General features: G+C 51.9%; 1 protein-coding gene across 3 annotated transcripts; it reads left to right on the top strand.

Moving 5' to 3' along the window:
• Positions 1 to 45674: 45674 nt before the first annotated feature.
• Positions 45675 to 59167, top strand: INSYN1 (inhibitory synaptic factor 1). 3 transcript variants are annotated; one of them, XM_055277840.2, is made up of 3 exons: positions 45675 to 46922; positions 47332 to 48053; positions 58340 to 59167. In XM_055277840.2, exons 2-3 carry the CDS (start codon positions 47898 to 47900, stop codon positions 59063 to 59065), a joined length of 882 nt encoding a protein of 293 aa, XP_055133815.1. In that variant the 5' UTR covers positions 45675 to 46922; positions 47332 to 47897; the 3' UTR covers positions 59066 to 59167. The 3 variants fall into 3 exon arrangements, with proteins under 3 accessions (XP_055133815.1, XP_055133816.1, XP_055133817.1); XM_055277841.1 differs by lacking the exons at positions 45675 to 46922; positions 47332 to 48053 and having other exon boundaries at positions 58340 to 58414; positions 58506 to 59167; XM_055277842.1 differs by lacking the exons at positions 45675 to 46922; positions 47332 to 48053 and having other exon boundaries at positions 58340 to 58414; positions 58510 to 59167.
• Positions 59168 to 60948: the final 1781 nt, after the last annotated feature.

The raw sequence follows: 60948 nt of genomic DNA on the forward strand, positions 1-60948 counted from the left end.
GGCATTACCTCCTCAGCCTGCTCTCCAGGAAGGCCTTCAGAGTCATCCTCACCTCCAGACCTTAGCTCACTCTGCAGCCCTTCCTGCTAACGTCCTTGCTCCTCCCCTCTGAGCAGAGGACACAGCCTCCAAGGGCCAGAGGAAGATCCACACGGTGTTCTTTCATTCAGCCTTCCTGCCAGGCTGGGAGCGGGTGCCGGGCGGGGTCTGCTCAGGATCTGCCTTGAGGAGCCCCCATACCCCTTCCTGTAGGGCCCTTCACTGAGTGTTCCGTTTACAGGGGCCTCGTCCCCTCTGAGCACCAACAGGCTGATGGACTTTTGTCCTCACCTGCGTTAATCACGCCCTGCTGTTAGGTTTGCTTCGTAGGAGGGCACCGTGTGGATGTTAGGAGCAGGGGCTCCGCAGTCAGACCCCTGGGTTTGTGTGTGAGGTCGCACTCCCCAGCTGAATGATCATGGGCAAGTGAGAGCCCTCCCTACACCTCAGTGTCTTCATCTGTAAAATGGGGATAGTGATAGTGCCTATTCTGGGGTTACTATGAGCAGTGCATGAGGCTATGTATGTAAAGTGCCAAGTGTGGCACCTGCTATATCACAAGGGTTCCATGTCACTTGGGGTCAGTGTTCACATGTTACAGTTGTTAGGACCCAGGCAGGTCCCTCTCCATGTGTCTCCAGGCTCCCCAAGGGCAGGGCTTTGGAGGTGCAGAATGCATGATTGATGGGGTTGTATCATAAATGTACTTCGGGGTTATTTCACTGATCCCTTGAGTCCCATTGACTCCCAGGGGGTCTGAAGGAAGGGGTGGCAGGACAGATGAATTTTGAAGTATGGAAGGCAGAGTTTGCAGCTTCCCAGAGGGGCTCCTGGGGATCCAGGGTGCCTAGTAAGCCCTGGGATGGGGACCCCTGCTGAGGATGACGCGGCTTTGCCCACACTGGGCCTCATTCAGTGCTGGGAAGACTGAGGGAATGACATCGAGGGACAGGCAGGCGCAGGCTCCCTGATCAGGCTCCCCAGGCCCTCAGTCCCTGAGCCCATTAGTCAACAATGTTTCCAAGCATACTCCAGGCTGCTCTCTTGGACCAGGTTGGAACCTCAGGACCCTGTGTCTACCTTACTGCAGACCTGGACTGGTGATGGAGAAGGTAGGGGGTCCACCAGGGAGGGGGCCAGGCCAGGAGGGGGCATGAACCACACCCCTGGAGAAATGGTGGCTGCCAGGGACTGGTATTCTGGCTTTGGCCTGTTTTCTTCCTAAGTTCCCCCGGGGCCCAGAATGGGGCCTGCAGTTGGCAGCTGCTCAGTAAACATCTGTTGAGTGAATGAATGAATGCATAAATGAATGAGTGAGTGAAAGCCAGAGTTGGGTCACTCAGCAGAGCACTCCCATGGGATGCTCCCCCAGCTCCCCAGGAAAGCCCATCCTCTCCAGATCCTCCCACTCCCCCAGCCCCTGACCCAGCCCAGACCCTCTCCCTGCCCCATGAGCAGCCACAGTCTCTGCCCCAGTCTGACCCTAGCCCCCGCTCCTGCCTATCCTGCAGCCCTGAGTAGACTTCCAGGCAAGCCAAAGAGGGCTGTCAACATGCGGGCTTTCTGTTGTCACTAGCTGGCAGGTCTCAGGTAATTGCGCCTGTGGAGAACCAGCTGCCTTAGCCAAAGAATTTGCAAATGCATGCCAGGAGTGGGTGGGTGAGCAGAGGATGGCAGAATGCCTCGGACTGGCTCCTTCCATGGGCACCCCACTCCCACAGCAGGCTGGCAGCTGGGCGAGATTTCTCCCACACTCTGAGAGCTCCTCCCGCAGGACAGGCCGCAGAGGCGGATGATGCTGTCCATCTCTGGCCCCTTCCTGTCCTGCAACTCCCAACCACACTACTGGCTACTCCTGAGTAGCACTACCAGGCTACTCCTGAACTAGAGGAAGGGCAAACGGAGTAACTGAGGCTCAGACCAGGGACATGTCTTGCTCTAGGTCAGATAACAACCTGCCTGTGGAGCTGCTAGACAGACAGATCTACCTGTCTGTCTCCCTACCAAGGGGGGAGGTAGAGATGGCTGGGCAGAATGCACAGGTAACTAGCCCAGGAGAGAAGCTGCACCCACAGACCCTGTGGTCACACAGACCCAATGTTGGCAACTAAGGTCAAGGAACAGCTGTGGGAGGAGGGGAGGGGCAGCTCCCCAGCCATCCAGGAATGCCTCAGCGGCAGCTCCCCCCTTCCCAGAACTAAGGGTGTCACAGGGGCTAATTGTTTCCCAGCTAGGGTGACCAGCTCATCTGTTTGTCTGGAACTTGGCTGGTCTTTGCATGTCCAGACAGGCTCCAGTAGAGGCCCTGATGGGCCACTTGGATCTTGCTGCATTGTCTTGTCAGGACGCTCAGTGGCCATAATGAGACAGTGACAAATGGGGCATCTCTGGTAGCCCTCCCCAGAGAACGGGCCAAAGTGCAGGCCTCTGGCCTCTGAGGGAGCAGGCCCAGGGCCCGAGGCACAACTACTCCATGGTGGCATTCCTGGGGCAATTGGCCAGCACGCCCAGCCAGGCTCAGGCTGCCCTCCAGTCCTCTCCTCGGCTGGCTCAGTGTCTGGTCCGACAGGGACTGAGCATCTCTAAATGGGTCACCCCCACCCCCACCTTCACCATCGCGCCTCCACCAGAGATAGCGTGTCAGCTGCAATTCAGAATTTCAAGTTGCAATTAAAAATTAATTGGAAACCGTAGGTTGTTTATGTCTCTCTGACCTCCGTCACCCTTATGGGGGAAGACAGGTGAGAGGAGGAAGAGGACTTTTTAGAGTGGGTATCTGTGGGAGGAGGGGGGCCTCTGAGCTGGCACAGGTTGCATCGGAGCAGATTTCTCCTCGAGGCTAGAAGGAGTGACATCAACCAGCTGGCCTTGAATGCCACAGTCCCTGAATTCTTTGAGAGCCCCAGAGCATGGAGATCTGTGGGTGGGAGAAGAGAGAGACTAGAAGGAAGGCATAGAGGAGAACTGCTGGCAGAGCGAGGCCTGGAGGCAGAGGTCAGGAAAAAATTTAGGTCTGCAGAGGGCCATAGCCAGGAGGTGCTCTGGAGCTCAGGAAACAGGGGCCTGCAGGAATAAGAGAGGGCTTCCTGGAGAAGGAAGGAACACTAGACCTGGAAGGGCCAGCGGAGGGCACAAGCCTTGAGAAGAGAGGCAGAGGGAACAGACTGAGGCACTGACAGCCAGCAGTGTGGGCAAGGAATGGGACCACGTAGGGTGGCTTCCTCAGAGCCTCATGAGCTGCACCTGGTGCAGGGTGGGAAATGTGGGGACCTCCAGCCTCCCAGTCTCTGAAATGGCCCACGTGGTCTCTGGCCCCACGTCCTGCCTGCCACGCCCAATGTGCAAGGCTCTCCCTGATATTCTTAGGATGAAAAGACTGAGTTCACACTCCTCGGCCTCCCACCAGGGCTTGGTCTGACTATAATGATCTCTGTGTCTCCAGGTGAAGGTATTTTTCCTGCTCAGTCCCCTAGGGACACCGAGGCCAAAGTCCCCCTAGCATTGTCATCTTAGCTGCTGCCTTCAGGTGACCCCTGTCCCCTCTACATCTCTTCTCAAGGCTTACTGCTCTCAGCTGGCCCTTCCAGGTCTAGTGTTCCTTCCTCCTCCAGGAAGCCCTCTCTCATTCCTGCAGGCCACTGTTTCCTGAGATCCAGAGCACCTCCTGGTTATGGCCCTCTGCAGACCTAACTTTTATCCCATCTGTATTGGTAATAAGCCAGTCTAGTGTTCCTTCCTGATCCCCACCTAGGATTTGGCAAGAGCAGGTCCTGGATTATTTTCTACTCCATGATGCAAATACTTGATCTAACAGCAGTAAATGCAAAAGGGCTGTCAATAAAACACATTCTAAATGCCAGATCATGGGTTTGCACCTCAAAGCCCCAGACACAGTGAGCAACAAGGACTAAAGCCTGGGTGACAGACTAAAACAATGATTGAGTCTGCTTACTTGGAGAATGTCTATGACTTTTTCTCCCCCACAAATTGTGTAAAAAATAGAGAGAGAGAGAGATAGTGTGTGTGTGTCTGTGTGTGTACACATGTGTCCATGTCTCTTGCTGTTGTATGCACCTGTAGAGTGAGGTCCCACCTTTTACCACATTCTTAGGATTTGCTTTCAGTCGTTAATAACAGAAACTCAACTATAGTGGCATAAGCAGATCTGCAGTTTATTCTCTGTCAAAAAAGAAGTCTGGAGTTAAGCTGTCTCAAGGTTGTATGGCAGCTCCATGATGCTCAGGAATCTACTTTGCTTCTATCTTTTGACCTACCATCCCTTATATATGGCTCTCATCCTTGAGGGCCCAAGATGGCTACTTGAGCTCCATTCATCACATCCACATTCTGGGCAAGAAGCAGAAATAAGGAGGATAGTGAAAAATAAAAGGGCACATGTTATCTGCCTGTCTTCCCCTGAAGGGATATTCCCCCAAATCCTCCCTACAACATCTGCTTAAAAATCCACCCTACAAAATCACTGGTGACATGTAGCTGCAAGGGAGACGGGGAAATGTAGTCTTTTAGCTGGGCATCTTGCCACCTAGAGGAAAACTGAAGTGTTCTTATTACTCAGAAGAAAGGGGGAGACTATGTACAGGGAATGCAGTCAGTAGGCTCAGTAGGCTGTGCCATAAGCAGCAACTCCAGCAAGCTGAATAGGCCTTAAGACCTTGAGCTTGGCTGGCCTGGGCCAATATTTTATCTCTTCCAGGGAGGAGAGGGGCTGCCCACAATCCCAGGACCACCCCTGAGCTACACCTCCCTGCTCACAGATGGCAGGAGGCCAAAGGCCACCTGGGCAGGTGCTCAGCAGAGTTGCCACTTGGCTGGAGTCTGTGGCTATGCAGGAGAGAGTTGATGGGAGAAGGAGAGGCCAGGTGAGGCCCAGGCCCTGAGATGGGGATGCCATCTCGTTGTCATATTTGCTGTTTCATTGTGCATCTAAATTGTGGGCCTCCAGGAGGCAGTGGGCACCATGACCACTCCCTTTCCACAGCTCTCTTTTAATGAAACACCTTTGCCTGCCTCTGGCTCCTGCCAGGAAAGGCAAAGGATGCTGCCCAGAGTCTGCAATCCACCCTGCTGTTTCAATTAGGAAAGATGTGTCTTCTGAGGATGTCCACAGTGAGGCTGGTAATTAGGGAGCAAAGTAACTGCTTGCTCTTTCAAAACTGACTTGGAAATCTTGAAGGGGCTGTCTGGGTGGCTCCTCAGCCCTCCTGGTTGCCTCTTATCCAGCACTGTTTGGATCCTCACCCCCCAAAAAATTTGTTTTGAGCACTTAAGGGGTTAGGTGATGGGGAAGCTAGACCCCTTCCCAACAAGTAATTAAACATGTGATGGGTATGGTGAAGGAGAATGCCAGATAGGAAGGACCAGCCATTAAATTGGAGAGTTGACCAATGGGGGAGATGAAAGAGGAGAAGCCCCAGCCTCTCTCCTATGGGCCTAGGCCAGGGAGAGACAGGATTCAGCCTCATGGGATAGTAATGGAAACACATTCAACCAGTATTTCCTGAACACCTGCCATGTGTCAGGTTCAGTTCTAGAACCTGGGGATACTGCAGTTTACAAAGCAAAGGCCTAACCTTGTGGAGCTTACAGTTTAGCTGGCAGAGGTGGACAGTTTAAAAAAAAAAAAAGAACAATGAAACACAAGGGCTATGGAAAAATCAAAGCAGGCTAAGGAAATAAGGAGCGATGGGGGTGGTTTGCTATTTTCTACTGGCTGGTCAGGAAAGATGTCAGCTGAGATGAGATGGAAAAGCCGTGATAGAGTAAACCTTGAGGGTCACCTAGGCTTAGAGGCTGTAACCAGCAGAGGGAATAGCCAGTGCAAAGGCCGAGAGGTAGGGAAGCGCTCAGCATTTGTTGAGACACAGCAAGGAGGCCAGTGTGGCTGGAACAGAATGAGTGAAGAGGAGAGCAACAGGAGGGGAGTGAGGTTGGTAAGGGAAGGTGGTCATCAAGGGCTGAAGAGGCCACAGTGTTAAGTACACTGAGGGTACGGAGCAAAGGACCAGCCTGCTGCAGTGTAGAAAGTAGTCTGAGGGGCCAGGTGTGGTGGCTCACTCCTGTAATCCCAGCACTTTTGGAGGCTGAGGTGGGTGGATCACTTGAGGTGGGGGGTGGGCAGATCACTTGAGGTGGGAGGCTGGCAGATCACTTGAGGTCAGGAGTTCGAGACCAGCCTGGCCAACATAGTGAAACCGTGTCTCTACTAAAAATACAAAAATTAGCCAGGCGTGGTGTTGTGTGCTTGTAATCCCAGCTACTCGGGAGGCTGAAGCAGGAGAATCACTTGAACCCAGAGGCTGCAGTGAGCCAAGATCACACCACTGCACTCCAGCCTGGGCAACAGAGCAAGACTCTGTCTCAAAAAAAAAAAAAAAAAAGAGAGAGACAGAGAGAGAAAAGAGCCATCAATGAGGGCTTCCTAGAAGAGATGGGACCGATTCAGAGGCAGAAGAGGACAGGCACATTTGTGCAGGGAGGGGGCAGACTGATCCATTGCACTGGGCAGGCACAGAGGCTGGCAGGTTAACTGTAGCAAGACAGTGAGTAGCAAGGGTAAGTCTGTGTGCCTACCCCATGCCCTTGGAATATGTCCCACCAACTGCCTCCCTGGCCACCTTTCTATTTGTGGAGCAGTCATCACACCCCATGTTAGACACGGCTGCTGTTCCAAATGGATTATTGTAAATGATTTAATCACCCACATTAGCACTCCCTGGCTCCCACATGGGGGCCCTGGAGCTTCTCCTCTCACATTGGCCCTGGCAGAAGCTTTTCTGCAATTTACTCAGGCTACCGGGACATGAAGAGGTTTCCAAAGTACTGTTCCTGCCTCCAGTGGGGGCATAAGAGGATCCGCTGGGGTATGGGAAGAAGGTATTAGAGCTTCTACTTATATTTTGTTCTTTATCTTATACTTTTAATATGACTATTGTATACATTTTATAACATATAGATTATATTAGCACAGAAATACATGCATATAATTTATGAATGAATTATATTGATATGTACTAGGGACACGCTTACTTTTTTTTTTTTTTTTTTTTTTTTTTTTTTGTCTCACTCTGTTGCCAGGCTGGAGTGTAGTGGCGTGATCTCGGCTCACTGCAACCTCCACCTCCTGGGTTCAAGCGATTCTCCTGCCTCAGCCTCCCGAGTAGCTGGGATTACGGGTGCATGCCACCACGCCTGGCTAATTTTTGTATTTTTAGTAGAGACGGCGTTTCACCATGTTGGCCAGGATGGTCTTGATCTCTTGACCTCATGATCTGCCCATCTCAACCTCCCAAAGTGTTGCGATTATAGGCGGGAGCCACTGCGCCCAGCCCACACTTACTTTTTTTTACTGCTGGGAGTGAGCTGCTGGAAGTGTTTAGGGTCTGCTACTGTAGATAATAATAGCCAACAATTACATGGAACACGTGCTCCACGCTCCTTTACTTCTCACAACAGCCCATTTTACAGATAAGAAAACTGAAGCCCAAAAAGGTTGAGTGACATGCCCAAGGCCATTCAGCCTGGAAGATGCAGGGCTGGGATGTGCCCCTAGTGGTCTGGCTGGGAATCCATAATGCTTCTCTGATAAGACTGGAGTCCTCAGACAGGAAGCAGGGATTCTAGATTACTCAGTTCATTCTTTGTTTCTGACAAAACGTCCCTACGCCACTCAAGATTAGTGGCCAGAATCCCAAAAGAGCACCCCATCCCCAGCTCGTGCCTGCCTCCCACAGCTCCATGCCAACGCAACCTGTCTCAATTCCTGTTGCAATCTCAGCCACTTGTTTTCACTTCTCCTCTGGGAAAACGGAGAACAGATGATCTGTTTTGTTGGATGGGGCAGGAAGGGCTGGCTGGTGGTTAGAATTCTGTCCTCTTAGAAAACATCCAAATGAAAGATGGGTGGGAGAGGAAGCCAAAAACGATGAAAGAATCCTGGAGTGTTGTGATGGGAGAGGCTAAGAAGTGGGCCATGGGACTGCTGGAGAAGGCAGGAAGAGGCACACAGAGCCTGGACAGCAAAGGGCCCTTGGAGCAGAGTAGGGCAGACAGGAGGGAGTGCTACAGGTTGCATCTAGGAGACTGGGGTCCTCATCCCAAATCTGGGGACTGAAGGGACCAGGGCTACAGGGCTCATCTGCCCACCAGAGAGCACAAGCAGCAGCCAGGTAGAGTTCTTGAAGCCTCTGAGAAAAGCTGATGGTCATCAAAGGGGTGAGATCTTGCCCCAAGAGGCTTCCCTATCCCAAGCCTTCCTGACTCCAGGGAAGTTTCCCAGGACCCAGTGACTCCCTTGGCCATGGATGAGCAGGGAGACTGGTCCCTTTGACTCTCTGACTCAAACCTGAATCAGGAGGGCAGGACTGGAACCAGGTGTAAAGTGTTTAGATCCTGAGCCTCTAGTATGATGGTTATAATGGATAAAGCAGAGGTTGCCATTTCCTGAGCATTCACCAAGTGCCACATTCAGAGCTAGGTGTTTTTCACCTTGTTAAGCCTTCCCAACCTATGAAGCACTGCTATGGTTTGTGTATGTCCCCCAAAAGGTATGTGTTGTAAACTTAATCCCCAGTGCAATAACGTTTAGAGGTGGGGTCTAATGAGAGGTGATTAGGCCATAAGGGCTCTGCCCTCATGAATGGATTAATGTCATTATCATAGGAGCGGATTTGTTATCTTGGGAATTGGTTCCTTATAAAAGGACAAGTTTGGCCCCCTTTTATGCTCCACCTACTTCCCCATATGCACATGCCTTCTCTGCTTCCACCATGGGATGACACAGCAAGAAGGCCCTTATTAGATGCTGACACCTTGATCTTAGACTCCCCAGCCTCCAGAATCATGAACCAATAAATACTTCTTCATTTTAAGTTACCCAGTCTCAAGAATTCTGTTACAGCAGCACAGAATGAACTAAGACAGGTGCCTCCCCTTGTCCTCATTTACAGGTAAGCAACTCAAGGTTTGCAGGATCAGGATATTGCTCCAGGTGAGTTGGCAAGTGGTAAGCCAGGATTTGAACTCAGCCTGTTTTGCCTTACCTTGCTCTTAGCAGGCAGTCCCTGAGCCTGTAATCTTGCTCTAAAGGAAAGTCAAGGCCTGGAAAAGATTAGTCTCTGACAGCAGCTCCAGGCTGAACTCTGATAGCATTCATAGACTGAGCCGTGACTCTGTCCATGCAGTGGCTCCTGACCCTGGTCACACACTGAGCCCCAAACCTGGGCACACACTGAGCCCTGACTCTGGTCATAGACCAAGCCCCAACCCTGATCGTACACTGAGCCCTGGCCCTGGCCTCACACTGAGCCCTGATGGAAGTCTACATTCAGAATAAAGGCCAGCACCAATATTTGTTGAATAGATAGTTGCTGTTGGACTCCTGAGAGATATGCACAGATCACGACCTCCTCAGTAAGGATTTGGGAAGTTTATGCCACATGAGACGCTGATGAGGGAACGTTTGAAGTTTGTTGGAGGCTCAGGGTCCAGATGTGTCTTTTCCAGTGGTCACTCTCTGAGTCTTGGAAGATAGGCCTTGAGAGACACACCAGGCAGGCATCCAGCAGCTAGGACAGCTGGGGTGAGGCAGCTCTGCCTGGAGTCTGAGGCTTCTGGGAAGGCCATGGCTGGCACTGCATGGGCCTAGGCAGGGACAGCCATGTCTGCCCAACCAGTTCACCAGTCCTGCTACCTGAAGCCTAAGCCACTTGATCAGGGGAGAGAAGAAGCTGTCACAGGGACCCTTCCTCAGGAGCTCTGGGCAAGACTAGCAAGAGAGGTACCCTCCTGCATGACACCCCCAGGAAGAGACCTATTCCCCTCTAGGCAAAGTCAGGTACATTTTCCAGGCTTTGTGCTAGCATCCCACGGCAGGATCTAAAGAGGGAAAGCAGCCATCCACAGTCCTTCCACACCTCTCTAGGAAGCCTTCTTGGCACCTCCAGTCCTCTTAGAGCTCTCCATCCTCCTCCCACCTGGCATCAAGGGCCCAAGCCTTCTCCTTTCACAAGGTCATATTCTGTTTTCGCGACCATGTTGTGTAAGTGGCCCACATGTTGGAGTAAGTGATGGAATGAATGAATGAATCAACACATTCGTTAGGGGGTAGCTGGCTTGTTGTGTCGATAAGGTCTCTGTCAACATCACAGATCCTCCAGAATGGCAATTCCACCCCTCCCCAGTAGCTTGGCCTCAATTCCTCTCTCCCTTCACTGCAGAGATCTTGCTCATCCAGCTGTGGTGCATGGGGTTGTTAAACGGCTGGGGGATCCTGAGCAAGTCACTTCCCTCCATGTGTAGTTCCCTCATAGCAACTTAGGACAGCAATAGTGCCAAGCTCCAAGGTCTGCTGCAAAGATTACATGTGGTGGTGCATGTAAAGCAGCTGATAAATGAGTGGCGTTCAGCAAAGCACCTACTACCATGCCTGGCACCTAGCAGGTGTCAGTGCAGCAGAGTCCCGGTTTCCGCTCTCTGCCTGCCACCTTCTCTATACTCCACTTGTCAGGAGGTGGTTGGGGCTGTCTTTGACTGGCCAAGGGATCCCTAACCCCCAACCCCTTATCCCAAATGAGTCTACAGGCATGTCCTCCCCTGCCAGCTCATTCTAGCCATTTTTCTGCTCTGCCTCCACCCCCACCCCTTTGCTCTGGTAGCTGTGGTTTTAATGTGCACAATACAATTAAGGCAAAATGGGTTTCCCATCAAACCCCCAACAACTTCTCTCTCCCAACCCCACCCCAGCGTCACCAGACCCCATTCCCTCCCTCCCCTGGGGACCGTGGAGTTTAATTTCAGGACATAATTCCCTGAATAACTCTCTTCTACTGGAGCTTCCTACATACCTCCAGAGAACCCTTGAAAGCCTCAGGAATCAGGGTCAGAGCCCAGGGAGAATAAGACTCCACAGTCATGAAATTTCCACTGCATAGCTCGCCGTCTTGAGGGAGCAGGAGAGCAAACCAGGAAAGAGGGACGGCCAACATAAGGGGACAGTCTTACGGGTCCCTCAGTGGAGGGTAGGGCCTCTGTCTCCAGAACTCCCCACCTGGAAGGTGGGAGGCCGGAGCAGCTACACACTGGCTCCCATCTCTGCTGGTTGAGGGCTGTCCTGGAGGTATTCTCTCCCCTGCACTTCCAGCCTGCCTTGATCCACCAGTCAAGCTGCCTTTCCTGGCACCGGTGCACTTGAGGGGAACAGGGCCAGCACAGGGTGAGCCCAAGTCCATCTAGAACCATCCACACAGTAATGGTGGAAATCAGAGAAGAGCAGAGGAGATGCGGTGCTGGGCACAGAGAAATCCATGATACTAAGCAGCACCCTGCTGCTTAGGTTTCAGTGGCTTCCTTTTGTTGGAGACTCTGCAAGAGTGAAGATCACAGCCTCCTTCATCCTGTAGAGTCACTCATTCATTCTGCAAACATTTCCTGAGCCATGCTGAGTGCCAGGTCCCATGCCGGGCAATGAAGTCATGGAGATGAATCAGGCAAGGCCTCTTCCCTCAGGACTTCCCAGCCTAGGGCAGGAGGCAGAGCCGCACCTAAATGATGCCACAGAGGTTGGGGAAGAGAGGAGTATGGAGGTAGGTGTTAGCTTGGGAGAGTCAGGGAAGCCTCCACCGGTGAGCTGGGGTTTGAATTGGGCCTTGAAGGAGGAGTAGGTATTCACCAAGCTGAGAAGTAGGGAAAGATTGTCCAGATCCAGAGCCTGCCCCCAGCATACACCATAAGCCATCAGCAGATCACCTTTCTAAATTCCAGGTCAACTCAAGAACGCCTACCCATCTCCATCTGCTCCTCTACCCCAGCCTGGCCTGGGGGCTGAGAACTCAGACTCAGCACGTGGGGAGACTGTCTGCCTGATCTGAGCCACCAACCGAGTCCTTTTTTGACATGCGGGTCCTGCCTATGCCTGTACTAACTACGGCCTAGACTGCTGCTGTGCCAAACCCCAGGCCCCTCACCTCCCAGGCCCCCCTGATGCCACCTTGTGGCTCACGAGGTCTCCAAAGCCACCAGCCCCATGAGTCCAGTGGGGTGCACACACCTGCACTTGGATCCTGGCACCACAGTTGCGAGGTCTGGGGCAAATTGCCACTTTCTTTGAGCTTCATTTCCATGGGCTGCACAGTGAGGGTTACATGAGATAACTAAGATGCATGGAGCATCTCCCCAAAGCCTGGCACAGGAAGGCTGCGGTAAACAGCCGCTAGTATTGCCAAGTGAATTATTATTTGCATGGGGAGAACTGGAAGGAGCAACTGTCCAGCAAATAGATGCTGAGTTGTAGAATCTATCCAGCCCTCCAGGGGACGTGCCAGGACTGTTGGGGCATGGGGCTGGAACTCAGCGCTGGGTACTGGGAAGCTACACGGGAAAGGACCCCAGAGGCTCTAGCCCTGTCCCCGGGGCCCCAGGCTTGGGCTGGGTTTCCTACAGTTGGCAATTTCCCCTTCAAGCATCTCCCAAACTCTTTCCGTATTAGCATGAGAATAGGGAGCCGGCTGAGACCGGAGGATCCAAAGGTATTTGTATTCCAAAGAGCTTCCTCTGTTCCCTCAAAGTCCTTGTTGCCAGAGCTGGGAGGCTGGGCTGGGATCCAGAGGCCACTGTGGGCCAGCGAGAGAGGAGAGGCACCCACCAGAGGCCACCCTGTGCTCCTGGCCCTCCACCCTGAAGCCTCTCAGCGGGGGCTGCCAGTCCTCCCAGCTCCCACCCCTGTAGTGAGCTTCAACTGTGTATGTGTGGGCGGGGGGGGGAGGGGGCGGGGGTGCTCTCTCATCTGAAAAAGCATATTCTATATAATAAGTGCTTTGATTTGTTTTTTGCCTCAACCTTCTATTTCCTTGATGTTTTAAATCCTATACTATTAATGGGAGGAGTATGAGGTGTGTATGCTTATCACAAGTGAGCCTGGAATTTAAAAAGGTTGAGAAACATTGCCCGGCGGGATTAATAATAATAACTGTAATAATAGTTAACAGTGGTGAGCATTTGCCCCATGCCAGGCGTTATGCCGAGCATCTTACTTACACTATGTTTTTTTAGTCCTCACTACAACCTTGAGATACTATTACAAACCCCATTTTACAGATGGGGCAACTAGGTCTTAGAAGAGTAAAGTAACTGGCCCAGGACCCTAAAATCAGTCAATAGCAGCATGGACCACAGTGCCCCCTGGCACCTCCCTGCCCCTCTGACGCCTCTTTGGGAAGAACTAGCACTAATGGGGAGTTTGGGGAACCATGACCGGGGCAGGTGCTAGTCTAGGCAGAAGTACTTTCCTCAGGCCCCTCTCCACCTGTCCTGCTCCAGAGGTGCCCATGCTGGGCGAAGAGAGAGACCCTCTCATATTGTCTTATATTGTTTTATACTCAGTACCTGTTTTAAGAAAAAACAACAAGGAAGTAAAATCAAAGACAGGCAGCCCGGCGCCAGGCCCGAAACCAGGCCTGGGCCTGCCTGGCCTAAACCCAGTAGTTAAAAATCAACTTAGAAACCGATGTTATTCATAGATTCCAGACATTGTATAGAAGAACATTGTGAAACTCCCTGCCCTGTTCTGTTTCACTCTGACCACCAGTGCATGCAGCCCCTCTCACGTACCCCTTGCTTGCTCAAATCAATCACGACCCTTTCATGTGAAATCTTTAGTGTTGTGAGCCCTTAAAAGGGACAGAAATTGTGCAGTTGGGGAGCTCTGATTTTAAGGCAGTAGCTTGCCCATGCTCCTAGCTGAATAAAGCCCTTCCTTCTACAACTTGGTGCCTGAGAGGTTTTGTCTGCGGCTCGTCCTGCTGCAATGCCTGGGAGGACAGACTGGCATTCAAGCTAAACACCCTGCAAGCCTCGTGTGCAGCTGTGGGGCCAGAGCCCTCAGGGTTTCCCTGTTGGGCTGAGCACAGTGGCATTTCCAAGGGATGGCCCAGGAGTTGGGGAACAGGAAGACAAAACACCCTAGTTCTACCCACAGCACCCCGTGCCCCCCACAAGAAAGAACCCAGGATCCTGGGCCTGCCCTGCAAGAATGATCTTTACTTGTCTGCCCAACTACTCTCCCTCATCCTTTGTCACTGTTGCCCAGACACACTTGACACCTCCTCTTCCCCTCCTCCCTGCCCACTGAGAGCCAAGAACACACCAAGCCCTTCAGCTGCTCTGTAATGGAGGGAAGAGAGTCTCCAAGCCCACCCATGTTGTCCCAACCACAAATCCCCAGCCAAGCCCCATGAGGAGGCAGGCCTATGACCCCTTCCACTGGCTTCCTTCTGTGAAATTGTCCTTTGCTTCCCATTCCATCACAAATTTCAGGTTTCATACAAACCAGAAGCCTTAATGTATGGCTTCCTTATCCAAACTGTCCCAGGATCCCAGTGTGGTATGAAAAATTCTAACCATTCTTTCTATATCGGGTAGGAGTGCTTGGTGTGACCCCAATAGGAAGTGCTAATGAGATTTCAGGCACTGTGGTAGACAGAATCCAAGGTAATCCCTGTGATCTGTGAATCACACAAGGGCCATGCGTGCTGGGGCCCTCCGCAGACCAGGGTGCAAGGCCTTAACCTAAGCCCAAAGAGGCTGAAGGTGGGGCCGGGGGCAGCCTCGGTGCTAAGAGGTGGGGGGCTCTGGAAGGAGCAGCCTCCCCAGGCTTTTCATCTGCTCCTCATTATCCTCTCCCTCTGCCTGAGGGGGTAATTAAGCCTTCCTCCCATCAAAGGCTGAGGGCTGGCTTCACCCCAAGGCCTAGCTGGCATGGAAGGAAGGTAATGAGAGCTCTTATCAGGCCCAAGGATGGGGTCAAAGCCCAGCCCAGGGCCGGCGCCCACCCAATCATGCTCACACATCCAGGAGACCAGGTTTGAAAGACACCATTAGTGCTCTCCAGGGCTGAGGAAGAAAGCCTAGCAACTCAGGCTGTCCTGAGATTCAAAAGTGTGAGCACTGTTGTCCTGGGCCCTGGAGTTCAGGGGTTCAGGACCCAGCCGTGGAGGAGTCTGAGGGGAGGGGCGCATGCCCACACGTTGCTTCTCTAATTAAATGGAGCACAGGGCAGAGACCAAGGGTGCTCTGACAGCTCAGAAGAGGGAGCCACAGAGTCCCTCTTATTATCCCCTTATTATTCCACAGAAAGGAGGAGGAAGAGTGGTTGATGATGATGATTGTATTAGTCCATTCTCATGCTGCTAATAAAGACATACCTGAGACAGTAATTTATAAAGGAAAGAGATTTAATTTACTCACAGTTCAGCATGGCTGGGGAGGCCTCAGGAAACTTACAATCACAGCAGAAGGGGAAGCAAACATGTCCTTCTTCACATGGCATCAGGAGAAAGAAGAATCAGTGCCCAGTAAAGGAGGAAGCCTCTTATAAAAACCATCAGATCTTATGAGAACTAACTCACTATCACGAGAACAGGATGGGGGAAACTGCGCCCCACGATTCAATTATCTCCACCTGGTCCTTCCCAAGACACGTGGGGATTATGGGACCTACAATTCACGATGAGATAGCCATAACATATCAATGATGATGATGAAATTGACCTAGCTCCCTTTGTTGGAGTTCTCATTGTACAAGAGGTACTGTGATGTGCCCTGGGTATGCATTATTTCATTGGTGACAGCCTCACCACAACCCTTTGGAGGCAGCATCTTGTTATTCCCTCATTTTTTCCCAGAGGTGCCATCTGAAGCCTGGAAAGATTAAGTAGCTTGCCCCAATTACGGAGTGGAGACAGGAAGGCTTCCTGGAGAAATGGCTTTTAAGGGATGGGAAGATAGCAGGAAGGCCACGGTGGAGATGGAGGAGAGGGCAGAGGGCAGGTGGGCACTAAGAGTGGCAGGCAGTCCAGACAGAGTGAGGCTGGTTATGTGCGGAGGGGCCAGCAGGGAATGTTGCAGCAGATCCTGGAGGTGATAGGGAGCCATTGCATGTTTCAGAGCACAAAAGTAATGGAAAAAGGCCTTAGGGAGAGTGTTGCAGGGTGGGGAGAAGAAGCTGGAATATAGCAGTGCCAGGAGGGTGGTCTGGCCCCTGGCTCCAAAAGCCTGCACTCCTGGCTCTGATCCAACAGGAGAGGAGGTTCCTGGAGCCCAGCAGGAAGGATTCTGGCCCAGAACCACCTTTGGCCTTACCACCCAACCTCAGGCAGCAGGCTGCCATGACACTCAACCTGGTAAAATGGGAGTCAGCTACTCCTCTCTGAGCCTCAGTTTCCCCACGTGCTCTGGGTTGCTACTGGTTTCTTTCAACCATAGGAGGGCCTGGATGGGCTCCCTGCCTTTTGAAGAGAGCTCTTGAATCCCAGGGACAAGCACATTTAATGGGAGGGTTTCAGGCCAACCTCCAACTTTCAAGCAGCAACTCCCTCATCCAGAACAGCTGCTCAATTACCTCTTAATCTTCTTGATGGAGTGGAGCCAGCCAACCACTGCAGGTCCATGCCAAGTCCCCAAGCCACATCCACAGATCATACCCTACCCCAGAATTCCCAGATGGCCGGGTGGAGGTGTGGATAGCTCAGGACAGCTTTTCCCTCATACCCAAAACTGCTTCCTTGTGCCTGTGGGTCAGACCAGTAGTCTGGAAGAGACAATGTTTTAGCCACAGAGACCTGGTTTGAAATTCCACCAATAGTGTTTGGCGCTAGGCCTGGAAGGCCCTTCCCAACCTATCCATCCACTCTGGGCACCCTTATTAGCCATGAACAGCTGCCTCTAGGAGTGGTTTTATTAGATCCATTTTAACCTCTGGTTTGGAGCAGGTTTGGATGGTGGGATTGCAGGACAGAGGGTATAGATAGGACAGGAAAGGAAGCCAAGAAAATTGAGCACTGATAACTAACTAGGTTGGGGTGTTCATCTCAAAAGCCAAAAACGAGGGGCCCTGTCCCAGCTAGAACTTTGGTTGAAACCATTCCATTGCAGGAGCCTGGCAGGAAGTTCCCCAGGTCCATGACAAAACACACACAGGTGTATGTGTACACAGATGCGAGCGCACATGTGCACACACACACACACACACACAAACACACACACACAAACACATGACCAAGCAGTAATCTAGGAGAGGCTGTGGACTTACTTTTCCCTTCTGAAGATTTTCTTTTCTTTTTTTTTTTTTTTTTTTTTTTTTTGAGACGTTGTCTCGCTCTGTCACCCAGGCTGAAGTGCAGTGGCATGTTCACAGCTCACTGCAGACTCAACCTCTGGGGCTCAGGCGATCCTCCCAAGTAACTAGGACTACAGGCATGTGCCACCATGCCTAGCTAATTTTTAAATTTTTTGTAGAGATGAGATCTCACCTCACCATGTTGTTCAGGCTGGTCTTGAACTCCTGGCCTCAAGCCCTCCTCCCACCTTGGCCTCCCAAATCTTACAGGCATGAGCCACCACTGCCTGGCCTCTGGAGATTTTCTGACATCATGTGATAACACGTGTCCACCATGTCCTCATCCTGGAGCTGATGAAAGTACTATTACTGTGCAGGACTGAGTTCTGGGACCTGCAACTGGAGACTGGAGGACTGAGCCGCAACTCCTTCTCTAGGAAGTGTTTTCACTGGTTCTTTCAGGACGGTGGCCTGGAGAGGTGGGATGGGGAGGTGTGTTGGAAGGCTACCCTTCTGCGGTGATGTGACTCAGACCAGAGCATAGTGGCAGGGGAGTAGTGGAAGGGAAATACAGGTTTTTATTTTCACCCAAGCAATTTGGTTTTGGGCAGAAGCTGCCACAAGGTGTCAGTAAAGGCTCAGAGAGGTTGGCTGACTTGCCCAAGGTCACACAGGCCTTCTGATGCCTAGCCCTGGGCATTTCCTACTAGACCCAGAGTGATCTGCTCTGTCTGAAATTGGTTGGCAGAATCACGGGGCAAACTCAAGAAGGCCTGAAACGACCTTGCTGGGTGGTAACATCAGAAGGTAACTTCCTGGGCTCAGGCCTCCAAGGGGGAAGGCTAAGTCGGATTACATCAGTGAAATGGGAGGAGTAGGGGATGGGCCTGGGCTCTGCAACACTGTGTGAGGCTGACATAGATGGCACAGCAGTGACCTCTCCCCACCCCCACGCCACCCCAATTCTTCCTGAATGATCGTGGCATAACTCTACTACTCATACTTATCTGCACGCCTTCCTTCAACCCCCAGAGGAAGCCACTTCATCAGTCAGTCAGAGAAAGAGGCCAGGTCCTTTCTGCTGGGGTTTTGAGGCTGGTCCTATTTAATCTCCTTTTCTTCAAAGGCAAGAAAAGGCCTTGGCAGTCTTGGGACCCTCTGATGCTCCCACCCAGGGAGGGGCTCTCTGCTTTGGTGTCTGGCTCTCCTTTCTGCCTGGCCTTGTGTTGAAAGCTCACTTCCTCTACTGGGCTCCAGGGCTCAAGTTGCTGGGCCCAGTGGGGGCAATGGTTAGCATTTGTTGAATGACTGTTGAAGGGAGGCCTTTCTGGAGTGGCCAGCTTCCCCCCTGCCTCTGCTGGCTCTCACAGCTAGGGGGCTGAGGGCTGTGCTTCCTGGGGTGTGTGACCACCTGTAGCAGATGCTCCTGGCTGGTTGACCCAAGCCTCTCCACACCCCTTTTTCCCCAGCCACCTTCCAGTGACTGGCCTAGAGATGGCCATGGGACCCACTTCTGGTCAATGAAATAGGAGTGAAGTCACCGGGTAGGGCTTCAGGACATTCTTTCTAGAAGGTACAGAACTGGTATTCCCCTCAGCCTTTCCATCTTCTTTCTGCCTGGAAGTTGGACCTAGGTGTGGAGTTGCTGCAGCCATCTTGCAATTATGAGGCAACAAGCGTGAAGACAAAGGCTTTCACACTAAGGTTGGTGGAAGGGACAATGAGAGGAGCCTGGAGCCTTGACAGCCTGGTGGCCCCAGACTGCCCATCCCTGAATTTCTTTTATATGGAATAAATACCCTCCCCACCCCCACTGCACCCTAATAAACAGTTAGGACACTATTTATTAGGTTCTCTCTTACTCACTGCCATATGCATCCATAATTGTTTTATCACCCTCCTCCAGTTAGAAATGCTGAGCTCAGGTGGAAAGAGATCTCCTTCCCCTGACCTTGATATTGGCGGGAAAGTTCAGAACACTGAGCTTCCAATGCACTGTGAGTCCAGGATCCTTTGGAGCAATAAATGGCCTGGAAATGAGGCTGACTTTTGAGTGACCAGTAGCTTCTCTAAGAGACTGAGCTCAGGGACCATGCAGTGTCTTCCCCTTCTGTGGAAGTGCCCTGCTTTTCTTACCCCATGCTCTCTCCCAGTTCCACCGGCCTCCTGACTAACTCCTAGGTGTCTTTCAAGACTCAGCCTGTGTCCCCTCTTCCAATGCCACCCCCATCACCCACCCCCAGGATGGGTCAGACATTTTCCCTTGTACACCTACAGTACCCTATGCCACCTGTAGCACAGCATTTGTCACCAAAGATGTCATGGACCATCTGTCCATGTGTCTGCCTTGCACCAGATGAAGTGTCTTTTTAACCTTTCTAAGCTAGGTGCCTAGAGCAGCTGTTCCAGTCATTCAGTAAGTCATTGTTAACTTGCTCATTCATTCATTCATTCTAGGTTTACTAAGCTTCTCCTAGAGATCCCAGTGACAGGTGGAGCAGCTCTGCTGTGCTAAGCTGTCACAGGGCCCAGTGCACCTTGCATAGCGGATCCTCAGGAACAGTCCCAGAAGGTTGGCCTCAGGGATGGGTCCCCAAGCCACAGGCCTTGCTCCTTACAGCTTACCAGAGCAGGGAGAGATGCAAGCTTGGAGCCAAGATAGCAAAGTTGGATCTCATTCTTGGCATTCTGCCTCCTCTCCCACCCCACTCTGCCCTGCCATTCAATGAGGAGGAGAGTCAAGGCCAGAGTGTCCACAAGGGGGGTAAATAAAACTGGGGGTACCTTGCAGGGCCTGCAATTATAATCACCTCCTCCAGGACTCAGATTTGGGAGCTGAGGATTAAGGAGGAGGCAGGGGCAGAGGAACAGGACTGCTTCTAGAACTCCTAAGGAAATTGAATTTATAGTCAAAACTCTTTTCACAGAGAAACTCCACGCCCAGATGATTCTCCTGGTGAATTCTTGTGAATATTTAAGTGTAAATAGACAAACCTTATTATGCAAACTCCTCCAGATAACAGAAAAAGAGGAAATTCTTTCTAAGTCATTTTATGAGGCCAGGGTGATGTTGATATCTCAATTCCCACATCTGTAAAGTGGGGATAATAATAGGTGGTGCCCACCTCTGAGGTAGGCAGCAAGACTTGGATTAAGGGAGTTGTATGTATGGCCCTTAGCATGATTCCCGACATCTAATATGTCCTCAATGTTAGATGCCAAGAATTGAAGTGACCAAGCCCCAATTCAGGCCAAGGCCTATGTCTCATCTGCACCATGCTGAGTCTAGAACGGCATTCCTTAGACAAAGGGAAGAGAAAAGAGAGTTGGGGAATGATGTTGAAAGCAGCCCCTGTCCCGTGATGGCCGCTTAGCAAACTTGATCTCGCTGAACCCTCACGAACACTCTTCAAAGCAGGTATATCAATCCCATTTTACAGATAGGAAAACTGAGGTTCAAAGAATCTGCAACTAACTGTATAAAGTCAAAGCCAGGCCTGTCTTCAAGATAAAGCAAGTTACTAACCAACCAATCTGTGGCAACAAAGCTCTCTGACCTTGGGCTGAGGCTATCTAGATTTAAGGGTTCCTTTCTTTCTCTTTCTTTCTTTCTTTCTTTCTGTCTGTCTGTCTGTCTTTCTTTCTTTTCTTTCATTCTTTCTTTCTCTTCCTTCCTTCCTTCCTCCCTTCCTTCCTTTCTTTCTTTTTCTTTCTCTTTCTTTCTTTCTTTCTTTTTTATTTAGTTATTTTTTGAGACAGAATCTCGCTCTGTTCCCCAGGCTAGAGTGCAGTGGCGAGATCTAGGCTCACTGCAACCTCCGCCTCCTGGGTTCAAGCGATTCTCTTGCTCAGCCTCCCGAGTAACTGGTATTACAGGCATGTGCCACCATGCCCAGGAGAGGCAGAGTCATCACCTGCCCCAGGCTTTACATGGCTCATGTCATAAGGAGATGGGTCACCCCATCTCCTGCCTTATGGGAGAGGGAGGTTGTTATTGCACAAGTAGTACATAAATACATTCTCATTGTAATAAAAACTTAACCAATTCTGAAATACGTTGAACTCTACCCAGAGGGGAATACCATTCAACCCAGGATAGATCTTCCTCCAGACCTGCTTCTGTACATTTATCTCATTATATAGACACATCATTTCAAGTAGTTCTTTTACATGACTGCAATAATCCTGTAGGTATTGTTCTGCAACTTGCTTTTTTCACTTCACAATCCCACGTGCTATTTATATCTCCTTTACTTCCCCGATGGATTGAGGAGGTTTACCAGAGTTCCAGAGGGTGGGTGCAGAGCCCCAGAAAGAACATGGGGCTAGAGTCATGCTGGATTGAAATCCTGGTCCTGCCATTGCATCTGGGTGACCTTGGGCCAGTCCCTAAACTCTCTGAGCCCCAGTTTCCTCACCTGCAAAATGGAGATAGCAATAGTGGGTACCTCAGAGGCTCAGTGTGAGACTCCACTATGATATGACAAAGCGGTGTTAATAATTTCAGATCCTCAGCCTGATCCTCAGTTTCCCTAGGGCTTTGAGTACAAGGATTTAAGGGTCTGGAGGTCCCTGGTGGGCAAGATGGTCCTTAGAAATCAGATCCCAGGGCCTTGAGCAAGTCCTTCCTTACCCAAGACAGAGAAGACACAGGAAGAGAGAAAGCAGCAGAGCAGCGACATGAGACACCCAGAGTCGCTGCTCCATGGCTGCAGTTCCACACTGGGCCTCTCCAGCCACACTGGGAGTGCTGGGTGTCCTGCTCCTCCACACCCCATAGAGGTAGCAGTGGTGACATCCGTCTGGCTTCTGCTTTCCCTAAGCTGGAGAAAAGCAAGCTGCTTTTTTTTTTCTTTTTTTGAACATACAGGGTCTTGCCCTGTCACCCAGGCTGGAATGCAGTAGTGCAATCATGGCTCACTGGGGTCACTGCACCCTTGACCTCCAAGGCTCAAGCACCCTTCCACCTCAGCCTCCTGAGTAGCTAGGATTACAGGCATATGCCACCACACCCGGCGTTTTGATTTTTTGATTGCTGTTGCCCAGGCTGGTCTCGAACTCCAGGGCTCAAGCAATCCTCCCACCTCAGCCTCCCAGAGTGCTTGGATTACAGGCGTGAGTCACTGCACCCTGTCCCAAGCTGCTCTGAGTAAATATCTGTTGATTCCATGATCCATTCCTTCACTTCTGGAGCCTGTTGGAAGATTCTTCTCCCTATTTCAAAAATGGGGAAACTGAGGACAGGGAATGTCAAGGCTCTAGACATCATCTGGCCCAGCTCCCTCATTTGACAGATGAAGAGACAGAGACCCTGTAGGGAGGAAAGCAAAAGGCATGGGACAACCCCAGCATAGAATGAATACAATAAACGCTGCATGAGGGGCCAGATGTTTTATTTAATCCTCATCCAGGCCCGTGAGGTAGGTATTGCCATTTCCCATTTTACACACCAGCGACCTTAGGTGGCTTTCTCCAGGGAGCGCTGCCAACAGGAGCCAGAGTTAGAACTCCAGTGCGCGAGTCTCTCACCCACCGGCTCCCAGCGCTGCCCTCTCTCGCCTCCTGCCAGTCGTCCCACACACTGCCTCATCTTCCTGGCCTGCCCCCTGGGCCGCAGCTCCCTAGGAGGCCTCTCTGACCACCCTCCTGTGCCCCACTGCTCTGATACAGACAACCGTCCTGACCTTCAGGACCCCTGAGCTCTCTGACTTGATGAAGAATCTGTCTTCTCTCCCGAGACCGTGGGTCGTCGAAGAGAAAGAGTCTAATTCTGAAACATCTCTGGGTCTTCACATCCAGCATAGAGCCTGGTCCAGAAGAAGCAAATGCGAATGTTTGTGGAAGGAAAGGAGGGACAGAGGGAGAGGCTCCAAGGCCATGCTCTTTCCTCTATCCCACAGCTTATTTGACACAGCCAAGGCTCTAAGAATTTTTTTTTTTTTTTTTGAGATGGAGTTTCTCTCTTGTTGCCCAGGCTGCAGTGCAATGGCACGATCTCGGCTCACCACAACCTCTGCCTCCCAGATTCAAGTGATTCTCCTGCCTCAGCCTCCCAAGTAGCTGGGATTACAGGTATGTGCCACCATGCCTGGCTAATTTTTTTGTATTTTTAGTAGAGATGGGGTTTCTTCATGTTGGTCTGGCTGGTCTGAAACTCTCGACCTCAGGTGATCTGCCCATCTCAGCCTCCCAAAGTGCTGGGATTACAGGCATGAGTCACGGCGCCCGGCCAAGTCTCCAAGATTTAATCCCACATTGCACATTCCCTTCCCCCACCTCACTGCCACTGGCCCTCTCCCTACTCCCCAGCCTCCCTCTCCCAAGTGCTAGTGCTCCCCACTGGTGAGGGCAGTAACCCCTCCCCTCGCCCCCACCACACTGCCCACAGCCCTCAGGGACTGCCCTGCCAACTGAATCCCACCAGGGCCCAGGGCCTCAGTGAGGGCTCTCTCATCAGGCTGCTCCCCTTAAGCAGGTGACAAGGCCTTGAGCACAGACCCGCGGAGGAAGGTCTTGGAGGCCTGGCCTTGCCTGGCCCTTCGAAGCAACTGAGAAGGTGGCCACCTCCTCCACAGTGCCGCCCTCCTGCTGGCTGGAGCCTGTGTGGTCCACGCTCCCTCTCCGAGGTGGGTAGGGGGCTGGGGAGACTCCCAGGGTTTGTCAGCAGAGAACCATAGTTGGGGAGGACTGCGTTTCCATGGATACAAGCCATGGGAGCTGCTGGGAGATGGGGCCATGGTGTACACAGACACAGATCCACACGGACCTGCAAGAAAAATAGCAACAGATTTGCTGAGTCATTGGCCCCACATATTTATAGTTTCTGGCAAAGGCAGACCTGCCTATCAGAGGCTAATAATACTGCAGCAGCGTGTTAATTGCAAAGACGGAGCCTTCAAGCATCCATTCAGACACCCGAGACCGCTCCTTGAATAAAGAGTGGGGCCCTCACAATGAGAGCCGGGATGCGTGGAGGCAGCGTGTGTGCTTAGGAGTGTGTGTGCATGCAGGTATGTGGAACCCGGCTCTGGCACGTTCGGAAAGCCACTCCGAAACCACCCCGCAGCAGAGTGTTAGAAAGTGCTCTTCAATCCCCTAAGGATATCTAGGATTCAGCCCACTCTACAGATGGGCAGGGTGTGAGGAGGTTGACAAGAGGAGAGCAAGCTGGTTGGCTATGTCCCGGGGTGAGAGGAGATGGACAGGGTGCTGGTCTGCAGCCGTGAGAGACTTTTGTGGGGACAGCCACTGTCCTCTAGCTCTGCACAGTTGGGTAGTTAGAAGAAAGAGAGAAACAGGCCTCTATCTTCTGGAAGGTGAGCCCCAGTGGGCCACCTGACACACCTGAGATCCCCACAGGGCCCCAATACAGGAGGCAGAGTCAAAGACATAGGTGCCAGGAGCGTGGGTGACGTCTTGAATAAACGCCCAAGGGCTAAAGTCAACCCTAGAAGACCATCTATATCCCTTGCCTCAGGGAGCCAGGAGGCCCATTTAGCTCTGAATCAGGCAAGCCAAGTATTCACCTCCTAGGACTTACACCAGACATGGTGGTCCTGCCCTTGGAGCACTGCCTTACAGTAGCATTAGTTATATCTCATTGCCTCTGCTCCCTCTGGGGGCTTCACATGTTCCCAGCACCTGGAAGAGCAGGCCCTCAGTGAGGGCTTGTAGATAAAGAACCAAATCCCTCTGGTTCTTTGGAAGCAGTTCTCAGTCCGCTGACTCTTCTGGACTCCAAACCAAATCCTCCCTTGGCTTGGGTTCAAGTCTCATTCCTGGCTCTAGTCCTCTCTGGACATGCTCCTTCTTACACTGAGCCCTTTGCTGGATGCAGAGGGCAGAAGGTGGGTCTCTGAAGGGATCCCCGTCTTCTTATTTCAGCACACACACTCTTGCCTTCAGGACAAGGAGGGCAAGGATTGCTGAGTGCAGCCTTCCCTTTGCTGCAGCTGAAACAGCCTCCTGGCCTCTAGCCTCCAGCCCAGTCTAGGAGGACAGGGTCATCCTCTTTCCCCGAGGGATCTGACAGCAGATGGGTCGTGGCCTCCAGGGACCCCCGAGGAGCAGCAGAACAAGGCTCTGCAGGGAGGAGGAGTAACCAGGCTCGCTGCATGAGCTGGGCCTCCATTTCTCCCACTCCTACCCCCAAAACAGCTCAATCATTCGTGACTGAGTTCACAGCATTCCGAAGTAAGGAGGCAGAAAAGGAGGGAGGAGGGGAGAGAAGAGAGGGACATCCTTTCAGTTCTCACTTCTCTTCAGGAGAAGGTTGACTCAAGAGCTATTATTAATAGTAAATTAAATAGTGCAGTTATACTGAATAATAAAAAGCTCTTCTGTTCCAAGATTTCACTGTCCTCTCTCGAGGGAAATACCTGCTGTGGCCTGAGATGTGGCATCTAGTGAATGGCATTAATAGGACAAAGCAGATGCTCCCACTGTGCCCAGTCACAGGCCACCAAGTCCCCTCCAAAATGCCTCCTCCCCCCAAGCATCAAGGTGCAGGGAGAAGACAGGCTTCAGGTGCCCCAGACACCCCAGATCACCCTGTGATGATCACATCGCAGAGCCCAGGCTGTGTTCACCTCAGGGAGGAAACCTTGTCAATGGCATCCCTGCTGGTGAAGAGTGGTCTTCCCACTTGCTAGCCGTGTGACCTTGGGCAAGCCCTCGAACTGTTCCATTCCCTCATCTGTAAAATGGGGATAATGATAGTATCTCTCTCATGGGTTTGCTAGAAGGATTAAGGTTAATATACATAATATTGTTATTATACATATAAAGGGCTTATAACTGTGCCTGGCATTTAGCGCAATGTAAAGGTTTGTTAAATAAGAGGCTGCGAGGCTGTGCAGAAGGCAAGCCCAAGATCCAAGACTCCATGTGTCAGGCTTGTTGTGATTGAAACCATTACAGCAGAGAGCTCCTCAGCAGGTGTCAGCCCAGGCTGATGAAGGGGATGCAGTGATGTGATGTCCTGCTCCTCTCTGGGCCTCAGCTTCTCCACCCATGCATGGGGGACAAAGGTGTATGAAGCGACAGCTATGGCCCAGCCTGCACTGACCTGTAACTTATAAAACAGCTAATGTCCGTTGAACTCCTACTACATGCCAGGCACTGTGTTAAGTGCTTTATGGTCAGTCAGTCATTTCATGTAATCCTCACAACAGCTCCATAGGTAGGTACTCTGTTCCACAGATGAAGAAATTGGGGCTCAGAGAGGCTAAGTAACTTGCCCAAAATCACACAGTTAGCAAAAGGTGGAGCTAGAATTTGAACCCGGGTCTGCCAGACTCCACAACCCAACTCCGATGCCCTTGAAGTCATGTCACCTAACCTCTTATTATATTGTAGCCAGGAATGTGTTGTGTAACTCAGGATTGCTTGGACGAAAGAGATGGCAAAAAAGAAGGGGCAGGTCTGGGCTGCTCCTGTCCCACCCCACGCTTAGCAGCCAAGCAGCCCTCCATTTGATACAGGTTGAACATCCCTTATCCAAAATGCTTAGGATCATAAGTGCTTCCGATTGGGGATTTTTTTTTCAGATTTTGGAATATTTACAAATAGTTACTGGTTAAGCATCCCAAATCTGCAAATCCCAAATCTGAAATGCTCTGATGAGTGTTTCCTTTGAGCATCATGTCCACGCTCAAAAAGTTTCAAATTCTGGAGTATTGCAGGTTTCAGATTTTCAGACTTGGGATGCTTAACCAGTATCAGCTTATCTGAAGAGGTGAGGACTCTAGCTGGCTGCCTAGTAGTTGCGGGAACACAGAGAGTTGAAAATTGATCCCATGGAGAGTCGGGTGAGAAGACTCTGTGGGAATCAGGGGATGAACCCGAGGCCGGGTGGAGAGCCAGACACAGAGCTATTGCCAGGCCCAGGCCCAGAGCAGGTGCCAGCATCTGGGATGTGCAGGAAACCCCGAGGGATGCAGCCTATCAGAGCCCCTCCTGCTCACTCCCTCCCTTCTACCCCGAATCATCTGGTCCCTCCTGGGCCCACTTGGCTTCCTCTCCTGCATCTCCAATGGCAGCAGCTTTTGAGGAGGGAACACTCTCCCCTGGAGCCCGGACGCTGTGCTAAGTCATTGTTTCTGAGGAGGAAACAAGGCCGACTGCATTTTCTAAAGAGGCTCCAGGGAGCTGCAGCCACCTGTGAGGCCTGCGACTGGGGCCCCTCAGCACCCACCACTGGGACAGCGAACCCTGCAGGTCACAGGCGGTGGGTCAAGTAGGTGGTCCACGAGTGTGAACAAAATGTTTGACCTAGGGCTGATTGAGCAACATTTGTGATAGGGCAGACACTGGGCTGGGAGATGAGATAGGGGTGGATCAGGCAGGTCCTCAACCTCCTGGGGCTTCTAGAGATAGAGGTGAACATAGAAACTAACCTCCCCCTGGTAAGTAGCAAAGAGGCGGTAACCGAGCTTTGTGGGGTCAGAGGAGCAGGGACTGATAAGCCCTGCCTGGGAAGGAAGGTGGAAAGGACATTCCAGGCAGGAGAGCAGCCAAGTGAGAGGGCCGGAGGCATAGGAGACGTGGGGGAGCCTCCTTCCACGAGTTCTGGTCCTATATGGTTCTAGGGGAGAGACTGGAGGTGATAAGTGGGGGGTGTGGACAGATGCCAGTTGTAAGAGGCCTGGATAATGCACACAGAAGCTCGAGTTTCCTGCTGAAGGCAATGGGGAGCCACTAAAGGGAGTCATGTGATCGGACTGGCCTTTAGAAAGATCACCCTGGGACAAGCTGACACCCCATCCAGCTCTCCAGAGCCCCAGCTCAAGCCCTTAGGCGTCACAGTGCTCCTGCCTGACAGGCCATCCTGGATTAGGGGGTGACGAGGGAAAAGTTACGAGTTCACATCCATGGGACTCAGCACAATACAGATCCAACCAATACAGATTCTCCCCGGCAATGGATCTCTTCCCCAATTCAAAGATGTCTACATTAGAAGCGATGACATTTACATATCAGAAAATCCGTCCCTATAATTAATCATGTCAATTGCCAGAAAGGAAATAGTTTTGTGATAATCTTAACTGACATCAAAAACGCATTTGATAGAACTGAATATCCATTCTGCTGAAAATCCTTAGTAAAATAAAAACAAAAGAACATTTCCTTGGCATAATAATAATAAAAAAAACCTATCTGCAACCAACCGTCAACATCATTCTTAGCAATAAAACACCTAGTCAGGGTCATTCATATTTTAGTCAGGGTGGGATGAGAAAGCCTGCTATTATCACAATTATTTTACGTTGTTTTGGAAGTTTTAGCCAAGGCAAGAGTACATTAAAAGACAAAAGGAAACACATTTGGAAGGGAGAAATTGCCATCATTATTTGTACATGATATTATTGTTTATCCAGAAAACTCAAGAGAATCAACTGGAAAACTAATAAGAGACTACGAGTGAGGTCAGTAAGATGACCAGTTTTGAAATAAATACACTGGCAAAATCCAATTAGAAACCTTAAGAAGAAGAAAAGTGAGGAATGGAGTGAGGCAGTAGCTCAAGGATACTCAAGGTTACAGAACAAGCCCAAGCACTTCAAAGGTCTCCTGTTAGGGCCCAGCCTAGCAGGGAGGGGGAGAGAAAGATGGGGTGCACCAGCTGGAGCTGCAGAGGGCAGGGAAGTGGGGAGGAAAGGGGTATCCTGAAACATCTTTCTGGGCTGGTAACAGTTAGACTTGGACTGGGAGTTGCCCTGTTGGGGGAATATCCAGCCTGTGGGCCTGGTTACCAGCAGCCCTGGCAGACAGCAGCTCAGGACAATGGGATGCAGGCAGTTCTGAGAGCTGGTACCTGACTGCTGGGGGCTCCAGGATGCAGCAGGTCCAGGGTAGAGGGCTGCAGACCCTGATGAAGAACTGTCATCCACTGCGGGGCACAGAGTCCAGCAACGAGATTCCAGCTAAGTGTTGCTGAACATTTGATGGGCTGATTACAAATTGCTCCTCTGGATTCATTAAAGTAGATTTCCCAAGAGAAGCTGTCCACAGCAAAGAGTCACACCCAGCCAACCTTTAAGCTCCATTCTGATGTCAGGGGCTGGCTCCTCAGCTCTCTGCCTCCAGGCTCCTGGCAACTGGGCCCTTTCTTGCTTGGGGTGGCATGATTCCCCTGGGGGCATCCGGCAGGTCTGCAGATGCACAGGCACTAGATGCAGTGCCCCCAGGGCCATTCTTAGAAAGTGAAGCTTGATATTTTTTCTCCATCCATGGTGTGAGTATGGCATGAAATGCATGCACAGCTCCTCTCACATGATGAACTATCTCTGGGATTTCCACCCAAACTTCTCCTTTCTCTCTTGTCCTCCTCACTCATGGGCCCCATCTGCATGAGAAGAAAAGAAGAGAAGAGAAGAGAAAGAAGAGAAGAGAAGAGAAGAGAAGAGAAGAGAAGAGAAGAGAAGAGAAGAGAAGAGGAAAGAGAAGAGGAGAGAAGAGAGAAAAAGAAAAAACAAAAATCAAACAAACAAGACATCACTCATTCCCCCCATCTACCCTCCCACCCCACCCCACCCCATTTGCTCCCCATCCACTCATACAATTGCCCCTGTCCAGGGACAAGACAATTACTTCCAGATAAGATATTGCCATTTACAAGGAGGTTTCATGTAAAGCAATGGTTGGAGCTTCCATGGTAGAATTTTAGGACAATATGTAGGAGTATAATATTTTAGACATTGAATTACGTGAGGATCAAATAATTGAAAGCTGGAATTTTTTTTTCTTTTTGAGACGGAGTGTCACTCTGTTGCCCTGGCTGGAGCACAGTGGCATGTTCTCCACTCACTGCAACATCCACCTCCCAAGTTCAAGCGATTCTCGTGCCTCAGCCTCCCAAGAAGCTGGGATAACAGGTGCCCACGACCATGCCTGCCTAATTTTTGTATTTTTAGTAGAGACGAGGCTTTACCACGTTGGTGAGGCTGGTCACAAACTCCTGACCTCAGATGATCCGCCCACCTTGGCCTCCCAAAGTGCTGGAATTACAGTCATGAGCCACCACGCCCGGCCAAAAGCTGGAAATTAATGAGTTCAATGCAGACTTCAAACTTCTTGAGAAGGCTGTGGCTGTTGAGTGGTGGAGAGGAGAGGAAGGGAAGGAGGGAGGAAACAAACACATATTGAGCACCTACTCAGTGCTTCCCCTGTGATGTCCCATGTAGGCCACAACCATAGAGTGCAGGCATTATTTACACCTGCTTTCAAACCCTTGTCACTTGGATCCCATGATCCTGTGTTCCCAAGCTCCAGCCCCCAGCTGCTCCTGAGAAAGCCAAGCTTCAGAGAGCAGAGCTCCCACTCCCAACCAGACGCTCATGGCTTTCTCCTTTCACACCCAGGCCTCTGCTCTGCTGCTCACCTACCTTGGTCTGCTCATCTGCCTTGGTGCCTAGAATTACCCGATCACTGCTTCCTACCTTGGGGTCCGAATTGCCCTCCCACGGGCGCTCTGTGACCACACAGACATCCCTGTGGGGGCCACACTCAGCACCAAGCCCTCATGGAAAGGAACTTTTCAGGCAGGACGGGGTGGGGCACAGAAAGGAAAGGTGGGGCGGCGGTTTCTGTTGCAGGTCCTGGCCTGGCATGCCCCCAGCCCCCAACCTTCCCTCTTCAGCAAGCTCACTGATTACCTGGAGTCCTCGTCCTCAAGCCCGGAGTCTGGGAGAAGACTCTTGGAGGTGGGTTTGTTTGGCCTAATTCACCAAGTCCCCCTGGCTCCCTTGGTCTTGTCACCATGGAAACCTTGTGAGGTCACCAGCACCATTCAAATAAGAGAAAAAAACGTTTCTCCCTCCCACAAAGTGAGCTCCTAGTTGACTCCAGTGGCTTCTATGGAGGAACCGGAGGGCGGGGCCCAGTCCCAGGAAAAGACCTGGCCCAGCCCTCAGGGATGGGTTAACCCCTTGATGCCCAGATGATGGCTGCTCAGACACACGCCTTCTGCCTCCCTGAAGTTTCTCAGGCATCTGTGCCCCGGAAGAGTGAATCCTGCAGCTTTGTATACACACCAAACAGCTTCATGCTATACCTGGAAAGGCGGGGAAGGGGCTCTGAATCCAGGCAATGCTACTGAACAAAAACTGCCTACTAGAGGTTTAGGGAGCTGTTGAGAGGCAGGGAGCCGGGGGAGAGAAGGGAGCTGGAGCTCTGGGTCCCCGCTCCAGACCCTTCTCCCTCTCAAGCAAAGGTGAGAGCGGGAGCTGCCAGGTATAGCTGGTACAAGAGCACAGGGTATTTGCCTCTCCCCATGCCCATGCATTCTAAGGTTGGCTCAGCTGCTGAAGGCCCTTCACACCCTCTTCCTCCATGCTGCCAGCATGCCTGGGACACTTGCCTGCACTGGAGACGGCCTAGCCTACTTTCTGCCTCCATCTGAGGACAGCATTAGGGCCAACAGCCGGCTCCTCATCCACTTTTCTTCTCTAGCAGGTCACTCGGCTCTGACCTATCCCTCCCAGGACCCAGAATGCCTCTCCGTGCTGCCCTCCTGGAGTCCACATTCTTCTCACTACTTCCAGGACTCTTCCCAGCACCCACTCCTGCTACATGTCTCCTCCACCATCCCCTCTGGCCAGTGGGTTTCCTCGCTGTTCTAGGTCTAGAACATGCTGCTTCCTTTATTCACATTCCTAAGACAACCTCTCCCTCCCTTTCTATCTATTTTAATCCTGTATTGCATTCCTTCACCATCATCTATGCACTTTCACCTTTCTATTTCCACAACACCCCAGCACTACCATCAGCACCGGGCTTCCCATCAGCACCAACTCCACTCACCACTATCGTGAACCACCACCATCCCCCTTCTATCACGCTGCCCCTCACCACTGTCACATCTTCTCACCATTGTCACCACCATCCCACAGTCAATGCCACACCACCATTTCTACCATCATCAACACTGTCAACACCATTCTCACCACCTTCATAACCACCATCACAACATGGCTGTGACCACAACCACCATTCCTACCACCCTACTGTCAGTACCACCACCACCATCTCCCTCATCAGTGCTGAACTCACTATTACCACCACAGTTACCATCACCATTCTTACCATCATCATAAGTCATCACCACCAACATTGTCAGCACTACCACCACCATAACTGCCATCCTATTGTCAACATCAGCACCACCACCATCTCCATCATTGGCACTGCACTCACCGTCAGAACCACTGTTAACCTGTTACCACCATTGTCCATACCCTCATCAATATCACACTGTCACGACCACACGTTGGTATCATCATGACCATGCACTCATCTCCACCACCATCATTTGGAGGGAAATAATGTGTTCCTTCATAAAATCAATCAAGCAATCAATTTCAAATCCTTCAAGAGAGGCCATAAAAGAACCTACACAGAGTGGAGCAGCTGGACCTCACAGCCCCCATTCTTGCTCCCTGGGATTCTGCATCCTTTGGATAATCTCACACTAATTGGCTATTGTTGCCACCAAACTGGCCCTAGGAGCTCTTTCTTTAACATCTCAAGGCACAGCTGAGATAGAGCTAGAGCATTCATAGTAAGTGGGACAGTAATATTAAACAACTGATGAGAGTATAAACTGGCACGAACTTCCTGAAGAGTAGCTGAACAATACAAGAAAAATCTTTGAAAAGTGCATTCTCAGAAATCTTACTTCTAAGAAGTTATCATAAGGCAATAATTAGATAAATTTGCAAAGATGATGTGTGGATGTTATAATAGCAATCATTGGAAACAGCCTAAATGTATAGCAAAAAAAAAGAGATTGTTTAAAGAAACTATATGGATTAATACACAGCCATTAAAACAGAAAATATAGATTTGTCTATTGACATAAAAATATGCTGACTCTATATTGTTAATAAGCAAAAGCAGGTTTCATATCAGCATTTATAAAATTATCCTCTAGTTCTAAGAGTGTAAATGTCTTCACGAAACAAGATGAAAATATTTTCACACCTGGCATCAAAATTCTTCTTAGGTGGAAAACTGTCTTTGGGAGAAAAAAACAAAAACAAAAACAAAAACAAAAACAAAAAAACACTTTGGTCAACTATCTAGACATACGGTGATTGCAAACCACTCAGCATGAGACAAGGAGAGGAATTCCTTTTGCTCCTGAGGAAGGTGGCAGAGAAAGGTGAGATGATCAGAGAAGGGAGAGCCAAAGAAGTTAGCGTGGAGGAGATGGTGCAGATGCCAAGAAAAATGCCTAGTGAGGTGGGGAGTGGAGGAAGGCCTTTTAATTTCCCAGATCATTGCTCTTTCTCCAAAGTTGCTTGTGTGGCTGGGCCCCAGGGCTCACGCCTGTAATCTCACCACTTTGGGAGGCCAAGGAGGGAGGGTTGCTTTAGACCAAGAGTTCAAGACCAGCCTGGGAAACATAATGAGACCCCCATATCTACAAAAAATGTAAATAAATAATTAAAGTTGTTTGTGTGGCTACAGTATGAACCATTTCTTCTTTTCCCCGATATCAAATTTTCAGTCAAGTCTACTGAATGATCAGAGTTTCTGAATGAAGGATTTTTCTGTGAGAATTGGAAAAGGGGCCAAGTTTCAGGTCTGATCCACCCCAAAGTGGTTCTTTCTGATGGAAAAAAAAATTAGGGATGACTTATATATTTGTTAGTTTTATTTGTATCTTCTAATTTTCTAAAAGAGACAGAAAAGAAAAATAGTAAATATCAGGGACCACAAATGGGGAATACATCATAAAGTCAGAGGGAAGTGAAGAATCTGGGTTACAAAATGTGGCCTATGTCCTCTCCCACAGACCCCAGGCTGTTTGCACACTGTGGGCACTGTCTTGATACCCAGCACCCAGAAGCCTCTATCTAGATGTCTCAGGACTTTGAAGTCTGATCCCAAGAGAGCAACGTCCTGAGGAGACACAAGGAATCCCTGCTCGAATGCCTAAATTTAGCCCCATCTTCTCATTCTGATGAGAAGCTCAGAGGACCCACATCTTCCTGCATGGTGAATGACAGGAGGTGATCCCCCTTTTCAGGGGTGTCCTGCCACTCACAGGGACTTAGGCATGTAAGCCTTCACAAGATAGTGTCTTAAGATGACACCACAGCAATCCTAATAATCATATAAGAGGTACACACACAATCGCAGTGTGGTCATTGGTTTTGGTACACCACCAGAACCATCATCATCACCATCGCCACTATCGCCATCATAACTTCGAGTGACCTTTTAATTCAAGCAGTGTACATCTGTCCAGTTCTGCCCACCTTCTGGACCTGAAAGGACACAAAGGAGAGGCAAGTGGGGGAGTGCTGTTTCGTTCCCATCTCCCAACATGTCCCCGATCTGCACAAAGCCCTGTGAAGTTCATTCACTTGGTATTCAATTGAATAATGTAGCTGGTAATGAATTTGTTTTGCATTCAGTTGGATAACACTGTTAGTTATGAATTTATAATTTGCAGAGGGATAAGGCTTTTTTTTCTTCAAGGCGTCAGAGAAGCTGTTGCTTACAAACTTGTAATTCGCCACTGCAAATCCATCTGTAAATGACACTATTGCAAGCTGAAAATCTCCCAGGCACAAGGAATACAGCCTCAGAATTAAATTGTGTGTTTGACAAGAACCTGCTGTTCTTGTCCAGCCCTGGCCCCCTTGTCCCGCCCTTCCTCCTGAGTTCAGCCTCAGTCTTGCCAGCTTCCTTCCCAGTCAGTTCAGTCGCCACCACCCTCACGCCCCAGCAGTCCAGCCTTGAGCCCTCTGCTCCTCTCCTTCCATATCCAGAGGGGTGTAAATAGCCCAGCCAAGGTCACATAGCTCTCTGGGGGAAAGTGCATACAGGCTCAGCCAGCACCAGCACAACCCATGTCTGTGGGATAAACACAGAACTCCATTGTCCATTTTTAACTCTGACTGGGCCTTTGTTTCCCCATCATTGATGGGACTGTGCTACGGTTTACACATGTCCCCCAAAAAGCATGTCTTGGAAATTTAGTCCCCAGTGCAATAGTATTGGGAAATGGGGCCTAATGGGAGGTGTTTAGATCATGAGGGCTCTGCCCTCATAAATGGATTCATGCTTATTATATAAGGGCTTGAGGCTTCAAGTTCAATCTCTCTTGGCCTCTTTCAACCTCTTGCTTTCCACTATAGGATGATGCAGCAAGAAGGCCTCAAGAGATACTGGCACCTTGGTATTGGACTTCCCAGCCTCCAGAACTGTGAAAAATAAGTTTTTTTTTAAAATAAACTACCCAGTCTGTGGTATTCTGTTACAGCAACACAAAACAGATTAAGACACACCCCAAGCCTTTTAGAAGTATTTTCCCAGATTTGCCAACTAGGGCATGAATAGGAAGTGAGTTTGCCCAAGGAAGCCTTCCAAAGAGTGGGAAGTATCCCCTAACCAGGACTGAGAATGGGGTAGGAGGGTTGGGAGTCGGGGGTGGGAGATTGGTTCAAGAGCCAAAAGGCCAGAATTGGGTGGGGGACAGTGACTTGTGGACAACTTGGCACAGATTCTTCTTTTTTTTTTTTTTTTTGATGGAGTCTCGCTCTTGTCACCCAGGCTGGAGAGCAGTGGTGCGATCTTGGCTCACTGCAACCTCCTGCTCCCAGGTTCAAGGGTTCTCCTGCCTCAGCCTCCTGAGTAGCTGGGATTACAGAGGCCCACCACCACACTTGGCTAATTTTTGTATTTTTAGTAGAGATGGGTTTCACCATCTTGGCCAGGCAGGTCTTGAACTCCTGACCTCATATGATCCACCTGCCTTGGCCTCCCAGAGTGCTGGGATTACAGGCGTGAGCCACCACACCCGGCCTTGGCACAGATTCTATATGGAGCTGAACTTCTGTGCCTCAATCATTTCTACCATCTTGTGTTTTACGCGTTTTGTCTTATTTCCTGTGTGCTTCCCTCCATTATTCACTAATTTGTTCTTTTTTTAATAGAAGTTACTTGCAAAGAGTTAACTTTGAATGAAAATTCAAAGGAAACACAATCCATAGCTGGGCTAATGAATAAGATTGGTGCTTGGTAGGAAGTCAGACCTGGAAACAAATCTGGGGGACTCATCACCAGAGAGTCCATTAACAAGCATTCATAGTTCTCCATCTCCAGCACACTCCAGATGCACAGCTAAAAGTGAGGGACACAAGAATAAACAAGACAGCATGGCCTCTGCTTTAGAAGCTTATGGCTTAGTGGGGAAGATGGGCCATTGAACACACAGCTACAATAAAGTGTGGTTACTGTTTTGATAAGAATTTGTGTGTGGTGGTGCCCCATGGCAGAGGGACAAAAAATAGTCTAAAAGGGTTTAAGATGAGACTTGCTGCTAATGAGCTGTGCGACCTCAAGCAAGTTGTTTAACTACCCTGAACTTCGTCAGTTGTATTCATTGCGCAACTGTATTGCAGTCACTTCATATTGTAGTCACTTCAAGGGATATACATTCTAGCAGGCAATGTAAGTGTTACACTGAGACAAGTAACGGGTAGGAGGACATCCCCCTGGGGGATGGCTTTCTGGAGGCTTGAAATTTAAGTCAAGTCTTCCAGGGTGAGTGGAAGTTAGCTAGGTGAAGAAGCAGCAAGAGTGCCCCAGGCAGAGGAAACAGCATATGAAAAAAAAAAAAAAGAGTCAAGAGGCAAAAAATGTGCACATCCAAGGCACTGAAGGCAGGCTGGAGTGACTGAAGGGCAGATAGCAATGAAAGTGAGGAAAGAGGGGCACAGGAGAGAGCCACGGGAGCCAGACCTCAGGGCCTTGTGAACGTGGTGAGAATTTGGGGCTTGGAAGATGTGAAATCGTGAGAGGTTTGGAGCAGGAGAATGATATGTTACACTGTCACACTCCAAGTTTTTTAAGAATACTGTGCTCCTATGAGAAGAATATATGGAAGAGGACCAGAGAGCACACGGTGGGGGCTGGGGGTTTCATTGTCTGGTTGAGATGAAGGTGCCTTAGACAAAGGTGGTGGCAGCAGAGAATTGAGACAGGAGGGATCTTCAGGAGGAGAATGAGCAAATGGAGGTGGATTATGAGGCAGGAGAGAGGGGAGGAAGATATAAAGGAAGACTCGCAGAGTTCTGGTAAGAGTGGCTGAGGTAGGGAACACGGGGAAGAAGAGTGTCTTAGTCCATTTCTGTTGCTACAACAAAATACCTTAGCCTGGGTAATTTATAAACAAAAGAAATTCGTTGCTCACAGTTCTGGAGGCTGGAAATCCAAGATCAAGATGCCAGCAAATTCAGTGTCTGGTGAGGGCCTGCTCTTCACAGATGGTACCTTCTCCATCCTCACGTGGTGAAAGGGGCAAGGCAGCTCCCAAGGGCACTAATCCCATTTGTGAGGGTGGAGCCCTCATGATTTAATCACTTCCCAAAGGCCCCATCTCTTAATAGTGTTACACTGGGGATTAGGTCCCAACACATGAATATTTGAGAGACACCACATTTAGACCATAGCAAAGAGTTTATCCTGAGGCCAGTTTTGAATCTGAGCTTCTCAGAAGACATGAAGATGTATCCATGAGTCTCGAATTGGAGAATCTGGGCTGGAGATGTGGATTTGGGATTTGTGGCCATATTGGTAGTAACTGCAATCAGCAGAGAAGGATATACAACCGAGGAGGCAGAGAGAGACATGAGAAAGCAAAGGACCCAGAACTGAGCCTTGAGCAACTCCAGCATCCAAAGTCGGGCAGTGTGGAAAGTGGGCAGAGGAAGCTGAGAGCCAGCCATGAATATGCAGCCTGCAGAAATCCAGGAAGGCTGGGCATCCCTGAGGCCGAGAGAGGACAGGCGGCTGACTGTCCAAATGCAGTGAGAAGACAAGTCAGATCAGGGCTCAAACGTGTCCTGTGGATTGAGCATCTTAGAGGTCACGGGTGTGTTTAGCATTTAAAGGCTTTTCAGGGGAGTGGTGGAGGCGGATGCCAGATTGCAAGGAAGAGGGATGAGTGAGAGCCAGGGAAGGAGAGGCAGGGAATGGGGACAACTCTTGGCGTGAGTTTGGCTGTGGAAAGAGGAAAGACGAGACAGTACTTGGAGAGGGAAGTGGGATCTTACTTGTAAGACGAAAGAATTTAGACAGCCAGTTTAAATGCTGATGGGAAGGAACCAGGAAGACAGAGAGAGAGAGTAAGTGAGAGAGAGATATTTAAGGATAAGAGAATGGGGAGTAGGGTAATGGGCAGCCTAAATTCCCCAGTAGGCAGGCAGAAATGATAACAGCATACTTCTTCCATGCCATGTCAGGCTAACTGAAGATTCTTTGAAAGTACTCTGCAGAATATCATCTTCCCACAATACCCCAACATCCCATTTTCAGAAGAGGAAGCAGAGGCACAGAGAGGGCATATGCTTGGTCTAAGTCACACAGCAGGGCTTTGCATACAGGTCTTTCCCGGGGAAAGTGATGTGGGAGTGTTAGAGTTCTGGGGAAGGCCATTAAGGTTCAGGGTACGTGTTGGGGGGACCCCTGAGTTATGTGCCATGCCCCTTCCTTCCAGTTTTTTCCCATCTTAGGGTCATCTTTAAAATAGTGTGTTTAGCAAAGATGGAAAATAAATAATTATTTGAGAGAGTCACTCAATATTTACAAAACATACCTTGGGAACTGACTTTGACCGGCTCTACTGGATGTCAAGGGCATGGAGGTGCTCTCCGGCAGCATGTGGTCTGTGGAAGAGAGCTGGATTCACAATGGCAAGGAAGTGTGGCAGACATCGTGCCTGCAGTGGACAAGGGCTCTGGGGTGGTGCAGAGGAGGGACCTCACACACTGGAAGAATATTTCAGGAGGGTCTGGGGGTTGGTCTCAACAAGAGAGGAGCATTCCAGGCAAAGAGGAGGGCAGGCATAAGGTGGTGGTGAGGAAAAAGCTGAAAGCAGCTCAGCATGGCAGAGGCACAGAGAGCAAGAGGCAATAGAGAGAGATGAGGTTGGAGAGGTAGACAAGGGCAGGCTCCTGGAAAGACGTGGACGCTAAACTAGGGAGACCGGACTTCCTCATAGAGACAGGGAGCTGTGGATGGTCATAAGTGGGTACATCAGAAGGCTGGTACCAGCAACAGCAACAGCAGACTTCATAGGGTAAGTGTGAAGATTGGCAGATCCATCAGGAGGCTGCTGGCTAATACAGGGGCTCATGGGTGCAATCAAGAGCCTGGTTATCAACAGGGAGATAAAGTGGGTGGAAGCAACAGGACTTAGTAACTGAAGAAATGTGGAAGAGCTCTGGCTCTAGGGTGGCTCTAACTCTGGCTCTGGCTCTGGCTGTAGTGCGATCACAAGTTTGTGGTGTGCATGGAGGGGTGGAGGACGTTGACATTCTCTGAAATTAGGAAGACAAAAGGGGATACATTTGGAGGAAAGGTAATAGATTCCAACTTGGGCATGTTGAGTTTTAGGTGCCTGCAAGACAACCTCATGGAACTGTCCAGTAGGCAAGTGGCAATATGATTTGAAGCTTTGGAAAGGTCTCCTCTGGAGATAGTGAATTGGAAGTCAAAAACTTTTTGGGAGTGTGAAGAGCTCCCTTAGGGAAGGTGTATAGAGTGAGAAGAGAGTCTAGACGAGAATCCTGAGGACTTAGCTTTTTTTTTTTTTTTAGACGGAGTCTCACTCTGTCGCCAGGCTGGAGTGCAGTGGTGCAATCTCGGCTCACTGCAACCTCTGCCTCCCGGGTTCAAGTGATTCTTCTGCCTCAGCCTCCTGAGTAGCTGGGACTACAGGCACCCACCACCACGCCCAGCTAATTTTTTGTATTTTTAGTAGAGATGGGGTTTCACGATGTTGGCCAGGATGGTCTCGATCTCTTGACCTCCTGATCCACCCCCCCCTCAGCCTCCCAAAGTGCTGGGATTACAGCCATGAGCCACCATGCCTAGCCCTGAGGACTTAACTTTTAAGGGACCAGAGAAAGATGAACACTTGAAGCCAACTGAGAAGTGGCAGCCAGAGAGGCAGGAAGGGAATCAGGAGAGAAAGGAGACATGAGGCCACACAGAAGAGGGGACCCGGAAGTAAGACAAGCTCAGCAGGATCAGGTCCCCCAAAGTCGCTGCCTTGGATAGGGGAAGAAAAGTGTCTGCTGGTCTTAGCAAGGATAATGTCCTGCACAGTGAGGGTTATTCCAGCAATGCAGTGACAGCAGGCATGGGTTACAAGGTTTGAGGAGTGAGTGGGAAGTGAGGAAGTGGAAGGAGTCAGTGTAGAAAACTCTTGAGAAACTTGACTCAGCTGGGGAGATTATTGTGGGCAGCAAGATGACAGAAATGTCTTCAGACATGGCTTTCCCAGTGTGAACCCGACACTGTCCAGCCACAGAAGGAAATATGTCACCCTGTCATTCTGAAATGGCCTTTCCTTGGCGATTCAGATGTGATTCTCTATAACTCCTTTATTTGGGGACTTTCTCGTGAAAAGTTTGCCTCTGATGCTATCCACTCATCCCAACCTTTGTGTTTAGAAAATTTCCCTAAGCCCCCAATATCAATAATAACAGGTAATATTTATTGAACACCTCCTAAGCCCTGTGCTGAACATGATACATGGACTATTTTATTTAGTCCTCAAGACAGCTACCAGGAAGGTATTTACAGAACGGGAAACTTAGGCTTGGGAAGATTAAATGAGTCACATGGTTAATGGAAAAGCTGGCATTGGAGCCCTATCATTCCAACTCTACTGCCTAAGTGTTAGGCAGTGCTTCCATTTCTCTCTGTAGACTCTCTCTACTGTCTCTATTATCTGTTCGAAGCCCAAACATGCCCACTGTCACCCTGGCACTGCTTCCCTGGTGTCAGGATCCATTGCTTCTGAGAATCCAGCTTGCAGACTGAATCCTCGTTCTCTCCTGAGCTGCATGCCAGTCTCAGTCCTGCGCTATTAGAGAGAGTAGACTGCAGACTAAATAAAAACAGTTACCATTTCTTACCATTCTTCCAACTCCTGCTCCTTCACCCCCACACCCCAGGCACTGTGCTTGGTGCTTTTTGCTCCTTATCTCATTCCATCCTCAAAGCAACGCTAGGCAGTCACTAGTACTTTGCCTATTTTATAGACAAAGGATCTCAAGTTCAGAGAGGGCAAGTAACTTGCCTGAGATCACATTGCTAGCAAATGACAAAGCTGGGGCCCAAATCCAAGTTGGCCTGATGCAATAACCTCCCAAATGCCCCCACTTCCCCTCCATGGCCACAGGGCAGCAGGTCCCAACCCCCTGGCTTCAGGATTTGGAGACATCTTACCCCATCTGGGAACCCAATTACTCAGTCAATCATTTAGTCAGCTCCTTTAGTATTTCCTGAGTGCATCTGTCAGGCTCCAATTGGTTACACGAGACAGAGACCCCACCAAACGAGCTGGAGCAATATGAGGAATTTATCGGCTCTTATAGATGAGTAGGATGTTGTTGCAGCTCACAGAACTGAAAGAACTGCAGGAGTGAAGGCCATGAGAACCAAAACTGGGACTCAATGCTGCTAGCATGCTCTCTAAATTCCTCTCCTCTCTGCTGCCTTGCTCAGCTTCCTAGATTGAGTGGGAAAGATGGCTTGTCAGCAGGTTTGGACCATAGCATCCAGTTTTGCACCCCACCAGGAAGAGGGGTTCTTCCTCCCAGAATCCACATATCAATCCCAGGGAAAGAATCTGATTGGTCCTGCTTAGGCTATGTGCCCACCCCTTGGACCAATCACTGTTGCCGGAGGATGGGGTTCCATGGTTGGTGCAGTCTGGGTCACATGCCTACTTAGTGGCAGTGTGTGGATAGGGATGGGTGGGAGTAGTGGGCACTTTAACTGACAACCCACTAGGATTATGTGATGACAGCAGGGAGTTTCCCCAAGAGAAGGAATGCTAGAACTGGATGGTGGAAAACAGGCAGAGAGGTAAAAATCACTGTCTACTGTCTACTGCAGTAGTCCATGTGAGAGACGGGCAGACACACACAGACCCATCATGAGGAGTTCACAGACTCACAAGGAAATAAGGCTTACAAACATGAAGCCATGAATAAGAGCTGATAGCAGCTACCATTTACAAAGCACCTACCAGGTGCCAGGCAGTGGGCCAAGTACTTCCATGTGCATTATCTTTTTCCATGCTCACAATGACCCTGGAAAGTAGTCATTATTGTCCTGATTTTTCTGAATCAGAGAGACAGTGAAATACATCCACCCCTCCTTTTTTTGACAAGAGACCCAATTCAAGAAAGAATTAAAACGTTTATAGGCTCCTATCCTTGCTCAGAGAGGTTAAGTGACTTGCTCAAGGTGACACAGCTAGCACATTAAATGAATGCCCTGGGAAGCATTTGGTTAAGGGCAAAAAAAAAGTGCTTCCATTTCTCTCTGTAGACTAAAGCACTAGGGAAGGCTGCCTAGATGGTGGGGGTTGGGGGTGAATAAGCAGAGATCTAAAGGATGGGACATCTAGGCAGGTGGTCAGGGAGGTTAGGTGGAAGAAAGGATGGATCAATCCCCAAACACTAAGGAAGGCAGGTCTGAGCACCACCCAGATACTATCTATTCCCTCTTGCCTGTGGCAGCTCTTTGGAGATTTACAATCAGAGACCCCTTCTCCTGAGTCTCCTCTTCTCTAGCCTGCTCTGACCAGCCCTATCATCCTTCATAGAACATATACACCAGTCACCTGCCCTATTCTACCTGGCTGTCCTCCTATGGGCACACCCAATGAATTGAGGTGCTAGGCACAGTTTGATCCACACAAATGACAGAAGAAATGTTACCTCCCTTTTTCAAAACACTGCGCTTCTATTAATGAGACCTGAGATCAATTATGTATTAAGCAGTCACAGTCCACCCTCTCCAATCAAGCTCACTGTCTCCTAACCTTGCCAGTTCAAACACATCTCCCTCATCCTGGATGAGGGCGGATGATTCCCTGGACCTAAGACTAGAAACTCATTTTTTTTCAGGCTTAGCCCATTTTTGGTCTCGGCTGTTCCTTAGCATCACTGCTTCCACAAAAGTGATTGGTGAGACTGTGTGATTCCACTTATATGAGGCACCTAGAGTAGTCAGAGTCACAGAGACAGAAGGTAGAATGGTGGTTGCCAGGGGCTGGCGGGGGGAGGGGTGATGGAAAGTCACTGTGAGATGGAATAAGATAATGCACGTGGAAGTGCTTGGCCCGGTGCCTGGTGCCTGGTAGGTGCTCCATAGAGAGTGGCTGCTATCAGCTCTTAATCACAGAGCTTCAGTTTGGGATGATGAAAAGGTTCTGGTGGTGATGGTTGCATAACAATGTAAATGTACTTAGTGCCACTGAACTATGCACTTACGAATGGTTAAGATGGTAGATTTTAGGCCAGGCGTGGTGGCTCACGCCTGTAATCCCAGCACTTTGGGAGGCTGAGACGGGCGGATCACGAGGTCAGGAGATCGAGACCATCCTGGCTAACACGGTGAAACCCTGTCTCTACTAAAAATACAAAAAATTAGCCAGGCGTGGTGGCGGGTGCCGGTAGTCCCAGCTACTCGGGAGGCTGTGGCAGAAGAATGGCATGAACCTGGGAGGCGGAGCTTGCAGTGAGCCGAGATCGCGCCACTGCACTCCAGCCTGGGAGACGGAGCGAGAATCCATCTCAAAAAAAAAAAAAAAAAAAAAAGATGGTAGATTTTATGTTACATGTACTTTGCTACAATTTTTTAAGTGATTGGTGGGCCCTCTGGATCCGCCCCCTCAGGAGAACCTCTTCCCAACGCAAGGCAGCCGGATTCCCACCCTCACAGCTTCTGGTTCTCCAAAGGCAACCCCTGAGCTGAATCTCAAGGAAGTAGGAGTCAGTTCCCCCAGCAGCCCCCTGTGAATACACCTCTGAGATAACTCGGAGACCAAGGAACATCATTAGCACCCACAATACCATCACTGTCTCTGGAATTCAAGCCCCCCATGGGCCAGCCTCAAACCACCACCTAGCCCCACCTCCCTTGACCCCTCCCCTGCCTCTAGTTCAAGATCTCTACTTCCCTGCCACTTGAACTTTTGAAAATGTCATCTGTACTCACTCCTGTTTCTCACTGTTGGGCACATAGTCCTCGATGCCCAACAGTTTGGTTCCTGTCACCTTCTACCCTCCAAAACCAATTGCCCCTGCCATGTCACCAGTGGCCTCCTGAGTACCAAGACAAATAGACACTTTCTGTTCCTTCTCTCACAGCCACTCCCTGCCGCGTTCGACACTGATGAGCACTTGCTTCTCCCAAACTCCTCCTACTGGGCCTACATAACTCTCCACTTTCTGGTTCTTCTTCTATCTTCCTAACCACTCCTTCTCCCTCTCATTCATGGAACTCTTTTCTGAGGTTCCAGCCCAGAACTACTGCTTTTGTTACTTCTACACAGCGTCCCTGTTCATCTCACCCCCTCTAATGATGGTTCAAAAAAAAAAACAAACAAAAAAGTTACTCTCAAGCCCCAGCCTCTCTCACGAGCATAGATTCATAGACTCCACTGTCTTCTGGCCAACCTTGTAACAGCCTCCTAACTGCTCTTTGTGGCACCTCCTCAAACCCACTCACAATGCCCCAGAGGGGTTTCCTGAGAAGGCAAGCAGGCCCAGGTTCCTCCCAATATCATAGCTCCCTCCGCCCTGGGATAAAATCTAAGCTCCTAACCATGCTCTCTGAGTCTCTATGTGGTCTGCAGTCAAAATGGTGCCTAAAAGGCCACAGTTGACTTAAACTCCCCTCCCCCCATTTCTGCTCCTGAGCCTGTGCTCCCACCCTCCTCCCTGCCTGGAATGCTGATCCCCACTCCCCCACACTGACAGTCACTCCTACTCCTCCTTTGAGATTCAGCTCAGGGGTTGCCAACCTGGCAGAACCTGCCAGGCCCTGGCCTGAACTGCACCCCCGAACTCACACTTCCCTACCCCCCTGTTAACCTTGCTTCCAGAATTTACCTCTGTTGTGACTCAGGAGTGTCCCGAACCGTGAGCTTCCTGAAATGCTCCGGTGGCCCCGGAGCCTAGCACGGGACCTGATGAACAGAAGGCCTCTAATACATGAGTCAATGGTTGAATAGCTGAAGGAAACGATGGGTGTCAAAGACAGCCTCCAACCCCCAGCCCTGCCGACCCAGAGCTTGGCACACAGTAGGTGCTCAGGAAAGGTTGGCAGTATTCTATTTTCTGAATTAATGTGATTTCAGGCAAGGTCGGGGGTTGGGTTATGTGGGGGGTAGAAGGGAGGGTCTGGATGCGGGAAACGTGGCCAAAAGGGAAGCTTGGGGACAGTGCAGTAGGGGAAGGGGGCAATGGGGGTGTCTGGAGAGGTGGCAAAGGAACGAAGTCCCCAGAACGCTGTCCCTCCGCGCCCCAGGTCAGCCGGCGTGGGGTCCAGTCAGTCCGCCTCCAGCCCCGCCAGCGAGACCCTTCCCCCTCGCCCGGGTGGCGAGACCCCCCTGACTCGCGCGCTTGGCCCTCGGGGTTGGGAGGCGTGTGTGTCGCTTTAAAAGCTCCCTCCCGGCGCGGCGGGCCGGCCCCTTCCCTGACAGCGCCGAGGCAAGCGGAGCCGAGCGAGCCGGGCGGCCTTTAAGGGAGCCAGCGCCCGCCCCGGCGGCCAGTCCGGCGGGGGGCGGCGGGGCGGGCCGGGGGCGGCCGGGGCGCGGGCGGCGCGGCGCCGCGGCGCTCGGGGAGCGGGCCCAGGCCCCGGGAGCCCGGCGGGGCAGGGCAGGGCGAGGCGGCGAAGGGAGGCCCAGCCGCGACCCGGCGCCTGTTTGCCCCACCGGCGGCGACCCGGCGCCCGGGGGCTGCTGAGGCGGGGAGCCGAGAGCTAACGGACGGGAGGTAGCGGAGCCGAGCGAAGGCTGCGAGCCTGGTGCGCCCCGGCCCGGCCCGGCCCGGCCCGCCGCTCGCCCCCTCCCCTCCCTTCCCCTCGCCGCGCCTCCTCCCCTCGCCTCTTCTCGCCTCCTCTCCTCTCCTCCGCCCGGCGCTGCTCCCGCCTGCGCCCGGGCCGCCGAACCCAGCCCTGCCGGAGCCCCCGGCTTCGCGCGCTCTCGGCTGGGCCCGGCGGGGACCGGGTCCCCGCGGCTGACACCGTCCCTCCTCGGGGACCCGGCGGATTCCGGACCTTTCGGAACGTGAACTGAGCCGTGGGAGCGATCTTGCCCAGGGCCGACCGCGGGGCTAGGCTGAGCTGACCCTCGCGGCCGCTCCGGACGCCGCGGGTGCCCCGGGGCGCGGACGTTCTGGGTCCGAGCTGAGCGCGTCCCGGGCTCCCGGCGGTGCCAGCTCACTCCAGGCGGGGTAGGGCAGGGCAGACCCCAGCGGAGCCCGGACCCGGCCGATCTGGACTGGACAAAGCGAATCCTGGACGGTGCAGAGCCCGGGGAATGCCGGGCGTGGGCTGAGGGGATCCCGGCGCCCTCCCAGCCCTCCGACTTTGGCTCACGCGCTGGGACCGGCCCGGCGTCTCCTCGGCCTCCCCGCGCCCCGGTCACCTGTGGCCTCGGAGCCCCGCATCTGCCGGACCCTCGCTCTCCCGACCCCGAGCCTGGAGAGGCTTGAGAAAGATTTTTTCTGCCCCCTTCCCTGGAGCGCGGAGGCCCCGCCCCCTCCCACCGCCCAGATGTCTCCGGTCACTGCTCGGAGGACCTCCCTGAGGCCCGGGGCCGAAGGGTCCAGAGAGAGAAGCCCGCCCTAGGGAGCCTTGGGGGCCCCCCAACCCCGTCTTGGGGCTTGGCCCCCGACGCTGCTTGGAGGGAAGGCCGGTGCCCCCACCCTCGGTGAGTCCAGGAGTGGGGGTTCTGAGGGAAGGCGGGGCTGGGGGAGGGAGGGTCCGCTGGGAACGAGGGCACCCTGGGGGCGCTAGGAAGGAGGATAGGTGACTGGAGAGGCCCTCTGGTGAACCAGCCTGGGCAGGCCTGGCTGGGGGGAGGGTGGGGAGGGGCGGGAGCTACGGCCAGGGTGCCCCGTAGCAGGCTGAGGACTTCTGCTTCTAAAGCAGGGGCTCCCTCCCTTTCCCTCTAGAGGAGGGGCTGTGCTGTAAACCATCTGCCTCCACCACCCCTCCCCACAAAGAAAAAAAAATCCCCAGCGAGGAAGGGTGCAGGCTGGCGAGAGGAGGGAGGCAGCGGCATTGCCGGCTGGTGCTGCAGCCTGGGAGGGCTGACGCCAGGCTCGCTCTCTCCGCAGGGGGCTGCCCTCTTCCAATCCAGCTCCCCCCGAGAGCTGCCCATATCCGGAGCCCCTTCCACATCTGGAAGACCCTGGCCACCATCCCTCTGCAGGTGTCAGTTGTATCCAGAGACCTCTGCCTTTGCAACTGTCTAGGAGTTGTGAGGGGATCCCTGCTGCCTTCCCCCATCCCAAGGGCATCTCTTACCCTTAGTCCCTGCAGAGTCATCCCCCTGCCTCTGTGTTCAAGCTCAGGCAGAGATCAGCTCTGCACACCCACAGGCACTTCAAGACCTGGAGGCCACTCCTGGGACCCAAGGTCCCTCCCCCTGCTCTCCTGTGTCCTCACCTTGACCCCCTCTGCCAGACTCTGTCTCCCTCTGGGTGTCCCACTCCCCACCCAGAGGCAGAGGAGGCTGGGTGGCAGGGGGCAGGGGCTGGTTGAGGGCCGCCCAGGGCCAGGGTGGGCTGGGGGGCCGTTAAGATGTGGAGCTCTGCCCAGCCGAGGGGGGCTCCGTGGAGGCAGACGCAGCGTGTGCCCAGCTGGGGGGAGTATGGGCAGGCCTGCGGCCACGTGGTAAACGATGAACATTCGGGGCGCCCCGGACCTCGGGCAGCCCAGTGACGACCCCAGCAGTGGTGGTGAGCGGGAGCGGATTCGACAGCGCATGAAGATGGTCATCGGGCAGCTTGAGGGCATCCTTCGCGAGCTCAAGGAGGTGGCCAAGGAGCTGAGGGAGGTAAGTGAGGGGTGAGGAGGGACCAGACAGACCCTAAGCCAGCCTTCTTGGGCTTGGCACAAAAACGTACTCATAAATACGTCGGAGCGTGCAAAGCTGTGTGCACATGTGTCACTCTACTGGAGACCTTCTTTCTCCTTGCTCTCCTTTCCCCAAATCTGCTTTGCTAAAAATCTCATCAGACCCCAAGGCTGGAGGGGCCTTGGTGTTGTAGAGGTTACTTGAGCAGCATGTCAGTGAGCCTGGAGCTCTGGGTTAGCACGAAGGGCTGCCAAGATGGCCAGTAAGGACTGAATCCTGCCACAGCTTCTTAGTGGAAGACACCCTTCTGGGACCCAAGCTGACCCTTGACCCCACCATCTGTCTCCCAGACTCTGACCTGGTCACAAGGGGCCCTGGGAGAGTGCAGATAGTTCTGCTGAGGTGGTTTCCACTGCTTGAGGCCCAGCTCAAAGCATATCCCTAGAAATCACACAGATACTGAGAACCCTTGATCTTGGAAAAATTTAAGCCAGCTATGTCCTCTTTGTCTGGGGGTAAGAATGGGTCTGGGGGTGCTGTAGTGGATAAGAGTTCCTTGCATATTTTGGCAGGGGCAGGAATCTTCCCTAAGGGGATGCGTGTCTCCATCCAACTGTTCTAAATATTTTTGCCAAGGCTGAAAAGCCACTGAGAAATGCTGGGATGTGTGTGTCCCTCTCTGGCTTTCTAAGTGGAGCCCGGTTTAATTACTGCTTCTCACATCGCTGGGGTAATGAGGTACACATGTCCTCAGCCCTGCCCCCTGGGCTGCGTTTGAGTCCAAAATGCATGACCAGCGTTCTGAGCTGCTAGCCTGAATTTGCCCACTGGGTGCCATTATACCAGCCAGGTGGGCTTTAGGCAAATTTCAACTCCTTGTAACCAGGGCCCCTGCAGAGATGGCAGGGAAAGTGATTGAGCTGGAGTTATGGGCTCAAGCTCTCCCTGGCCAGCTGTGCAGGGAGGATAGGGGCTCTAGGAAGGCTGAAGAGGTGGGATGATGGTAGATACCAACTCCATGCTGGCAAAGTGGCATTGCAGCCTGGCTTGAGAGCCAAGGAGGAGGGGTTGTTTGAAGGGCACTGTGTTCAGAATGGGATAGGGAGTGGGCATAGAGATGCCAGCACAAGAGCTGTCCAGGGTCAGCCTCGTGGAGCCTTGCCAGGAAATCCCATCTCAGAAGATGGGAATGACTGTTGCTTCAGGCAGACTGAGGTGGTGGTGCTTCTGCCCATGGACTGGGCTGGCCATAGTCTGGGTTGCACATCTTTGGACAGTACAATTCGGAGATCAAATGCCAGATGCCCCTGCGCAACCCTTCCTCCTCCAAACTCTTGGGTCCAAGGCACTACAGTTTTCCCCCTGCCTCCATCTTATTTTAGATCACGGCCATGGGAACTGTCCAAAATCTCAGTCTTGGCCAGGGACATGAGACCTATGCCCTGGCAGGTACCCACAAAGAGCCAGGATTGACTCTAAGCCTGGGAGTCAACTTTGATACAACTCCCAGCCTTTTCCCCATTGGGCATCTTCCAGGCATCTGTGTTCCCTCTCCCCACAGCATAGCCACCCAGAGCTTGAAGGGATCTCATAGGTAATCCAGACCAGCCCTGTCCATTTACTATTGAAGAAACTGAGGCCCAGAGAGCAATAGGGGCTTGTCCAAGGTCACACAGCCTACCAGTGGCAGAAGTAAGCCTAGAACTCAGGTTCCTGATGCCTTTTCTGGGGTTTCAGCAGGTGAGCTACTGGGCAATCTCTTTGCATTTTGACAGAGGCCTTCCAGAGATGATCCCTTATGCTCATCTGTGATGCAGTAGCTCCAGGATTTATTTGCAGATCTTTTAGATGCCCTCTCCTTCCCTTTCACACTCACCCACTCCCATGTCTCCAATAGCAGATCTCCAGGTTCACAGGCTATGCAGCCCAGAGGCCTCAGCCAGGACAGAGAAAATGAGTCCCCTCCCCCCACACACCCTGTAGGCCATGTGCCTCCACCCAAGACTTTGGCAGGTTGCTACGGCAACCAGAGCCTACCCCGTATGCCACTGCCTGCCCGCTGCCAATGGCACCCAGCTGGGGGAGTGGGTAAGCCTCAGAACTCTCTCATCCCCCAGGCGGGGTCTAGACACAGGGTGACAGGCAGAGGGGAGTGTGGAGGAAGGCAGGTGAAGCTCTGGGAGGTCCAAGCAGAAGAAGAGATGCCATCACTGTCTTCCTGTGAGATGGGATTTGCCAGGGATTGGGTTACCAAGGAGGGTGCCACACCCTGGTTTGGAGAAAAGGGTTGGAATCTCCCTGCTCTCTGGAACCTGTGGTCTTGGCTCTTGGCTCTCCAAGGGAGCTGTAAAGCTGAATCTGCCTGGCTCTCCTCGGTCCCTTTGTGTAGCATTTTTTTATCGGGGGCATGGGTAGGCTTAAGGTTGAGAGGCACTCACTTATTCCCTCACCTCACTGCATGACCTGGGCAGCACCAGCTTAGAGCCCACCAGCTGGGTTCTTGTCTCAGGCCAAGCACTTAGAAGTAGAGATGAGAGTCATATACAAGACTGTTGGGGGTGGGGGGCTGCACATATGCTTGGTGAAAGAACAAGGCCAGCGGAGTGGAAGGGCTTAGCTTTATTCCCCTCGGCCATCTTCCTCCTCTGCCTGCTGCTCCCCTTCCCCAGCCCCCTGATGCCACTGATCATGGCAGACTCTCCTCATCCTCTTGAGCATATGGCCTGAAATTCACTGAAAGATGAGCCACACCAAAGCACTTCCTCCCCAGGTCCCTCAGCCTCAGTTTGCTCATCTGAAATTGGGATGTGGTGATTTGCACTGCACGGTGATCTTACAAGGATTTATTAGGGGCTTGGCATGCAGTGGGTGGGTGGGGGGTGGTCAACACCTACTCACACTCCTAGAGGAGTTGGAGTTCCCTCTCCCACACCTCCCTCGCCCTCGCAAACCCCTGCTATAGCTCTGCCACTGGCTCCCTGGGCGATGAGCAAGTTCTATCCCATTGGTGGGGAAAGTCTTTTAAAGGATTAAGTGAGGTGAGGAACGTAAAAGTGCTTTGAAAGCTAAAATTGTGCTGCAGAGGGATATGACGGTCAATCATTAATTAGCCCTTATCTCTCCCAGGCTCCCCAATACTCCAGGATACCGGGCCAGTCCCAGCAGGTTCTCTAAGCTCCTCAAAGTTCTGTAGATCTTAAGTTAGAGATACAGAACAGCTCAGGGGCTATGAGCATGGGCTCTGCAGCTAGATGCCTGTAGTTCAAATCTGAGCTCCACCCTCTCCTTAGCTGTGTGAACTTGCAAAAGTTACTTTACCTCTCTGTGCTTCTGTTTTCCCATTGGTAAAAATGGGGAGACTACATTTTAGGCATCCTCCCCTACCCCTGCCCCAGGGTTGTTGTGAGAATTAAATGAGACATATATAAAGCACTTAGCACAATGAGAGGCACAAAGCTCACTCCGTATCTATTCGATGTTTTTAATGAATTATTCTAGCGCTGGCCTGCTCCTCAGCTCCATGTATGGCCTTGTTTTCTGGAATCACATCAGTTTCTTAGCCATGACCAGGGAGGTCAGGACCACATCCTGGCCTCCTGGATGGGGCCCTTTAGTTTCTCCTGCAGTTGGCAGTCTCATTCCCTGCCAGTGGGAAAAGCTGATAGAGAGTGACAGGGATGGGGGCAGGAAGGGGGTCTCCAATAAAGTGGCCTTTGAACAGAGACACCACAGAAGTGAGGATACAAGTCACATGGCTATCTAGGGGAAGAGCATTCCAGGCTGAGGGTGCAGCTGGTGCCAAGGTCTCAAAGAGGAAGTGTGCTTGGCATATTCAGGTTCAGTAAGGAAGCCAGAGCAGCTGGAGGGCAGTGAACAAGGAGAAGAGCAGAGGAAAGGTCAAAGAGGGAGCAGGGAGTCAGATTCCATCGAGCCATGCACAGCATGGCACGGAATTTGGATTCGTTCTCAGTGAGAATCCCACACACTCTCCAGGAATCTGCTGGTCATGTTTCTGGGTGGGAATCTGCCTCCCCACTGCTCCCCCGTTACCCACCCACCAGAAGCTCCCAAAGGCAGGATTAAGGGCCCCCATCCTTGGCCCCCAGGTATTGAGCTTACCTTGAGCAGGTACTTGGCCTCCTCATCCTTGGTTTTCCCCTCCCCAGGTGTCACTCAACATGGGGGCTCAATAGTGATCCTTGCATTAACACCAGTGTCTCCCACATCATCAGTGACTCTTGGGTGGGATATAACTTAAGGGCACAGTTGCTCACTTTGGCCCAAACACCTCAGGAAGATGGAGGGGTTGGCACAACCTATCGCCAGCCTTGGGTGGCAGTGGAGGATCCCCCCACCGGATTTGCCTAGGAAGCAGTCATCCTGGCATTCTGTTTCCTGGCCATTCCATTGTGCAGTCCCATCAGCAAGGGGCTTTGTCTGAAGGTGGCAGGGAAAGCCATAGGCCATGCAAGTGTGAGATAAATGTGGCCCAGCCAGGAAGCAGCTGGAGCAGGAGAGGCTGGGGACCACGGAGCTGTGCCAAAGTGGGTCAGCTCCATCACCCGCAGCTCAGCAAGAATTGCGCGGATTTTTTTCTTATTATTTTTGTTCACGCCTTCCTTTCCTCCCTTTTCCCTTTGCCTTCTCCTCCTCCGGACAGATTTACCAAAGCTCCCTGGCCGATTAGGCCAAATTGCAGGATAAGAGCCACGAATCACGGTCAGCTCGCTGCCCCTTCAACTCCACAGCCCCCCAGGAAGATCATAACATAATCACAGAATTAAAAAATAATCAGTGGTCATAAATAATGCAGAATCCCCAGTTATGTAACCAGCTGCCTCGGGGAGCTGGGAGAGAGGGAAGGAGGTGGCAGCTTGTCAGGGGAGGTGAGGTGGGGCAGGGTGGGGGTGTGGTGGGGGGTCCAGGGGGTACAGGATGCTGGTTCTGGGACTACAGGTCCTCAGTCCTAGCTCTAGGGCCTTAAGGAACACAGCAAAGCTTCCACTGGAGAGGGGGCTCAGCCAGGGCTGGAGAGAGGATTGGGGTCTGGCCATATAGGGTTGTCCAGGACTATAGAACTCTTCCTCAGAAAAGAAGCCCCCAGCAGTTTTTTTGTTTTGTTTTGTTTTGTTTTTTGAGACAGAGTCTCGCTCTGTCACCCAGGCTGGGAGTGCAGTGGCGCGATCTCGGCTCACTGCAAGCTCTGCCTCCCGGGTTCACACCATTCTCCTGCCTCAGCCTCCCGAGTAGTTTTTATTAAGCCATCTGTCTCAACTCATCACTCATCCAACAGCTGTGTTTGCAGAATGTGCCGATCCCTGTGCCAAGCTGGGGATGTAGCGGTGAGCAAGAGACCTAGTCCTGCTCCTCATGGGGTTTACTGTCTAGTGGGGAGACAGACATCAACCACATTATAACATATAGGTGCAAAATTGTAGCAGTGTTAAATATTGTGTAACATTTTAAGGAGATGTGCAGGGTGCTTTGAGAGCCTTTCATAGGGAACCTGACCTCAGCTGGGGATCAGGGAAGGCGTCCTTCTCGAAGTGAAGACAGAGTGAGTAGGAAAGGAGGGAGGGCACATCAGGTGAGGCCCAGAGGCAGAAGTGAGCTCGATGGAGTGTGTAGGGGTAGTGAGGAGGCAGGCCTGGCAGGGTGGAGGCTGCTTGCTGGAGAGGAAAGGGAGTGGGTAGGGAGTTATGTTTGGGAGGCTTAGGAGTTTGGGGAGTATGGAAGGGCTGGAAGCAGAGGGGCAACGTGGTCCTCTTGGCTGATGAGAAAGTTCCCTAGGTGCAGCATGGAGCAAGAGCTGGGAGGAAGTTGCTATCAGTGGGAAGACTAGATGGGTGCAGTTTTTCAGCAAGGGGCGCTAAGGCTGTGACCAGGACAGAGGTTGGGGACACCTCTGGCACGAGGCTTGCAGGTTCTGTCACAGCCCTCAGTCCTGCCCTTGCTCTCTAGGGCTCCCTCTTGGTCTCTTCAGAGCAAGTCATTCTTGGTCTTAAGGTGCAATGCCCAGGAGTCAAGACTCACCCTCTGGTCCCAGCTCAGCTCCTCCCAGTCTCTGAGCCTCATTGTCCCCCTCAGCAAACACATTGAGACAGGTGGACTCAACAGTGCCTGCAGTCCCTTCTGACTTGGGGGTTGTCTGATTCTGTAATTTTATGGTTCCATTTCTCTCTCCACTCTCTCTCTCCCCCTCTCTTTCCTTCTGTGTATATAATTATTTCCATGCACTCCAAGACAATCCCAAATTACATGTAGGCAAAATGATTATTAAACCTCAGGGAAAAATCACAGATTCCAAGACATCCAAAGCAGAGAGCAAGACTGAGGTCTGCTCCACAACTGCCCTCACCATTGGCCCAGGAAACGAGGCACCAGGGAAGGGCAGTGGGGATTGTGAACTGACCCAGGCCCCCCACAGAGAAGCTGCATACCCTCGGGCACATGGCTTCCCTTTCACATCCTGACTACGTCATTCATCAAGTGGTGTGACCTGTCTCACCTAATAGATTGGGCCAGATTTGCCTGTAGGCCTCATAGCTAGTTGGCTTTTAGAACTTCTTCTGGTTCTATTCTTTCTGGAGACAGCCTAACTTTCGGCAAAATAGGTACTGTCCATGTGCTAGGTTTTGAAAGGCCCGGCATGTCCCATTATTCTGCCACAGGCACTGGAAATTCTGCCATAGTCACTGGGCCCACATCAGAGGGTCATTCCTTTGGTGCAGAACTAATTCCCACTGCTCTTAGGCCTGGTGCAGGGGCATGATCACGTTAGCCCCCAACGGTGCATTGTGGATGTTGGTAGTCTGCCTTGTTCCATATGCTGTCCAAAGTGCATTAAGCCGTTAAATCCCCACAACAGCCCTATCAAGTAGGTATTACTAGAATTCTCCTTTGATGATGAAACTTAGGCACAGAGATGTTGAGTAACTTGGCCAAGGTCACACAGCTGGTAAGCAGTGAAGCCAGGGTGGGACTCCACGTCTGGCTCCAGAGCCCAGGTTCTTAAGTGTTTAGCTATCTTGACTCTGCGATGTAAAACACATTCATATCTGTTAAATTTTCTTTTTTTCTTTTTCTTTTTTTTTTTCAGAGACAGAGTCTCTCTCTGTCGCCAGGCTGGAGTGCAGTGGCGCGATCTCGGCTCACTGCAATCTCCGCCTCCTGGGTTCAAGCGATTCCTCTGCCTCAGCCTCCTGAGTAGCTGGGACTACACGTGCGCACCACCACGCCCAGCTAATTTTTTTTTTTTTTTTTTGTATTTTTTAGTAGAGACGGGATTTCACCATGTTGGCCAGGATGGTCTCAATCTCCTGACCTCGTGTTCTGCCCGCCTCGGCCTCCGAAAGTGCTGGGATTACAGGCGTGAGCCACCGCACCCAGCCCATATCTGTTAAATTTTCATCACACTGAGTGAGGAGGGGAGTGTTACTTCCTTTTATAGGACAGGAAATCAAGCCCCGGAGGGGGATAATCATCTGCCTAAGGTCTCTCAGCCAAGAGATGGCAGACGTGGGACTCAGGAATGCAGGCCTCCCTCTTTCTCTTTCCTCCATCCCCCCAGGTTGGAACCAGAGGGGAGTGTACTAATAAAGAAGAGGAAGGGCTTCTTGGGTTGGGGGAGTGTTCCAGCCTGAAGGCTTGGGCTCCTGCCACGTGTACCCTGGATCTTCCCTGCTGCTGGGCCTGAGGCCCAACGGTGCTTGTCCTCACTAAGCATCAGGAGACCCAGCTTCTGGGCCCAGCCTGGCCTCAGCTGACCCTGCGAGGTCACAGCCAAGTCATGCAACTCCAATTCCTACTGGCATTCTGCCCCACCCTCAGGCAGCAGCAAACTCCACAGCTCTGGCTTGATCAGGGGAGTCTCATTTGAGGGCATAGCTGCCCCAGAGGTGGTGGGGCCTCTCCTGAGGCCATCAATGCCTTGAATTGCTGGTCTTCACCCAGCTTAAATCTCCCAGTGCCCTAGGCTAGTGGTTTTCAAAGCATGTCTCTGGACCAGCAGCAACAGCACCTGGAGGCATGCTAGGTAGGCACCTTCTCCAGCACCACCCCAGACCTGCAGAACCAGAAACTCTGGGGAGTGAGCTGAGGGACACTCAAGTCTGAGGACCCCTACCCTAGGCCAGTGCTCCCACCAGCCCTTGGGTGGAGCTTGGGTTGAGCAAGGGCTTCTGGGAGATAGGAGTTTCTCTGAGGTTCCTTTGGGGCAGGAAGGCATCATCCTGGGAGAAGCACAACAAGAAGTAGCCAGATTGGAGGGTAGGGCCCTATCCCTACCGCCTGCCCAAGCCCAGCAGTCACAGCAGCACTTCATGATGGTGTGCAGTTTTGCAGGGGGCCGCAGGGGGAGATTCTCAGCTTTCCAGTGACTAGTGCCCAAGTCTCCTCATCTGTAGACACAGGAGATAATGATCTCATGGGTGGAGGTGAGCACTTGAAAGCATGGTGCATGGTAGGTGCTCAGAGATGGGAGATGGTGTCGTTTTCATCCCCAGTGCTTCACAGAGCCCTTTTGCTGCCCTTCTCACCGTTCTTCATGAAGCTCTCATAAGGTGGTCTGGGATTGTCATACCCACTTGGAGGTGAATGAGGTTGAGGTCCAGAGAGGTTCTGTGGTCTTCCAAAAGACACACAGAACAATGTCAAAGCTAAGTCTGGAATCCAGATGTCCTGATTCCTCCAGCTCTTCTGGAGGCCTCAGCCAAGTGGTTTCCCCACTCCTGGCCTGGGCAATGGTTGAGGGGCCATCCCTAGGCATCAGCACCCAAGCAGCTTCTCAGACTCATTCCTATAAACAGAGTCCTAGAATCTCAGACATGCAAGGAACCTTGGAAATTAACTAGTTCACCCACCCTCTTCGCTTACAGACTGGGCAACTGAGATCTGGAGAGGGAAAATGGTTGACCAGGTCTCCTGCATCCAGCCCCTGACTCCTGACCAAGTAGTCTTCCCACCGGCCCAAGCCACTCTGGCCATCACTTTTGTCCTTGCTTTCCTTTCACTTTGGGGCACTCACTACCCCCACTCCTTGCCAAATACTAGCACATCCCTGGACAGCAGCAGCCCTTAGCAAATGTTTGTTGAATTAAGGATGTACTGAGTTAATTAATTGTCTGCTCTGACCCCAGCTTGAAGGGCGCCGGAGAGGTGCTTGGGGCTGGATTCTGATCTGGATGACTCACTGTGGATCTCTTGGTCTCTGTTACTCTGACTCTTGGCCTCTCTGCTTTGTTTTCATTGTTTTTCTGTTTTGTTTTTGGCTGGAATCTTCTCTCTCCCTTCTCTTGCCCTGTCCCATCCCTGTGTCTTTGACTGGATCTCCCTCTTTCCCCTGCTATCTTCCTCCCTGATTTATGTGCTGACAGTGGCCACCCAGGCAAGGGAGTGTCCCAAGCCAGGGCCACCTGTATAGACACCCAGGGCTTCCCTTTATGTGAGACAGGCCAGGGTGGAGTGACCTCCGCAGTTGAGCTGCCCCCTGGGTGCATTGAACAAGCAGCTCTGGGCCCAGAATAGATGGATTCTTTGTTGCTTATCAAATAATGCTTGCTTTATTCCTTCTCTCAACAAGCCAGGATTGATCTCCACTTGTCAGTGGGCAGGGAAGGGGAAGGAATGAGGAGGCTCCGGGAGATGGAGATGGGGGTGGGGTGACCCAGCCAGTGCTGTATACCTGGTGTTCTTGCCGTGAGGGATGGTGGAGACCCAGCAGGGACAGTCACCAGCCAGCTGCAAGGATTGGTCCAGGATGCTTTAGAAAGCCCACACAGGGTCTTCCTTGTGATCACCCACATCATTTGCTCTCTGAGGGTGCGTGGGCTGCTCAGCTCTTTGTGGAATGGGCTTGCTGGAGGCCCTCAGCCCCTCTGAAATGGCCCCCTCTCAAACGAAGGAAGATTCATCCCTGATCACCAGGGCTGCCCCCAGAGCAGCTGCTGTGTTTGAGAGACAGGGGTGAGTGAATGGATAGTGTGCAGGGCTGGAAAGCAGTTCCCTCTCCCCCAGGGCACTGAACAGTGGTAAACAGACCTTTGGGAAGGGCCGGAACAAGCTCTGTCCAGCCTGATCTGATTTGGGCCCTCCACAGGGCAAACCAACCTGTGACCTCCAGGCCAGTCACCATCCTACAGGCTCTCCCCTGTCCGATACGCTCACCAGCCAGGGGGTCTACAGGGACGGGGTGGAGACACACTCATACCTGGCTGACGCAGGGACCCACCTGGCCCCTCTCATCTCCTCTCCCCTTCCCTGGTCAGGTGGTGAGCCAGATCGATAAGCTAACCTCGGACTTCGACTTTGAACTGGAGCCGGACGACTGGACCACGGCCACTGTGAGCAGCACCTCTAGCAGTGACAAGGCGGGCGTGGGCGGCCCCTTTGACCTGGGCCACCTGGACTTCATGACAGCTGATATCCTCTCAGACAGCTGGGAGTTCTGCTCCTTCCTGGACGTCTCTACCCCCTCGGACTCCGTGGATGGTCCCGAGTCGACTCGGCCAGGGGCTGGCCCTGACTACCGCCTCATGAATGGTGGCACGCCCATCCCCAATGGGCCACGAGTGGAGACCCCAGACTCCTCCAGCGAGGAGGCCTTCGGTGCTGGCCCCGCGGTGAAGAGCCAGCTGCCCCAGCGGACCCCAGGGACGCGGGAGAGGGTGCGGTTCAGTGACAAAGTGCTCTACCATGCTTTGTGCTGTGATGATGAGGAGGGGGATGGTGAGCAAGAGGCAGAGGAGGAAGAGGTGGGCTTGCCCCCCGAGCCTGCCCGTACAGAGGCCCACGCAGGCCCCCACAAGCCCTCCCCAGCCCCCTACAAGTCACGGCGCTCTCCACTGACCAGCCGCCACTCAGGCTCTACCTTGGCCCCTGAACAGACTCGAAGGGTCACGAGGAACAGCAGCACCCAGACAGTGTCAGACAAGAGCACGCAGACGGTTCTGCCCTACACAGCCACTAGACAGAAAGCCAGGGGGAAAAACTAGGGGCCGGGGAGGGAGCCGGGGGAGGTGGGCACATAGAGCTATAAATATATATATATATATTTAAACAAATGAAGTCATAATAAAATTTAAAAATGCTAAGGATCCGGCCCCACAGGCCCCAAAGCTTTCACAGAGCTCCTCTTAGACACGAAGATGCCCACTGGCGTCCTAGGTCCCAGGAGGTGTGGGCAGGACTGCCCTTCCTCCCTTCTCATTGCAGGGCTCCTGAAGGGGGTGTCTGAACGTATGTAAATCTGATGGGAGGTCTGATCCTCCTTTTGCTATCTCCTGAACTCCGTGGTGGAGTCTGGCAGCTGGCCAGGGCCATGTCATAGAGGGGACTCCCCTGCAGGAGGTGGGCTCTAAAGGGAGTGGTGTCCCTTTAGGCCAGGGTTCACAGTTGGGGTGGTTTGGAGACTGCAGGACTCAGGGCCTGGGGGTGGCATCACTCTGGCCAGGCCTTGCATCCCTTGCACCCGCCGTCCTTCTACTCCAAGGCAGACTTACTCGGCTATACACAGTCCTGCCTCACCCCCTTCCATCTTAGGGTTGCCTGGGACATAGGGGAATGGCAAGCTGCTCCCATGGCACAGGCCTCCGTGCTGGGATGCTGGGCATCCACAGAGCCTGGAGGATTGCCTGGGCTGGGCAGGGGTTTGATTGGAGGGTCTGGACCACCCCCAATCCTTTCAGCTCTCATTCTCAGCCTGATCCTGAGACCAAGACCAAAACCTCAGGGCAAAGCCTCAGCCAGCCCTGGCGTGGCCCTAAGCAGACCTGAGATCTGTGCGAGGAAGTAGGCAGCCACTTCCACGGGGCTACAAATTAGGGCCATAGACAGGCTCCTGGCCACCTTCACCAGGTGGGCAGCCTTGGAAAGGAGCCCAGTGACCCCTACTCTGTCCTGACGTCTCCACACCCAGCCCCTGAGCCCACCTCAGCAGGTCCTGAACAAAGATGAGGTTACAGCTTAGAGGCACCAGGGCTTCATCAGGGGCATGGCCGGCACAGGGACAGCAGCTGAATATCCTTGGGATAATAATCACAATTATATTGCTCACATTTATGGAGCAGGTCACTATGCTACTTCTATGCCGAATACTTTTTATAGCAGCATCTAATTTAACCACCACAATAACCTGACAAGACAGGAAGTATTATTATCCCCATTTTTCTTTTTCTCTTTTTTTTTTTTTTTTTTTGAGATGGAGTCTCGCTGTCACCCAGCCTGGAGTGCAGTGGGGCGATCTTGGCTCACTGCAACCTCCACCTCCCAGGTTCAAGCAATTCTCCCACCTCAGCCTTCACAGTAACTGGGACTACAGGCGTACGTCACCACGCCTGGCTAATTTTTGTATTTTTAGTAGAGACCGGGTTTCACCATGTTGGCCAGGCTGGTCTCGAACTCCTGACCTCAAGTGATTCGTCAGCCTCGGCCTCCCAAAGTCCTGGGATTATAGATGTAAGCCACTGTGCCCCCACCTATCCCCATTTTTCAAATGAGATGATTGAGGTTCAAAGTAGTTCGGTACCTGCCCCAAAGCCACAAAGCCTGTGCTACTCCGCACCCAAGAATTAGTGGTTTCTAGGCTGTGCCTGGCTCTGCTAGCTAGCAGCTGTGTGACCTTGGCAAGTCTGCCTCTCTGAGCCTATCTACCTCCTCTATATAATGGGTCTGGTAGTCTTCACCTACCTCACCAGCTGCTGTGGAGCTCCGACGAGATGGCGACTGTGAAAGCACTTGACAAACTGAAGGCACTGGACATGGCTTGTGGTCAGTGTGGCCTCAACCCAGATGTCCAGTGATTTCCAGGGCACAGGGGCTTTGAGCGGGATGGCCAAAGAAGATACCCCCATCCAACTGGGAGCCACCCCTGGTCACA

This window comes from Symphalangus syndactylus, chromosome 5 (genome assembly GCF_028878055.3).
Source record: "Symphalangus syndactylus isolate Jambi chromosome 5, NHGRI_mSymSyn1-v2.1_pri, whole genome shotgun sequence".
NCBI classification, from domain to species: domain Eukaryota; kingdom Metazoa; phylum Chordata; class Mammalia; order Primates; family Hylobatidae; genus Symphalangus; species Symphalangus syndactylus.

Coding starts and splice junctions, on each gene's coding strand:
- INSYN1 (XM_055277840.2), top strand. CDS start 47,898: ATGAACATTCGGGGCGCCCCGGACCTCGGGCAGCCCAGTGACGACCCC. Junction 48,054..58,339: donor TGGCCAAGGAGCTGAGGGAG/GTAAGTGAGGGG, acceptor TTCCCTGGTCAG/GTGGTGAGCCAGATCGATAA.